The sequence below is a fragment of the Malus domestica genome, chromosome 08 (genome assembly GCF_042453785.1).
Source record: "Malus domestica chromosome 08, GDT2T_hap1".
Lineage (NCBI taxonomy): Eukaryota > Viridiplantae > Streptophyta > Magnoliopsida > Rosales > Rosaceae > Malus > Malus domestica.
In genome coordinates this window covers 8,388,788-8,460,876 of record NC_091668.1, presented here as the reverse complement: position 1 = coordinate 8,460,876, position 72,089 = coordinate 8,388,788, and the positions used below count along the sequence as shown (strand labels likewise).

At 40.1% G+C, this 72,089-nt stretch overlaps 2 protein-coding genes, 1 long non-coding RNA gene and 1 pseudogene across 3 annotated transcripts; 3 read left to right on the top strand and 1 right to left on the bottom strand.

Annotated features, from left to right (window-relative positions):
• Positions 1 to 16,271: 16,271 nt before the first annotated feature.
• On the top strand, positions 16,272 to 18,321 carry LOC108171913 (uncharacterized). Its single transcript, XR_011583903.1, has 3 exons — positions 16,272 to 16,380; positions 17,761 to 17,828; positions 18,184 to 18,321. It is a non-coding gene; the product is annotated as an uncharacterized lncRNA (long non-coding RNA).
• Positions 18,322 to 45,271: 26,950 nt separating this feature from the next.
• Positions 45,272 to 48,003, top strand: LOC114826506 (patatin-like protein 2). The gene is made up of 7 exons (XM_029106897.2): positions 45,272 to 45,692; positions 46,118 to 46,299; positions 46,407 to 46,596; positions 46,720 to 46,881; positions 46,970 to 47,272; positions 47,386 to 47,558; positions 47,671 to 48,003. Exons 1-7 carry the CDS (start codon positions 45,558 to 45,560, stop codon positions 47,750 to 47,752), a joined length of 1,227 nt encoding a protein of 408 aa, XP_028962730.2. The 5' UTR covers positions 45,272 to 45,557; the 3' UTR covers positions 47,753 to 48,003.
• Positions 48,004 to 59,395: 11,392 nt separating this feature from the next.
• Positions 59,396 to 61,930, bottom strand: LOC114826505 (patatin-like protein 2). Its single transcript, XM_029106896.2, has 7 exons — positions 61,639 to 61,930; positions 61,322 to 61,503; positions 60,950 to 61,139; positions 60,689 to 60,850; positions 60,193 to 60,498; positions 59,860 to 60,032; positions 59,396 to 59,719 (listed from the first exon to the last, which is right to left on the bottom strand). Exons 1-7 carry the CDS (start codon positions 61,789 to 61,791, stop codon positions 59,635 to 59,637), a joined length of 1,251 nt encoding a protein of 416 aa, XP_028962729.2. The 5' UTR covers positions 61,792 to 61,930; the 3' UTR covers positions 59,396 to 59,634.
• A 1,901-nt stretch (positions 61,931 to 63,831) lies between these two features.
• Positions 63,832 to 71,522, top strand: LOC108171018 (patatin-like protein 2; annotated as a pseudogene).
• The last annotated feature ends 567 nt before the right edge of the window (positions 71,523 to 72,089 follow it).

Genomic DNA, 72,089 nt, shown 5'->3' with positions numbered 1-72,089 from the left:
AAGCTGAGTGTGCATGTGACAGGTGTTGACGAGGCTGAAAAAGACTGGCGCCTCTTCGATATCTGGGATCGGCGCTTCGACAAATTGCCCGTGATTTCCGCAAAGCTGAGTTTGCGCGTGACGGGTGCTGACGAGGCTGAAAAAGACTAGCGCCTCTTCAATATCTGGGATCGGCGCTTCGACAACTTGCCCGTGATTTCCGCAAAACTGAATTTGCGCGTGACGGGTGCTGACGCGTCTGGAAAAGCAAGATGCTTCTCCGATTTCTGAGTCTTGCCTCTTCGATTTTTTAATTGGCCTCTTCGAATTCTGAGCTCGCCTCTTCGATCTCTGAAATCCCGTCGAGTGTTAATTTTTTATAGAGGCACGCAGTTCGTTTCAAAGCTCACTTGAATTTTCGCTTGTAGAAACTCCCTTTGTGCACTTCTAAGATCTTGATTTTGTCCGACTTCTTATTTCTTCAACACCTTTGAAAATGTCTGGACCCTCCGACCGTCGTTTTGATTTGAATCTTGGTGAAGAGGCAGTCCCGCCTTCTCCAGATAACATATGGCGCCCATCTTTCATATCCCCTACTGGTCCTCTTACCGTTGGGGATTCGATGATGAAGAATGATATGACCGCTGCGGTGGTGGCCAGGAACCTTGTCACTCCCAAAGATAACAGACTACTTTCTAAACGGTCTGATGAGTTGGCTGTTAAGGATTCTCTGGCTCTTAGTGTGCAATGTGCAGGCTCTGTGTCTAATATGGCCCAACGCCTATTTGCTCGAACCCGTCAAGTTGAATCATTGGCGGCTGAGGTGATTAGTCTCAAACAGGAGATTAGAGGTCTTAAGCATGAGAATAAACAGTTGCACAAGCTCGCACATAACTATGCTACAACCATGAAGAGGAAGATTAGCCAGATGCAGGAATCTGACGGTCAGATTTTACTTGATCATCAGAGGTTTGTAGGTTTGTTCCAACAGCATTTGCCTTCGTCTTCTAAGGCTGTACCGCGTAATGAAGCTCCAAATGATCAACCTTCGATGCCCTCTCCTTCTTGGGTTCCGCCGAGTGATGATGCTCTGAATAATCACCCTTTGGTGCCTCTCCGATCTGGGGCTCCGCCGAGTACTGAGGCGCCACCTAATCAATGAAGGCTTTTGTTTGTTTGCACTTTTTTTTTTTTTTTGGTATGTAAATGTTCCGTCTGTAATTTTTCCAGAGAAATCGATGAAATGGACTTTATTTCTCTCAATGCATTTGTTTTTATTTTTTATTTTTTTTTTCATGTGGTGCAATGCGCAACATCTTTATTTTATTTTTTTATTTTTATTTATATATATTTATTTATTTTTATTTATTTATTTATTTATTTTTTATTTTTTCTTTTCAGATGGTGCAATCCGCACCATCTTTTTTTATATTTTTTATTTTATTTATATATTTATTTTTATTTTTATTTATTTATTTATTATTATTTTTTTGTTTCTTTTCAGATGGTGCAATCCGCACCATCCCCTTTTTTTTATATTATTATTTTTTTTATTATTTTTTTTCTTTTCAGATGGTGCAATCCGCACCATCCCCCTTTTTTTTATATTATTATTATTTTTATTATTTTTTTTTCTTTTCAGATGGTGCAATCCGCACCATCCCCCCTTTTTTTATTATTTTTTTTTCAATGGTGCAATCCGCACCATCCCCTTTTTATTTATTTATTTTATTTTATTATATATATATATATTTTATATTATTTTATTATATTTTTTTTTCAGATGGTGCAATCTGCACCATCCCCCTTTTTAAAAAAAAAATTTATTTATATATTTATTTTTTATTTTTTATTTATATATTTATTTTTTTATTATTATTTTTTTTTCTTTTCAGATGGTGCAATCCGCACCATCCCCCTTTTTTTATATTATTTTTTTATTATTATAATTTTTTTCTTTTCAATGGTGCAATCCGCACCATCCCCTTTTTAGTTATTTATTATTTTTTTATTTTATTTTATTTTATATATATATTTTATATATTATTTTATTATATTTTTTTTCCTTTTTAGATGGTGCAATCCGCACCATCTTTTTTTTTTTTTTTTTTAATCATCACCCTCTCTTTTTTTTTGGGAACTTTAACGAAAAGCACCCGGTACTGTTCACTTTAACGAAAAACCACATTTTTACACTAAAAAGTCAATCCTGGTACTATTCACTTTACCCTTTATTTTGTCCTTATCATTAAAACTCAAAGTTTTCAAGCCCTTTTCATTAGTTTTCCTTTCTTTTTTTCCTATAAATACCCCCATAGGTTGCTTGGCAATGGGCAGAAGATTGAGCAGAGGGAGGATGCAGACGGGTGACATCGTGGTGCAGTAACAGCAAGCTTTTAGGTTTTTTTTTTTTTTTTTTTGGACCTAATATATATATATATATATATATATATAATCTGTTTATGATGCTAGAATATATATACATTCCTTCAATCGTCCCATCACCATCATTGTGTACACATTATATATATTTGTATATGGAACTTGGTTGCCGTGTCTTATATATATATATATATATGCACACACACACACCCATATATGCACAGACATATAATACCATATAATGTGTCTATTTTTATACACAGTGTGTTTGTGCCCTCACTGATGGATTTTTTTTGCTACTGTAACGTGTTTTGAAGGACCGTCTTGTAGCTGCCCACTTTTGCCGTGCCTATTCAAGCTTTGTGGCTGACTTTTCCGTTGCAGTCATGGTGTTTCTTAAGTGCTTTAAAAACAACACCATCACCATTCTTGCGAAGGAAGGCGATCCACAAGATAGTGGAACGACATTGAAGCTTTATGTGCCACTGACTGGCCCTAAGACACTTGTTCTTCCCATAAAAGACAACTCCATGCATATTAAGTCGTGGTCTTCTGAGGTATCTTGGGAGCTGGTAGACTCCGTTCGACCAACTACAAAGAGGAAGGTGTGCAGATCGAGGATTCTTATCTTGAACTCTTCGCACCATGATCGTGCCAACCCTTTGGTTAAGTCTAAGCTTCTTGGTGATCGTATCCGTAGCGGAGCTATAGCTTGGAATAGCACCCTGTCGACTACTGGAGGAGCCGCCTTCGTTGAGTTTTATTGGGAATGGCTTGAAGATGTCTTGAGCCGCTCCAAAGATGTACTTATCAACACAGGCCTTTATCATGCTGTATACGCATCTTTGTTTAGTTATGATCGCCATCATTCCGTCATTCGTGCATTCTTTGAGCATTGGTGTTCAGCGACCAACACGCTTCACACGGCTCAAGGGGAGATGTCGATTTCACTTAGGGATCTCCACAAGCTAGGGGGTCTGCCCATCCAGGGAAAATTTTATGACGAGGTTGTTCCTAGTGTGGAGGAGTTTTCTTGTCGCAACAGTCGAGGATTGCCTGCGAGCTGCCGCTATTTGTTCTGGGCGTACCATAAGCTTTTCCAAGAGGCCTCCGGTAAGTCAGGCGTGAAGATTTCTTCGTGGATCCGGTTTTGGTATTGGGATTCCGTGAAGTACAAGAGGCATTCGAAAAAAAATGGTCGTAACAAAACAACCAGGCCTAAGGGAGATTCTGATTCGTCAGGCGTCATTGGTCTAGCTAGGCGCCGTACCCTTAACGAGTTAAGGACATTTGAGGATCTCGGCGTGGCGTTTAGAGCACTTAGAAGAATCTTACTTAGCTGCATTCTTAGCTTGTTGGCTTTGTAAGTTTGTCTTCCCTAAAGACGATGTCAACTTGATTCGTCCTGGAGTCTTCAAAGTTGCTAGAAAGATGGCTGCAGGCGAATCTTTTAGCCTTGCTATACCGGTCTTAGCCAATATTTACGACGGCTTAAGAGTTGTTTCGGACTTGGCAAGCACTGAAGATCGTGATGCGGTACTTCCTTACCATTATGTATACGGTTGGTTGGGTGAGTACTTTGGTACTCATTTTTCTTCGTCAACTTTAGACAAGTCTGGGCATTCCGTAGTCAAGCTAGGACCTTTGATGACGAAGTATTCTGGCGTGTTTTCTGCGAAGAGTCTCGACGATCAGCAAGTGCAAGCATTATTTAGAAGTTGTGAAGGATTGAAGATGGATCGCCTGGCGAGGTTTGGCCCGATGCGGCGAGACATCATAGATGATTCACATATCCACTTTTCAGACTTGTCTTACCTTATAAGTCTCCGCTCAGGGTATGTTTCTTTGCGGCAAGAATACCGATGTATTATTCAGCCGTATAGTCCTCATCGCTTTAGTAGGCAATTTGGTTTTGTCCAAAATGTGCCAGGCACGTTGAGGGAGAAAGCTCGATCAGAATCCTTGCAAGCCATGTATATGCATTGGGAGTTGTGTACCCGTGCATGTACAAATGCTTCTATCACCCTGCCGACCAAGGACAAGTTCAAGAGTAATCCAGTAACCCGTGTTTACGTACGTTGGTGGTCAAAGGTATATTATGAGAATTTAGGGACGGCAAGTGGTACCAATTCTTCCCATTCACATCATGATGCGTTAAAAGAGGGTTGTTCTGTGGTTCCTACACAGTTGGTACCTTTTGATTGTGCGAGTGTCACTCATTTGCGAGATAGACCTGTAGCTTTAGCTCCTCAACGCCCATGCTTGTCTCCTCGACATTCGGATGCTTCTGAAGAGGCAGGAGATGAAGGTGACTCGCACGAAGATGGATTTATTTTGCAGCAGCGTCAACAAGTTTCAAACAAGCGACCACTTAAGGATGTTCAGGCTGACAGTGATGTCAATTTTCGTCATAAGAAGAAAGAAGTGTTTAGACCTCCTCAATTCGATGACCGTGCGCCATTTGAGAGAGATGTATGTACTTTATTTTCTCTCATGATTTCTTCTGCTTTTATGATTTTGGCTTTTGTTTCTAACATCTTTCTTTGTTGTCTTTAGGTTGGGCCTTCCCGTCATTTTGATTTGGCAACTGCAGATGTTCATTCCTATACGGAGATGCTATTTATAGGCGGCCTACCTACAGACAGAGAGATCGGGGATCCGCCTGGTGTAGAGCTTGTTCTAAATCCGCCGAACTTCCCGAGTTTGCCATGTGTAGGTGGAGGTATACAAGAACCTGTCATGCGTCCAACACCTTTGCCAGCTAGCTCTGAGATCTCTTTGAGAGGGCCGAACCTTAGCGGTACTGAGCGACTCATCCATCGCATCAGTCTTGGTGCGGCAATGGAGATCAATGGCCATATTGAAGCGAGGATTTCTAAGTGTCCACTGGAAGACCTTACGTTGCTCAATGAGGACTTGTTGAAGTTTGTTTCTGTGATTGACAACCTTAACGTTGATTCCTTATCCTTGAAGATCAAGATTGCCGAACTTATGGCTGCCTCGACTGAGTATTCTTCCTTGCGTGCTATTTCCTTGGAGAAGTTGAGTCTAGATGTTAGAGCTCATCAGCTAGCAACGATAAACTCGTCACTGGCTCGAGTCCGGTCTTTTCAGCAAGCTGTTTCAGGAAATTATCAAGTCACAGAGACTTCTTTAACTTCTGTTCAGGGGCGTCTAGATGCATTGGTGCAAGAGCGGGAGCAGTTGGTAATCGAAGCATCGCAACTTGAAAGTGTTCTTGCAGAGCAGGGAACTGCACTTTCTCAGTACCAAGAGGAGATTTCACGCCTAGAACGAGAGAAAGGCATGGCTATGGAGTTGCCCATCTTGTCTCCCATCGAGGTAGAGACTTTGAAGACTTTGGAAGGCTCGCTTGAAGAGCGCCTTCGTAGTTTTAAGGATATAGTTTTCAAGTAGTACCTTATGTTTTTTTTTTTTTTTTTTTTTTTTTTTTTTAATAATAAGGCTTTGGAGCCGACTCCTTCTTCTAGAGAAATAAAACACTTATGTTCTTGAATTTGCTCTTCAATCTTCAAAGTGTTATATATATATATATATATTTTTTTTTTAGATGGTGTGACTGTACTTGAAGTTTTGATGCTTCAAGTTGCCTACGTACCCTTTGTTGAGGAGGGATCAAGTCATAACGTAGTTCAAATGAGTGATGAATTTAACAGTGATTTTGATGATGATTTTACCGTACACAGTTTATGCTCTTGCGGGCTAGGAGCTTTGGTTCATGCAGTTTAGGCTCGTGCGAACAAAGAGCATAAGTTGTCGCCTTTCAGGGGTAGTAGCGCTTCAAGAATCTGCCATTGATAGGGCCGATCTTCAAGCCGTCTTCCGCCATGATTAAGTAGGCGCCATTGGTGTAGACTTCTTGTATTACGTATGGTCCATCCCATTTTGATGTGAACTTGCTCTTCGTCTTGTGAGTTGTGATGATAGGCCTACGCAATGAAAGGACGAGATCTCCCATTTGAAAAGAACGAGGGAAAACTCTCTTGTTGAAGGCCTTGGAGAGTCGTGCTTGATAACACTCCAAGTGTTGTTGGGCTTCGAGTCTTTTCTCATCCAGGGCTTCCAGCTCTTGAAGGCGCAACTTTGCATTCTCTTCGTTAGTCAAGCCTTCTTGTAGAGCCATCCTTAGCGATGGGATTTGACTTTCGAGCTGTAGAACAGCTTCCACGCCATATACAAGAGAATAAGGTGTAGCTTGGGTAGGCGTTCTATATGTCGTCCTGTATGCCCAAAGTGCTTCGCCTATTCTTTCATGCCAGTCTTTCTTTGTTCTGCCGATTACCTTCTTCAGGAGGTTGCACAATGTCTTGTTAAATGCTTCTGCAAGACCGTTGGCCGGAGCATGATACATGGAGGATTTGTGCTGTTTGAACTTGTATTTCTCGTAGAGCTCGTCCACGAGTCGGTTGGAGAACTGTTTTCCGTTGTCAGTGACAATGTAGCGAGGCACGCCATATTGGTGGATGATATGTTCCTTGATGAAACGGACGACAGTTTCCTTTTTGACTTCCTTCAGGGGTATGGCTTCAGGCCACTTGGAGAAGTAATCTGTTGCAGCCAGGATGTAAGCTTCTCCTGCAGATGACTTTGGCGCAATTGGTCCTACTACGTCTAATCCCCATGCATCGAATGGCCATGAAGTAGTTGTAGGGTGTAATGGTTCAGACGGTTGATGTATGAAGTTGGCGTGAAATTGGCAGGCTTGGCACCTTTTGGCGTGTTCTAGGCAGTCCTTTACCATGCTTAGCCAGTAGTAACCCATTCTTTTGAGCTGGAAATGAAGCTTCGGTCCGGACTGATGTGCTCCACATATTCCTGAATGTGCTTCTTCCATGGCTTGATTGGCTTCTTCCTCGCCTAAGCATCTCAGAAGTACTCCTTCAAAAGATCGCCGGTAGAGTGTCCATTTGTAATAGAGGAAGTGATGCGCTCGTCGACGTACTTCAGAACGGTGTTTTGGATCATCTGGGAGTATCCCATGCTCCAAGTAGTTGATCAGCGGCTGTCTTCATTCTTCAATGTTGACCGGAAGTATGGAAATAACATTTGTATCATTTAGTACCATTTCAGTGACAGGCGGGATTACCCATCTTTGGCAGACTGGCACGTTTGTGGCTTCGTCTTCTCCTAACGTTATGCTCGAGGCTAGGTTGGCGAGAGCGTTTACCATTTGATTCTCTTTTCTTGGCACGTGTTCTAGTGTTACGGCCTCAAATCTTTGTAGCAATTACGTTGCCAGCCGGAAGTATGGGACGAGATCATCTTTCCTAACCTCATATTCAGTCAAGAGTTGATTGATTATGAGCTTGGAGTCGCTATATATCTCAAGGGCTATGATTTCCATGTTGATTGCCATTTGGAGCCTGATGATCAGTGCTTGGTACTCAGCGACGTTGTTGGAGCATAATTCGCTTAGTTGGAATGAATAAGGTAGTATTTGCCCTTGTGGCGACATGAATACTACTCTTGCCCCTGCTCCGTCTGCTCGTGCAAATCCGTCGAAGAACATCGTCCATGTCGAAAATATGTCGATGTAGAACACCTCTTCGTCAGGCAAGTCGTCTGAGATTTTCTAATCGGCTGGGATTGGATGGTCAGCAAGGAAGTCTGCTAGCGCTTGTCCCTTGATGGCTTTAGCTGGGACGTAGATGATCTCGTATTGATTGAGAAGCAATGCCCATTTAGCTAGTCGTCCTGTCAAAACTGGCTTGGACATGACATATTTGATCGGGTCAGCTTTAGCAACCAAGTGGATGGTGTAAGCATGCATGTAATGTCTGAGCTTTTGGATGGCAAACATCAAGGCAAGGCACATTTTTTCTATTGGGGAGTAGTTCAACTCAGCGCCGGTGAGCGTTCGACTGAGGTAGTAGAGCGCTCATTCTTTCTGGGATTCGTTTTTCTGTGCCAATAGTGCTCCAACTGAACTTTCATGAGCAGCGATGTACAATATGAGCGGTTTCCCTGGTACAGGTGCCCCCAGGACAAGTGGACTTGATAAATACTTCTTTATGCTTTCAAAAGCATTGTTGCATGCTTTGTCCCATACGAATGGAACATCTTTCTTCATGAGTCGACTGAACGGTTGACAACGCCCTGCAAGGTTGGAGATGAAGCGTATGATGAAGGCTAGCCGTCCTTGTAGACTTTTCAACTCGTGCAGGTTTCTTGGCTCGGGCATGCTTTGAATGGCCTTGATCTTTGATTGGTCCACTTCAATGCCACGATGCTTGACAATGAAGCCGAGGAACTTTCCAGATGTGACGCCAAATGCACATTTTAATGGGTTCATCTTGAGGTTGTATTTTCGCAACCTTTCGAACACTACTCGCAAATTCTTCAAGTGATCTGGTCTTTTCTTTGTCTTGACCACCACATCGTCTACATAGCATTCTACATTCTTGTGTAGCATGTCATTGAAGATCTTCTGCATTGCGCGTTGATATGTAGCTCCAGCATTCTTCAGGCTAAAGGGCATCACCTTGTAGCAGTAGATACCTTTTGGAGTGCGGAAGGCTGTTAGTTCCTCATCTTCAAGAGCCATACGAATTTGATTGTATCCAGAAGAGCCGTCTATGAATGATAGTGCCTCATGGCCAGTGGTCGCGTCCACCATGATTTCAATGATTGGCAATGGGAAGTCATTCTTTGGGCAAGCATCATTGAGGTCTCGGAAGTCTACGCAAACACGTATTTGTCCAGATTTCTTAAGAACTATGACGATGTTAGAGATCCACTTAGGGTATTGCACCTCTCGAATGAAGCCTGCTTCGATGAACTTGTCAATCTTAGCCTCGATTTGTGGGATGAGCTCGGATCAATAGCGTCTTTGAGTTTACTTTATTGGTCGCGTTCCAGGCTTGACTGCAAGAGGATGCACAACAATGATAGGGTCGAGGCCGGGCATTTCCTTGTAGGTCCAAGCAAAGACGTCTTTGTACTCTAATAGCAGCTGGTAATACTTCTCTATCTCGTCTGCACTTAGTAATGCACTTACGAAGATAGGCTTTGGTTCCTCACTTGTGCCTAAGTTGAGTTCTTTGAGATCGTCAACTGTGGCTTGCCCCCCATCTTCGAGTTGTGACGGTGCTGCAATGACATATTCCTCGAGGATTTCATCTTCTTCACCTTCTTGGATTGTGATGTGGAAGACGTCTTGGGCCTCTTCTTCGGTGTTGACCTCTCGAGCTTGTTGGCATGAAGATTGTCCAGTGTGGATGATGGTGTGCCTTTTCACTTTCAGTGATCCAACTGTGTTAACCTCTAAAATTGCTTGGCGCTTCATTCTTGAAGGAATGGAACTTCGAACGTCATCTTTTTCTGCCAGACGATCGATCTTTTCTACTTCTGGTGTTGTCTTTCTCCTTTTGGAAGGCTCTTTGGCTTCTCCAAGTCTTTCCATAACTGACTGTCGTGGAGGAAAGCTAGTCGTATCGCTTTGCTTCTTAGGTTTCGATAACCTTTTGAAAACAGAGCTTCGAGATACTGACGTGTTAAGCCTTTTGAAGATGGAAGTTCTATTTTGACCGCCAATGAGTTTAGGTGCCGAAACTCTGGTCCTTGAACGTTTCATTCTATCGAATACTGACGTCTGAGGGGTAGTTCGAGGCTCCTCTTTATTTTGTATGATGCTCACGCTGATGTGTTGAACGCTAGCATTTTTTGCCTTAGTGGAGATCTTCACCGGTGCATTTGGTGTGAAGCCAAGTCCAGCTTTGTTGTTGTTGACCCCGTAACCATGCTCCTCCAACTTCTTCTGAGTTTTAGTAAGATCACGTTCGTTGTCTTTGATGGTGTTCAAATCCTTCTTTCCCAAATTTACAGAGGAGGTGAAGTTGTACCCAGTTTTCGACATGAGTTTGTAGGCGTTTGGATCAAAACCTTCTTCGGTCCTCTTGGTTGGGAGAAAGCTTGGTTCTACCCCCTTTGGCAGGCCTTTTATGAAGCCTTATGATGGCCTTGCAACCTTAATGTCGCTTAGCTGTGTCAGAGGTAAAACTGCATTTGTTTTGAGCAACTTTACATTATCCATGTGCCGCTGTGTATCGGCTTTGCTTGCTGCAGTTTCAAACGGGGATTGACCATTCTTTCTTCTTGACGTTGGGATGTATCGGAAAATGGGTATGTTTGGTCCATTTGAAGACGTCCTATTCCCTCTGGTTGTTGCAGGTTTAGCAAGCTCATCGTCGTTTTTGCTTGAAGATGGCATAGCTTATTCTTCTTGCTTCTTGGGCACGGCTTGCCACTCCTGTTTTTTAGGTGTTGCTTTGCCCATGGATTTGATCTCTTTTGGAAGAGTTTCGGGCACCATGTCTTCATCCATGTAGAACTTGGCGTCTGCGAAATGTGATTCGGCTTCGGTGAATGGCTTGGTGTCGCAATAGATCACCTTTACTCATTCTCGGTAAAATTTTAAGCATTGGTGAAGGGTGGACGGTACTACTCCATTCGCATGGATCCAAGGCCTTCCTAAGAGCAAACTGTAGGAAGTTCTTGCATCAATCACGTGGAATATTGTGCTTGACTTGAGTTCACCAATGGTCATCTCTACTCGGATCATGCCCATCACTCTTTGTCCTCATTGGTTAAAACCTTGGATTAGTAGACGGCTTAGGGATAGTTCATCCACCTTGATGCCGATTGTGGTCATTGTTGACTTTGGCATGATATTTATGGCTGATCCGCCATCCACAAGCATGCGGCTGACTTTGTGCTCCCTTACGTAACCAGAGATGAAGAGAGGTCGGTTGTGAGCCTTGGATCCTAGCAGCAAGTCTTCGTCGGTGAAGTGGATTGCGTCCTCGGTGGCACAGCATGTGGCACATTCATGTGGTTGAAGCTTTAAGCTTTCGTTCTTGCTTTCTTGCACTTCATGGTCGTCAGAACTTGCCAAGACCGCTGCCACTGCTTTTCGCATCTTTTTTGGCAACCGGAGCGCTCCCTCGATGCTAAAGTGTGTTGGCAGACCTTCTTCAGTTGTAGCAGTCTTTTCCCCCTCAGTGGTGACAGCTTTGCCTTTTGAGGGTTCTTCCATTTCTACTTCGACCATGTGACATGCAGTGATAGTGCACTGTTGGAAGAAGTCCTCCGGGAAGTATTCGTGCAAGGAGACAGGAATACGTGGCTCTTGCTCCATAGGTTCCCCAGCATATGTTAACTTAGTAACTCTTATACTTCTTTTAGGCTTCCTATTGTTGCGGCGACGATGCTTTCTCGCTTGCTCCCATTTTGGCTTTATAGCTTGTGGTCTTGGCTTCCTCGTCTTCTTATAGGTCACCAATGTCCACCCTTCTTCATCATCGATAGGTGCATCCTGGTTGTTTGCCCCCAATGATGGTTGTGCAGAAGGTGCCGTGTAGCTTGTGCATTGATAGGAATGGTTGGGTATTTCTTGAAGAGGCACGGGATCAAAGGACCCGAACATGATCGTAGTGGTATGCGTTGCGGCTGTGTCTTCTAGGTCAAGCTCAATCCGCCCTTGCTGTGCCAACTTCATGATGAGTTCTTTTAGGATAAAACATTTGCCCACATGATGACCCACGATACGATGATACTTGCAGTACTTGGGATCGTTGGTACGATTCATCTCTTCAGGGCGTTTGCATTCAGGCAACTCAATCACCTTCTTCTCCAGCAAGTCGTCCAGCATTGCATCCATGTCGGAGTCCGGAAAAGGGTATACCTTCTGCTCTAGTTCCCTCAAAGTGTTTTTGTACCTATCTTGGGTGTGGGAAGGCTCACTTCTTTTTATCTTCTTTGCTTTGTTATTGAAGGAGATTTTGACGGGTGCGGACGAGGTCTTGATAGGGATGATTTTGGTGGTAAAAGCTTCCTTGGCGGGCTTTTTCCCATGATTGTCTGCTCTTGAAGTAAACACCTTATCCCTTTTGAAATCGGTGATTGGCTCTTTCTTTCCATGGTGGGCGATGCTCAGTTCCATGTCGTGGGCACGGGTGGCTAATTCTTCAAAAGTCCGTGGCTTGATACCTTGAATGATGTATTGTAAACCCCATTGCATGCCCTGGATGCACATCTCGATTGAAGAAATCTCGGAGAGCCTGTCCTTACAGTCGAGGCTTAGATTACGCCATCGGTTGATGTAGTCCATGACTGGTTCTTCCTTCCATTGTTTCGTGCTCATCAGCTCCAGCATGCTCACAGTGTGGCGGGTACTGTAGAAGCGGTTGAGGAATTCCCTTTCCAACTGTTCCCAGCTGTTGATGGACTCGGGCTTCAGGTCTGTGTACCACTCAAAGGCGTTTCCTTTTAACGAGCGCACAAACTGCTTGGCGAGGTAATCTCTCTCCGTCCCTGCATTGTTGCAAGTTTCGACGAAATGTGCGACATGTTGCTTTGGGTTTCCCTTTCCGTCAAATTGCATAAACTTCGACGGTTGATAGCCCTTCGGCATCCTTAAGGCGTCGATCTTCCTGGAGTAAGGCTTCAAGTACAACGTGGAGGCATGAGAGCTTCCTTCATACTGTGCCTTAATGGTGTTGGTGATCATCTCTTGCAGCTGCTGGATAGAAAGAGATCCCATGAGTGCCGCTGCTTGGTCTGGCTCCGGCTTCACATCGATTTTCTTCACCGGGGGCTCGTTTTCTTCGTCGTCTTCCTTCTTCAGATGATCAATCTTCGGGTTGGGTTTCTCGCCATCCTGCGGCTCCAGTCGGTTGACGAGTGCTGCAATTTGTAAGTCTTTTTCTTCCACAGTTTGGGTTAAACTTGCAATTGCTTCATTCATCTGAGCCAGCTGCTCATCGATTGAAGTTGCTCTGGTAGCCATAACTTGCATGGATGTGCTGTTGCTTGAGTCAGCATCGGAAAACAAAGACTCGGAGTACTTCTTCGGGCTTTCCTCCCTTGGTGCCCTTAGCGAGGCCAGGGTGATCATAGGTTCGTACCTCGGGTACTCTTGTTCCTTTGGTAGGGTTGATGTAGGGGTGGAAGAGGAGGCAACAAGAGCTCTTGCCTTGCTTCGAGTTATGATGCCTGAAATGGCGCCGCCTGCGGCAAGGATGCTCTTGTTCTTCGTGTTGGTTGTGGGAACAGCTTGAGCCTTCCTTGATGCCATTGATTTTGGAAGTGTGCTCGAATTTCTTGAACGGAGAAAGAGATGAGAGGTAGAGATGGTCCCACCGAGCGTGCCAATTTGTGAACACGGAAAGTTCCTGAAATAAAAGAGACAAGAACAACGTGCACAAACAAATATTTGTATTTGATGATTTTGGGTTACAATCTCTCTTAAATTTGATCCTCTGATTCAATCTCCGTAAGGTGTGTATTTGTGGATGTGCGATTGATCCAAAGGGCCGTTGGGCTTGATCTAAGGATGAACGTTCTTCAAGGGCCGTGGACTTGATCTTGAAGGTGGATTTGAGCGGATCTTCAAAGGGGCTTTTGGGCTTGATCTTTGAAGAACAGTGATGAACAGATCTCCAAGGGCTTTTGGGCTTGATCTTGAAGAACGGTTGGACATGTGGATTTGTTGATGTTGTTGATCCAAGGGGCCGTCGGGGCTTGATCTTAGAAGAACGATGAACGAAGAACGAAGAACACTTTCTTCAAGGGTCGTCGGGGCTTGATCTTGAAGGTGGATGATTGTTGATCCAAGGGGCCGTCAGGGCTTGATCTTGGAAGAATGATGAACAAAGAACGAAGAACGAAGAACACTTTCTTCAAGGGCCGTCGGGGCTTGATCTTGAAGGTGGATGATTGTTGATCCAAGGGGCCGTCGGGGCTTGATCTTGGAAGAATGATGAACGAAGAACGAAGAACGAAGAACACTTTCTTCAAGGGCCGTCGGGGCTTGATCTTGAAGGAGGATTTGATGAAGAACGAAAAGGGCTTTCTTGATCCTTCGGGATTTGCTTGAGAGTTTCGGAGTTTCAGAGCTTCAGAGCTTCAAGGTGTAATATGAATTCCTCCCCTCAAATGAATGAATTAGCCTTCTATTTATAGAAATTTACAAGGCCTAATTTTGAATATAATATTCCAGATGAAATAAGTCGTTTCTGCCAGGTGTTGACACGTGTCATGTTTGATGACTTTTCCAACTTATTTTGATTTTTTGTTTAGACACACGCTACGTGTAAAATTTATGTAATACATGAGCGTTGAAACTTTGATTTATCGGTGAACATTTATTTACCGAAATTTCGATGTCTACATATACAATTACAAGAAGCAGCCATCATATTCAGGCAGCATTATGTATATATTTCGAGGATATTAAACCGAATATGCAGAGTGAAATGATGAGATTTTGGATTGATTTCTCAACTCTCACATGCAGCTATTTCTAATATCCTTAATTCGGTGAAAATCTCCTCTTATTGTGTGGCAGAACACGGACCTAAAAGATATGGATTAGCGTGAAGTGGAAAAAAAATAGCATGAATACGATGATAATTGTAGTTTATTGACATGAGAAACCAAAGCTACAATTAACTTGAACAATATATGTGTTATGTCGTCTCAAAACTGACATGAGAAATCAAAGTTACATTAACTCGAACGATATCAAAAATCAAATACCTCAATTTTCGTGATACGCAACAACAAATAACCTTTATTGAAAGTCTCTCCATTATTCTATTTTATTGAAATTATCCAATTTGTATTTACATCAAGCTACTTCTCCATATATGATGACATGTTCTTTATTTTATCATACAAACGTCATAATCGCATCCATTCTTAATTATCATTATTTAAAGATCATTTTTAGATTTATCCGACATTTATGAATGACTAAACAATTTTAAAATTGAATAATTTTTTTTAGAGATGATATTTAGATGATGGTAAAAAAAAAAAAAAACCAATCCCGATTATGAAATTTATACAATAAAATGTTGCCACATTTTCATTCGAGGAAGGATGCATGGCTCCTTTACATGTATGGAGCAAAAAATTGTCATAATATATATAGTTTGTGTGTGTTTTTAGTAGAAAATAATATTTCTAAAACTATGTAGTGTACATACACTTTTAGACTCAAATTTAAATTTCTCTTTCCTTAGGCTAGAGTAGTTTAAAACTTCTTTCTCCCTTTCACAACGTACTGGACATTAGGTTGATTTCAATTCTTGTGAATGCGAAATTAAAAAAAAAAAAAAAAAAAAGGAGATGAAAGTCCTAATTCAATCGCGAGAGGGTGATTCATTGTTTTCTTTCTTCAACACCAAATTGAATGTTGATTGTGCGATGGGGTTTGGATTTTAATGGTTGCTAATATAAAATAATACATCTGATGGGTTATTTCTTTTAATTAGATTTCAAATTGTTGCAAACTTGCAAACGAAGAGGTTTGATTCATCTCATTTTAAAAAATAAATAAAAAGTCTGTTTGGATAAAACCATCTATTACGTGTCGTCCTATCTAACACCCGCCCCTTAATTATAAAGATATATGTTTGTAATTACCCCTAAATGTTTTAAATATATCAATTTCATCCTTTTTGTCTACCAAATCAGGATCCAAAGCATTGGATCCCTTTCTTTCTAAATCTGCCACGTGGCAGCACCCTAAGCAATTTCTCCTTCTTCTCTCTCTATCCCCCCCCCGGTGAACTCTTCCTTCTTCCTTTCTTCTTTTCTGTTTTTCCTGTCTCTCCCTCTCGGCTCTCACTCATATCTCTCTTCTCTGCACCGCAACACACACACGCACAACATCACGCACGCGTACGCGAGGAAGACCCATCGCCATTCACCATCTCGTCCTGCTCTCTCTCTCTCTCTCCCTCTCGTTCCCACGACCCCAGAAACCGGAAAAGGAACTTCGGCGAGATTTTTGTACTTTCCTTGTGAGGTAAGCCTCAAATCCCTCTATTTCGTCCTTGAATCTTGTGAGTTGTGATTTAATTGAGTTTTATTTTGTAAATTTGGAGGTTTTAGGATGAAATCGAAGGCGGGTGTAGGGACACCCATTTCTGGCAAGCCGAGGGTGTTGGGGGAGTTTCAGGCTATCTCCGGCCGTTCCTCGACGAAAGGAAGGTATAAAAATACTCCCCTTGTCTTGCTCTTCATTTTGGTACCTAGATCGGAGTCTAGGATTGTGCGTGGTGGTCGGCCGGAGCTGTTGAAGCTCCGGTGTTCTCCAACGAAACCAGGCCTTTCAGGCCGTGTAGAAGCACCATGCCATTTGGGCCGTTTGTCAAACCCACGGGCCTTAAGCCCGTTTTGCTTAAGCCCTAGCCCAATCCTTTTAATTGTTGTTTTTATTTATTTGTTAGTTGTTTAGGACCAAAAGGCCTTCGGGCCATTAGGTTTAGGGCCCGTAACCCATTAGTCAAGCCCAAAAACCTTTTAAGGTTTTTATTCATTTTCCCAAATCCCTTTAGCTTTAGTTAAAACCCAAAACCCCTAAGGCCCTTTTAGCCCAACCCAATCCAAGCCCAATCTGACTTTGACCTTGACCAGTTGACTCTGACTGTTGACTTGGTCAACGGTTAGAGTTGACTTTGATTTTGACCAGTCAACGGTCAACGTTGACTTTTTAGTTAACTTTTCGGTGTTTCGTTCAGGACTTCTCCTAGGCTAATTTCGACGTCCTGGACCCGTTTTTGAAGTTCGTTTTCCCAAATTCAATCGTTTGAATATAGTTTGACTAAAGGTACTCCTTTATGTGAATAGGTGCAATTATTAACGGTGATTCCGCTATACCTTTTTGGTACAACTTTGCACCATTAGTGTACGGTGAGTGGACCCCTTTAAAAACATGTTTTAATAATAGAAATGCATACATGAAAAGCATGATTTAATACTTATGTTTTATGAAGTACTTTATGAGATAACATGCTTACTGAGGCTAGATTGAATTATTACTATTTTTCCTATAACCCATGTTCTTATAGAATATCTGATGGATGACGATATGATATTTAGAACATGTTTAGAACACCTCTTTATAGTATGGATAATGGATGACTTTATACTATGAAGTTATTTTTCAATATTGATATATTCAATGGTTTTGTACTTACCTAGTGGTCTTTTCCGCTACGGGACGTAGGGATAGATTCCGGTCCGTCCCGGGCGACGATTTGGTGTTGGCATAGGCCTGGAGGGTGTTTCCTCTGGCATTTAAGACCAGGGACAGGGAGCCGGCAAGGGGCTTGTAGTGTATTTTCCTCTGACTGTCTGCTCAGAGACGGGGAGCTGGCATGGGGCCTGGGGGTTATCGGACAATTCACTAGTGATTACTATATATACAAGTTATGATTTGAGACAGTGCACGGCATGCTAGGTTTCGGAAAACCTATGTTTATCATTATATATGTGTTTTCATAAAACCTGGGGGTTAGTACGTTGATAACTGTTTTATTATATCTATATCAAATTGGTTCACTCATGTTTGTTTTACGCCTCCTTCAGGACTTAGAATCGAGGCATACAATCCCGGCATCCAGGCACTTCTGCATTGGCATCTTCGAGTCCTCTCGGTGTGGGACCCATTCCTTGTTCATTCAATTTTTATATTATTTCTTTTAGTATTCTAGTTAGTCGTATGCTTTGAACACATTCCTTAAATGCATATGCTTTATTCTTTTATATTTATAAGTCTTATTTACTCCTTATTCTCATCATTTGCACTCAATAAATGGCTTTCGTCACCCTCGGGTGTTGGCCAGCACGTGCCTATCCTGGTATTCGGAGAATATCAGGGTCGGGGCGTGTCACTATCTATCAAGTTGATTGTTGAATTGGCTTTTGGGGCCATGTGTAAGACCAATTGAGGTACTACTACTTTGACCACTAGTGGTCATGAATATTTATAGGTCAATATTGCATGTGCAGGATATGCAGCTACCACGAAGAACTCTTCATGTTTATATCATGTACGCAAGAGCCTCAAGGATACTGATAATGTTATGGTTTGAGATCAGTTTTGATATTAAACAAATGCTGGGGTTAATAAGTTAACTTTTGGGGCAAAATTGTAATAGAACTTATAAGTTGTTAGAATGTTTTGCATTTCACCATCTGGCATTCGCAAAGCATATATGCTTTTGTAATTCAGTTGCAATGTGTGGTTGAAATCAATACAGAAATTAAGAATTGTGCTTCATCTTATCTTCTCCAATTCCCTTTTCCCCATTGTTGCTAGCTGCAAGGTTTGGTTGAGCAGGTCTGGAGGTTTGATCACTAACATTGGTATCACCCTTCGATCCTGGTCCCTCCGTGTATGCCCTGTAAACCCGCTGCTACCCGCTCTGCTACCATGGACGCTCGCCTCTCTTCTCTGGAAGCTTTTTTTGCAGATCTTCAATCTATCATCACCGATGTGGTGAATACCTCTGTGCACTCCGCTTTGGAGTCTGATCTTCCCGTTCATCTTGATCGACGCCTTTCGGTGTACTTTGAGCAATTTCGCCATGAGTTTTCTTTTTAGGGCATCGGCGACATTTCTATGCCTCAACTCATTCCACCTCCTCCACTTCCTCCTGATTTGGATCTACATCCACCTCATCAGCACCTCAATTGGCCGGGTGGGGAGCATCCTCATAGAACTCAATGGACATAGTGGGTGGATTTTCCCCGTTTTTCCGACGGTGATGACCCACTCGCCTGGATCTACAAAGCGGAGCAGTTTTTCACATTCTACAACATTCTGGAGCACCAACGTGTGCTCACTGCATCCTTTCATCTAGAAGGGGAAGCATTGCAGTGGTTTCAATGGATGGATTGTCTCACATCTACTCCGGATTGGTTGGCCTTCACTAAGGTTTTTTGTAGGGAATTTGGCCCAAATGAGTTCAAGGATAGTGCTGATGCATTATTCAAATTGAGGCAAACAGGTACCCTTCGTGATTACGTTGTGGAATTTCGTAGATTAGCCAATCGTACCACTGTAATTGGGCCTATTCTACTTAAGAGCTTTTTTTTTTTTTGGATTAAAACGTGAATTGAAGTTTGATGTTAAGATTTTGAAATTGGCAACTGTACATGAGGCTATCGCTATTGTTGGGCAATTAGACTCTAAACTTACTGAGCTCAGAGCAACTGCACCTCGAACTTCTATCCCTGTTAAACCTCAACCGCTACTTCTTCCTCCTTATGCCCATGCGGATCCTCGAGCTGGTCCTATGCCTGTTAAGAAATTAACTTCTGCCGAGATTCAATTGAAGAGAGACAAAGGAGAATGCTGGTTTTGTCCTGATAAATGGGTTCCGGGGCATAAATATGGCCTAAAACAATTACTCATGTTGGATGTTGTTGATTCTGATGCTCATTGTGAATTTACTGATGTTGATGATGCTCCTCCTGAGTTATTGGCAATGTCCTTAAGTGAGTGTGCTTTTTATGGAACCACTGCTAAACAGTCTGTTCAAACTATGAAGGTTGATGGTGTGGTTTTTGGACAATCTGTCAAGATTTTATTGGACTCAGGGAGTACTTATAATTTCATTGATTCTCGGTTGCTTAAGAAATGGGGTCACCAAGCACAAAGTACTCAAGCCTTTGAGGTTATGATCGTTGATGGAGGAACAGTCTGGAGCTCGGGTTGTTGTAGGGACATTGCCCTTTATTTAGGAGGGTACAATTGTGTAGTTGACTTATACTCTCTTCCTTTAGGTGGTTGTGACGTGGTGCTTGGGGTCCAGTGGTTGTCTTCTGTAAGTCCTGTTCTTTGGGACTTCCAACTATTGACCATGGAATTTTCTGCTAATGCTCAGCACTACAAACTGACTCACAGCCCATATACTGCCCCACTTATTCAGGAAGTTTCATTGCAACACTTGGATAAAGAGTTTTCTAACTCTCATTTGGGTCTCTTCCTCTATTCTATTGAGGGTCAGTTCTTGCACCATTCTGCATTATCTCCTCAATAATCACACGAACTAAATGAGTTACTTGGGGCCTTCGAAGCCATCTTTGTGTTACCTTCTAAGCTCTCACCTTCTCGGGGTCATGACCACCACATTCCTTTGGTTCCAGGTGCCAAACCTCTAAATTTGCAGCCATATCATTATGGTCCTATGCAGAAGACTGAAATTGAAAGAACTGTGCAAGAATTACTTGACTCGGGGTTTATTCGTCCCAGCCACAGTCCTTTTTCCTTCCCTGTCCTCTTGGTTAAGAAGAAAGATGGCACTTGGCGTATGTGTATTGATTATCGGGAGCTAAATGCACTGACTGTGAATGACAAGTATCCAATACCACTTATTGATGATTTACTTGATGAGCTCTTTAGTGCAATTTACTTCTCTAAACTTGATCTTCGATCCAGGTATCATCAAATACTAATGAGTCTTGAAGATGTTGAGAAAACTGCATTCCGTACCCATGAGGGCCACTATGAGTTTTTAGTAATGCCTTTTGGGCTTACTAATGCTCTGGCCACATTTCAAACCTCATGAATGATTTATTCAAACCTTTTCTGCGAAAATTTGTTCTCGTCTTTTTTTTATGACATTTTGGTCTACAGTAAAACATGGACAGATCATTTGCACCATTTGCAATTGGTGTTTCAGGTTTTAGAACAGAATCAATTATTTCTCAAACACTCTAAGTGTTCTTTTGGGCAGAATTGTGTGGAGTATTTAGGCCATGTAGTCTCTCAAGATGGAGTGCAAGCTGATCCATCTAAGTTACAGGCTATCCTCCTCCAAAGACAGTGAAAGGGTTAAGGGGTTTCCTTGGGCTTACTAGCTATTACAGGAAGTTCATCCCTGGCTATGGAAAAATATGTCAGTCGCTGTACAATTTAACTAAAAGGGACGGGTTTACTTGGGATGCCATTGCCCAGGATGCATTTGATCATCTTAAAACCCTTATGATGTCTCCGCAGGTATTAGCTCTTCCAGATTTTACACAGCCTTTTGAGATAGAATGTGATGCCTCAGGGAATGTCATTGGGGCAGTCCTACAACAAGGCAAACGACCCATAACTTATACAAGCAAAGCCTTAGGCCCAAGGAACCAAGCCTTCTCTGCTTATGAGTGAGAACTTATTGCCATAGTTCATGCAGTAAAGAAATCACAAAATTACTTACAAAGGCGACATTTCATCATAAGGACTGACCACAACAGTCTTAAATATTTTCTCAGTTAACGGGCCAATACTTCCTTCCAACAGAAGTGGGTTTCTAAGCTCCTTGGGTTTGATTACGAGATACATTACAAGAAGGGCAATGATAATGTGGTGGCCGATGCTCTTTTGAGAATTCCTGAAGCACTACAATTTGATAATGGTGACCCTCCAGTTTCTGCCATTGAGATGAGTTGTGCTGCCATTTCCTACCCCTACTTTGGGTGGTTAGACGACCTCCGGCGAGATATCGAGAAAGATGAATGGGTAATTGCCAAGACCAGGGAAGTGCTCCCTCCCACCCACGGTACACCAGGGGCTTCAGTTGCATCCAAATATACTTTGGACAATGGGTTTCTGTGCTACAAGCATCGAATTGTACTTAGTCCGATTTCTCCATGGAGACAGAAGATTATTGAGGAGTATCATTCTACTCCTGCAGCTGGACATCAGGGCATTTTAAAGACTTATCACCGGATAAAAAAACAGTATTATTGGCAGGGTATGAAGAAGGACATCCAAGCTTTTGTGTCTCAATGTGGTATTTGTCAACAAAACAAATTTGAAACAGTGTCTCCTCCTGAACTCTTACAACCCCTACCTATTCCGAGTAAGGTGTGGATTGCTATAAGCATGAACTTTATTGTGGGCTTGCCTCTCTGTAAAACCAAGTCTGTCATAATGGTGGTAGTCGACCGGCTGTCCAAATATAGCCATTTCATGGCTTTAGCGCACCCCTACAGTGCTGCCACAGTGGCCAAAGTCTTCATTGATAATGTGTTTAAGCTCCATGGCATGCCAAGCTCTATAGTGAGTGATCGCGATCCCATCTTTTTGAGCAATTTTTGGAAGGAATTTTTTAAATTGGAAGGATCTAAGTTGTCAATGAGTTTGGGGTACCATCCATAAAGTGATGGTCAATCAGAGGTGTTGAATAGATGTTTGGAGACTTACTTACGGTGTTTTGTTGGAGGCCAACCGAAGAAATGGGTGCAATGGTTATCTTGGGCTGAATGGTGTTTTAACACCTCTTATCACACTTCTTATGGCTTTACCCCTTTTGAAGTGGTCTATGGTTACCCTCCTCCACATATCTGTCCTTATGAAGAAGGGTCTACACGGGTGGAATCAGTGAAGCAACTCTTACAACAGAGGGATAGGATCCTGGATGTACTCAAGCATAACCTTGACTTGGCTCAAAACCGGATGAAAGTTCAAGCTGAAAAGAGAAGGAGTGAAAGGGTGTTTGAAGTTGGTAACTTGGTTTACCTGCGACTAGTACCATATCAGCTTTAGTCCTTAGCACCACACCAGTATCATAAACTTCAACCTCGCTACTTTGGACCTTATGAAGTATTAGAAAGGATTGGAGCTGTAGCCTACAAATTGAAACTCCCTGAGGGTACCAAAATACATCCAGTGTTTCATGTGAGCAATCTTAAAAAGAAATTGGATACTGATGTGGTTGTTGGTGCCACTCTTCCACAGGTTACTGATGATGGCTTGTTCCAAGCTATTCCTAAGGCTGTTCTAGCTCGCAGGATGTATAAGAAAGGCACTGTTGCATGAGTCCAATTGCTGATTCAATGGGTTAATCATGATGACAGTGAAGCCACCTGGGAGGATTATGACACCTTTACAATGAAGTTTCCAGATTTCCAAGTCTGAACCTTGTGGACAAGGTTTTGTCGAAGGGGGGAGTATTGTTATGGTTTGAGATCTGTTTTGATATTAAACAAATCTTGGGGTTAATATGTTAACTTTTGGGGAAAAATTGTAATAGAACTTATAAGTTGTTAGATTGTTTTGCATTTCGCCATCTGGCATTCGCAAAGCATATATGCTTTTGTAATTCAGTTGCAATGTGTGGTTGAAATCAATACAGAAATTGAGAATTGTGCTTCATCTTATCTTATCCAATTCCCTTTTCCCCATTGTTGCTAGCTGCAAGGTTTGGTTGAGCAGGTCTGGAAGTTTGATCACTAACAGATAACGACTCATGTGTCGATAAATTGTTGAAATTTGTACAGAAACAATTAGATGCTTTAATAAAGTAGGGCTGCAAGAAACCACGGTTACAACTAAGCTATATGTATCACTTACAATTTTCTGTATACGTTTCTATCTTTTTTTTTATAATATCTTATTAGCTATGTTCGCGTCAGGAATCTCCGGTTGAGAGCTGCTGTCGGGCATCTGCTTCGCTGTCGGGCTTTGTCGGGCAAGTCTCGTCGGGCAAGACTCTTCAGGCAAGGCTGAAAGAGAAGGACAGAGTTAACTTTGAGCGGTGCCTTTGTGGGGCCTTAAGTGTAGGCCTTGAGGCTCACAATCAAGGTTATCTTTTAGGTGCTCAGGCGTGCCACTGCCATCTTCATCATGGCAGATGTAAAATGGATGTCGAGTTTTAGTTGTATATATGTATATATCCGAGAAACCGTGTTTGTTATAACAGGTGCCTTCGTGGGGCCTTAGGTGTAGGCCTTGAGGCTTCCCATAAATAACTAAACCAGTGCTCGAACACATCATATTTGTTCTTGTGATTGCCGGAGTTTTCTAACTATTATACTTCTGATTACCCGAGTCTAAGAAGTAGAATGAACCCAAATAGGTGCCTTTGTGGGGCCTTAGGCGTAGGCCTTGAGGCTTCCCATCAGAGTTCATTCTTATACTTAGACTCTCTAGATCGCAGAACGGAATGAATCCAAATGGATGCCTTTGTGGGGCCTTAGGTGTAGGCCTTGAGGCTTTCCATCAGAATCCACTCCATGCTCAAGCGTTCTATGGTAATCATAACATAATAGAAACAAAACTAGACGGTAGGTCGATTACTTGCGCCCCAAGTAACTTCGGACTTCTCGTTTATCAAGGATTGTCGTGGATGGGTTAAGTCCACATAAGGTTCTTTTTTATGCCTTGAGGCCAAGGACTTTTAACTGATCAGATTTACATGCTCGAGGGCTTAGGACATGGATCTGGTTTGAACACTGAAGATATATTCAAATCGGATTCAAGTATTGAGAAAGCCTTTTAATAGTCATATTGCTAGAAATAACTTGCATATAATTGGAAGTATACAACATATTGTTAGGCTTAATGAATGAAAAGACAGAAACAAAGCAAAGAAGGGCGGGCAAGGTTAAATCTTATCGGGTAAGGCTACTCGTCTTGTAGGTTCCTATCTTTGTAGTTTTGTCAAGGGTCTGAAAGCTTAGAGGGATAGAGAGAGAGATTACAAAAGATGAATCGATACTACAGCAAGGTTGAACAAGGTAGCAGAGCTATTACAAAGGTTTGGAGGGAGGGTTATCCCGCGAGGGATGCAGGCTTGTCCCGAGAAGGATGAAGGCTGACTACAGCTTCGTTTTGAAGGCAAATCTGGCTTTGAGCAGAGTTTGTGCTTGCATTTGTTTGTTTGATTGAGTGTCCCTATTCCTGGTTTTTCTTTCTTCTTATATAGACAACTCGGCTTGGCCTTCTGTAACAGCAGCCTTGCCCGAATGCGGTTTGAGGGTGATGACTCATCAGCTATTTTACATGTAATGCCACCATAAAGTGCTTTATGGGCTGTGTAGCTGATCAGTCTACACCACTTGGCCTTTGGGTAGGTAAGCAAATGGTCTTCATGAGCTGCACTAAGTCAGAAAAGACCTTTTTTTGCCTTCTGGGCTTTGACTGGGTTCTGGCTATCTTTCCCTTTGGGCCTCATTTCGGGCCAGCTCCTTCCTTGAGCCCAAAGTTCAAGTTTTGATCCAAACAAGCTCCATTGCTGATACTTGATTGCATTTCATTCTCTCTTAATCTTACTGTGCACTGAGAATGAATTTCTCATTGTGATAATTCTATTAAAGATCTCTTCCATATCAGTTTGATGGACTTCGTAGGTCCTTATGTTAATTAATGTCAGTTGTTGTTAAGCAGAACAATGCAGTCTTACAATTTTGGTCATCTAGCTGTTACGTTTCTTTCATTTTCACAAATTCAACATTTTGGGAGCTTCATAGTGGAATAATGCAATAATGCAAGGCAAAACGATATTTTGATTTTGATGGTGTAAGAGTGATGAAATCAAAGGCTCATAAGATGCCACTTGTCATTAGATTAGCGAGGTTGTTAGACAAGTTGGTTGTGAGCTGTTATGAATTAGTTAAGATTAGAATCTTAAATGATCTTGTAATAAGGATCTTATCTTTTACTGTACCTTAGTGAGCAAGCTTTGTAATAACTCATATAAAACCGATTCTCTCTTATATTGTAAGTAACTTGATCAATAAGAAAAGATCTCTTTCTCTCTGCATTTTCTGAGATTCATCCTTCTCTGTGTTCTTCATTTCTTCAAAGCTTTACTGTAAAACCTTTGTGTTCTTCAATCTTTACAGAAGGTACACTCAACCACCTTTTCTGATTTCTTTGATTGCAAAATTATACAAAAGTGGATGGTCTATGAATGCAACCTGTTGACAGTCTGTTTATTGCTCTCATTGATGTTTTTTTTTATATGGTAACTTAGTTTAAGAAAGAAACCCTTGTTAGATTTTCCACAAATTTTATTAGAGATGAGGAGAAACTGGGAAAAGTAATTGAATTGAGTTGCTACTGTTCGTGGCAGGAATTTCCGTCGGGGATGTTTCCTGGCCGACGAGCACACAGCTCCCCTGGAGGTTGGCGCCGGTTGAGGGCTGCTGTCGGGCTTCTGCTTCGCTGTCGGGCGTTGTCGGGCAAGTCTCGTCGGGCAAGACTCTTCGGGCAAGGCTGAAAGAGAAGGACATCGTTAACTTTGAGAGGTGCCTTTGTGAGGCCTTAGGTGTAGGCCTTGAGGCTCACAATCAAGGTTAACATTTAGGTGCTCAGGCGTGCCACTGTCATCTTTAGCATGGCAGATGTAAAATGGTTGTCGTGCTTTAGTTGTATATATGTATGTATCCAAGAAACCGTGTTAGTTATAACAGGTGCCTTTGTGGGGCCTTAGGTGTAGGCCTTGAGGCTTCCCATAAATAACTAAACCAGTGCTTGAACGCATCATATTTGTTCTCGTGGTTGTAGGAGTTTTCTAACTACTATACTTCTGATTACCCGAATCTAGGAAGTAGAATGAACATAAATAGGTGCCTTTGTGGGGCCTTAGATGTAGGCCTTGAGGCTTCCCATCAGAGTTCATTCTTATACTTAGACTCTTTAGATCGCCGAACGGAATGAATCCAAATGGATGCCTTTGTGGGGCTTTAGGTGTAGGCCTTGAGGCTTTCCATTAGAATCCATTCCATACCCAAGCGTTCTATGGTAATCATGATATAATAGAAAGAAAACTAGAAGGTAGGTTGATTACTTGCGCCCCAAGTAACTTCGGACTTCTCGTTTATCAAGGACTGTCGTGGATGGGTTAAGTCCACATAAAGTTCTTTTTTATGCCTTGAGGCCAAGGACTTTTAACTGATCAGATTTACATGCCCCCGCTTAGGACTTGGATCTGATTTGAACACTAACAATATATTCAAATCGGATTCAAGTGCTGAGAAAGCTTTTTAATAGTCATGTTGCTAGAAATAACTTGCATATAACTGGAAGTATACAACATATTGAAAAGACAAGACTAAAGCAAAGAAGGTCGGGCAAGGTTAAACCTTATCGGGTAAGGTTGCTCGTCTTGCAGGTTCTTATCTTTGTAATTTTGTCAAAGGTCTGGAAGCTTTAGAGGGGTAGAGAGAGAGGTTACAAAAGATGAATCGATACTACAGCAAGGTTTAACAAGGTAACAGAGCTATTACAAAGGGTTGAAGAGAGGGTTATCCCGAAAAGGATGAAGGCTTGTCCCGAAAGGGATGAAGGCTGACTACAACTTTGTTTTGAAAGCAAATCTGGCTTTGAGCAGAGTTTGTGCTTGCATTTGTTTGTTTGATTGAGTGTCCTTAATCCTTGATTTTCTTTCTTTTTATATAGACAACTCGGCTCGACCTTTGGTAGCAGCAGCTTTGCCCGAATGCGGTTTGAGGGTGATGACTCATCAGCTATTTTACATGTAATGCCACCATAAAGTACTTTATTGGCTGTGTAACTGATCAGTCTACACCACTTGGCCTTTGGGTAGGTAAGCAAGTGGTCTTCATGAACTGCACCAAGTCAGAAAAGGCCTGCTCCTGCCTTCTGGGCTTTGACTGGGCTTCGGCTATCTTCCCTTTCGGGCCTCCTTTTAGGCCAACTCCTTTCTTGAGCCCAAAGTTCAAGTTTTGATCCAAACAGTGCCCCCTTCAATCAATATTTAGGTTGGAATACCAAGCGCCAACATTGATTGAATACCCGCATGCGTGTATCTCAATCTTTTGGAACTTCGTGTTCCCTCGACAGGATGAAGGCAACCCCGTGCCCCTTGAGCTTCTCACGACCTCTGAACTACCCTCTGGTTTTCTATAAATTCTGGCTCGGAAACTCTTCTATCAAGCCATCAAATCCTTTTCATTCTTTTCTTCCATCTTCCTCGAGTATTTCAAAATTTGAGAAATGGGTTCCTTAAGCTTTGAGTGGGGTTTCCTAAAACTTCCTTTCTGTGAGAAAAAAAGGTTTCATCAAAGAACTGCTATCTCCAACACCCTTGGTCGAACGCCCCGCTATCTCCAACACCCTTGGTCAGGCGGTTTCCTCTTGACGGTTTGTCTCCCTGCTCGCTGCGGTGATAAATCGGGCTTGACCATTACATATGTTGATGGTCCTGTCTGAGGATCCTCTACCAGGCCCATGTTGGCCGCACAACCCGATCATCTGATCGGGTTCCATCCATGAAGACATCAGAAAATCAGCTGAAGATACCATTGCATCCAGGAAGAGAATTAATTGTAATACGTTGGCCTTGAATCTTTTGTAAATTTCATCAATTTGTCGAAATGAAATATACATTATCTCAGCAACTCTTGTCTTTCCATCTTGAATGTTTGATAAATATGCATTGCATAATGATATCCCGAAGCTCGCCTTACTTCGCATCTTCTTCGATATAACAATCTCTGACATCCCACAACGTAGGACAATATTTCTTTAAGAATTTAACGTTAATGGGATGTTTATGTTTGTTTCCTTCAAGGGCCGTCAGGTAGTATCCCCCTCTATCTAGAACACGACTAATAATGAAAGGACCTTCCCATGTCGGGCTCCATTTTCCAAAACCCCTGAGCTGAGCTCCTAGAGGGAGGATTGTCTTCCATACTAAATCCCCTTCCTTGAAAGATTTCATCTTCACCTTCTTGTTGTAAGCTCGGGCAACGGCTCGTTTCCCTTCTTGAATTTGGTTTAAAGCTTCAATTCGGGCGACATCCAAGTCTTCAACTCCTTGACACATGGCTTCGACATACTCTTCGCTATGCAATCCAAATTGATTTTGAATTCTTAAAGAACTCACATTGATTTCCACGGGGAGCATTGCATCTTGCCCGAAAGTTAAAGCATAAGGAGTTGTCCCTGTTCCTGCTCTCTTAGAAGTTCTGTATGCCCACAAAGTGTTCCCCAGATTTTCATGCCATCTTTCTAGACTATCAATCACCATTCTCTTGATAATGTTGACCAGGATCTTGTTGCTAGCTTCTGCCTGACCATTTGATTGAGGATAGTACGAACTGGACTGGATCATCTTTATTTTGTACTTGCTTGCAAATTCCTCAACTTCTTTTGAAATAAAAGATGGCCCACGATCCGTTACTATGGTCTCGGGCACTCCATATCTGTGCAGGATCTTGGTCTCGATAAAATTCTTGACTGTGGCTGAATTTATGGATTTTACTGCTGATGCTTCCACCCACTTGGTAAAGTAATCTGTTGCCACAATTATGAAGGTATGCCCTTTGCTAGAAGCTGGATAGATTTGCCCAATGAAGTCCATTGCCCATCCTCTGAAGGGCCAAGGCTTGACCACTGGATTTAAAGGTACTGAGGGCACATGCTGGAGAGGTCCGTGCCTCTGACATTCTTCACATCCTCGGGCATAAGACTTACAATCTTTTTCCATGTCGGGCCAGAAATAACCATACCTTCTAAGCAACCATCTCATCTTCGTTCCAGCCTGATGTGCTCCACAAACTCCTTCATGTACTTCGGCCATTACCCTCATGGATTCTTTTTGGCCCAAGCATTTCAACAGTAACCCATCTGGAGTTTTCCTTAGCAAGTTCTTTGCCCATAAGACATACTTGGTTGCTTGCTGTCTATCCTTCTTGCTTATAGGCGAGGAAGGATCCTTCAAATGGTGAATAATAGGTGACCTCCAATCTTCTATCTCGGCCTCTAGCACCATTATATCTAGACTGAATCCCCTTTCTAAGATGGAAGGGATGTTTCTTCTTTGGATCTCAACATCTACCCCATATTTCCTTTCCTGTATTGGCACTCCTGAGGCTAGTTGTGCCATCTCGTTAGCCGCTAAATTGGATTCCCTGGGAACATGATTGACCGATATCTCAGAATCCCAGAAATTCAATAATTGCGTAGCTGCCAAGTAATACCCCGCCATGGTAATATGTCTGCACTTGAACTCCCCATTTAACTGGTTTATTACCAACTCTGAATCTCCAAAGACCTCTACCTCTTCTGCCCCTAGATCCATCAAGATTTCCAGACCAATAATTAAGGCCTCATACTCTGCCCGATTATTAGTATTCCCCTGGTAATCCAAGAGAAATGAATAATAATGATAAACTCCATGAGGGTTTACAATTACAATTCCTGCTCCTGAAGCCTTCTGAGTGTGGGATCCATCGAAATACAACTTCCAAGGAGTGATCCAGAGACCAGCCACTATTCTTATCTCTTGCTGGACCCAGTCTTCTTTGCCCGAAATATCTTTTCTCGGCGGGATCCAAATGCTAGTAACTTCTAGGCTTCCAGGGATATTGATCACCTCACTTGAAGATTCTTGATGCTCGGTCAGGAAGTCGGCAATTGCTTGACCTTTGACTGCCCTTTGGGGTATGTACTGAAAACTGAATTCCGATAAAGCTATAATCCATTTCCCAATCCTTCCTGTGAGCATTGGCTTTGACAACATGTACTTTATCACATCTGTCTTGGCAATGATGTGCACGTGACAAGGTAACATGTAATGCCTTAATTTACTGGCAGTGAAATATAAAGCCAAGCATAATCTCTCAACTAGGGAATACCTTGTTTCTACCTCGGTCAGAATTCTACTGAGGTAGTACACTGCCTGCTCCTTCCCGCCCTCGTTATTTTGGGCTAGCAAGCTTCCGATTGATTTTTCAGAGGCAGAGATATACAGCTTCAAGGGTTTTCCCCTTTGAGGTGGCACCAACACTGGTGGAGAAGTTAAATAGGCCTTGATGCTGTCAAAAGCCTGTTGGTGTGGTGGTTCCCATTCAAACTTCTCTTTATCTTTCAACCTTAGTAAAGGAGTCAGCGGCTGGATCTTGCCTGTTAGATTAGCAATGAATCTCCTCAAAAAGTTGATTTTGCCCAGTAACCTCTGGAGTTGCACCTTGTTGGTAGGTGAAGGTGACTCCATTATTACCCGAGATTTGTTTTTATCCACTTCTACACCTCTTTGATGCACCAGGAATCCCAAGAAGTTGTCTGCTCTTACTCCAAACGCACACTTCTTTGGATTCATCTTCAATTTGTGGATCCTCATCCTTACTAATGTCTGTCTGAGATCTTCCAGATGCTGTTCTTCTGTTTTGGACTTGACCACTATGTCATCAATGTATACCTCCATGCTCTGGCCAATTAGATCATGAAAGATGGCATTCATTGCCTTCTGGTAAGTTGCACCAGCATTCTTGAGCTCGAATGGCATGACCAGATATTCATATGCCCCCACATGACCGGGACACCTAAAAGCTGTTTTATGTATATCTTCTGGAGCCATCTTTATCTGATTGTAACCGGCATTCCCATCCATAAAAGATAGGACTTTATGTTTTGCCACTGCATCTATGGATAAGTCGGCCATGGGCATGGGATACTCATCCTTTGGTGTAGCGCCATTAATATTCCTGTAATCCACACAACATCGTACTGCTTTTGTTACAGCTTTTAAAACTGGCACGATGTTGGCCAACCACTCCACATATTTAGCTGGTCTGATAAAACCAGCTTTCACTAGCCTCTCAATCTCTTCTTTGACCTTTTCTTCTATCTCCTTTGACATCCTCCGTGGTGCTTGCTTGACAGGTTTATATCCTTCATTGATGGGCATTCTATGTTCCACCAAGGTTGGATCTAACCCTGGCATCTCGGTATAATGCCAAGCAAAGCAGTCTTTGAATTCTTGCAAAAGACAAACAATCCTTGCCCGATCATCAACCCCCAATAAACCATTGATTTGTATTGGTCTCGGGTCCTCCTCTGTTCCTAAATTAATAACTTCCAGAGGATCCTGGACTTCTGGTGGTGGCTTATCTGGTTCTGTACACAAAAATTCGACCAGTTCCGGGCTCTCAGGCAAGTCGTCTGGTCCATCTAGATCATAGATGCATTCGGCCATTTGAATGGCCCCATCCAGTTCTTTACTGCAAGATTCCTCCTTGCTTTCATGCTGGCTGGTTGAAGTTTCCTCCTGCCATTCACGCTCTTCTCTGTCCAAGAGCTCCCTTTCTTGTCTTCTTCCCTTCCCGTATACCAGCAGTCTTTTAATCAGGGATCTAACTGCTATTACCTGATCTCTCTTCTTTTGTCCACTCATTGATGGTGTAGGGGATTTGGGAGGATACAAGGTCTATCCCACTCCTTTCTAGTAATGAGCATTCCTTGTTCCAAAAGCTTCTGGGCCGTCACCTTGGTAGGGCGGCCGTTCTCGTCAGCTCCTGAACACTTCAAGATTCCTACATTGGGGTTGTAGAAACTTGCTTCTGCAACATTGGCTGTGGGGAGAAATGGTCGTGATTCGGCCTCTACCATCTCCCAAAAGCCTGGTCCTTTTACGCCCGCTTCATGATAGACAGCCACTTGTTGATGAAGAGTGGAGGGTATAGCCAAACCTTGGTGGATCCAATCTCTTCCGAGTAAGGCCCCATAAGTGGAGGTGCAGTCCACCACAAAGAATGCCAGCATTATCTTTTTAGATCCTAGATCCACCTCTAGAGGCAATATTCCATGAGTCTTAGTGATAGCGCCTGAGAAGCTAGAGACTGTGAGGTCTGTGGGAATAAGATCATCCGTACCTCTTCCCATTTTCTTCATCTGCTTGGCTGGTAACACATTAACAGCTGCTCCTCCATCAATTAGAATTCTTTTGAAGGGCACACCTTCTAAGTGGGCTGTAACGTATATAGGTTTCAGATGATTGGCCAACGAGTTGTTCGGCCGGCTAAACACCATCTCGTCCGTGTAAATCCTTAGAGGACCGCCTTTGGATGCTTCTGAGGATTCAGCCTTGTCCGAGCTTTCTTCTTCAACTACCTCTACATTGACATGTGCCATCATTGGCTCAGTTGTCAAGTAATCACCCTCCATAGTAGGGGGTTGATCAGGTCTGGCACCAAACGTGGCGGACAACACATATGTCATGTTGATATGGAAATTATTAGGCTCGGGCGGACCTTCTTTATAGTCCCCAATCTGGTCCATAAATTCATCCAACCAGGTCATCGCATCAGCTGGAAGTAATGGCTCTGGTGCCCCCTCCTGTTGCTGTTGATTCATGCCCGCATAAAGTGTTTGTTTTGGAATTTCACCAAAAGGATCCACCAATGGCAAAGAAGGTGGTCTCCTTTAAGATGAAATAGTTTCAGCATGGTTAGGACCTGGCTTCCACCCAGGAGTTGGCATCATGATTAGATCTTCTTGAGCTCTTCTCAAGATCCTGTACTTCCCGGGGTGTTGGCTCTGCGGTACGTGATTCCCCTCGCCTTCCGTCTTGCTGTCGGCTTTTTCCACCTCTTTCTTACTTCTCCAACGGAGCTGACCACTTCCTCCAGATGCTGTTTTCTCCAGCTTTTGATTTTTAGAGGCTTCAGATGTTGTGGGGGTCTTTAAGGAATTCATGTAGGCTTTATGCTGCCTTTGAACCCTCCTGACCATAGAAGCTCCCATTGGTTTAGCAGGCTGTCCGTTCTTCCCGACTACATACCATTTTCGCCCGAGGTGGGCAGGATTTCCTTTTTTACCAGGATTGGTCACGCTATCAATCTTCTTGATTTCCTTCCCCATCTGGCCACATTGAGGATGATCTGCACCCCTTCGTATTTTGGCTTCCATGTCTTCCGCTTCATCAGAAACTTCATGGTTTCGAAATACCTCTGACAAAGCTTTGGGTTGGGAATCACCTCCTAGTCGTTGAAAGACGCTTCGGGAAGTGTTTTTTTTCGTTGCCTGCTTAATCTTTTCGCGGGCTTCTCTTCTGACGTCTTCTTCCTTTCTCCTGATTAGTTCACGGTCAATGAGTACTCCAGCCGGGGGAATTTCAAGCTCACACTCACACTGGCACTTATTGCACATGACTATCCCTTTGATTATGGCTGCTTTTGGATATTCGGGTGTTTTAATCACCCCTCCTGTAGGTTTTTCAGCCAATCTCTTCTCTTCTGGTTCCTTTGTAATTCTTTCTTTTCCTTTCTCAGCCCATGTCATATTGATCATATTTACAGGGACTTCTGAAAAGGGAATTGCAGGTTTGCCTACCACCAGCCCTTCAGGCGGGCTAGTTTTAAGTCTCTTTCCCTCGGGAGGAACCAGGTTTGTTTCTTCTCTGAAGCCTGTGGAAGCTTTCTCCAACCTTTGCAACATTTGTAGTAACGTAGTTTGTAAACCTTCTGGCATCTTGACATATATCTTCTGATCAAGGGGTCCCACCGGGCATGCCAAAACTATGTTCGTGGCAGGAATTTCCGTCGGGGATGTTTCCTGGCCGACAAGCACACAGCTTCCCTGGAGGTTGGCACCGGTTAAGGGCTGCTGTCGGGCTTCTGCTTCGCTGTCGGGCGTTGTCGGGCAAGTCTCGTCGGGCAAGACTCTTCGGGCAAGACTCTTCGGGCAAGGCTGAAAGAGAAGGACAGCGTTAACTTTGAGAGGTGCCTTTGTGGGGCCTTAGGTGTAGGCCTTGAGGCTCACAATCAAGGTTAACATTTAGGTGCTCAAGCGTGCCACTGCCATCTTTAGCATGGCAGATGTAAAATGGTTGTCGTGCTTTGGTTGTATATATGTATGTATCCAAGAAACCGTGTTAGTTATAACAGGTGCCTTTGTGGGGCCTTAGGTGTAGGCCTTGAGGCTTCCCATAAATAACTAAACCAGTGCTTGAACGCATCATATTTGTTCTCATGGTTGTATGAGTTTTCTAACTACTATACTTCTGATTACCCGAATCTAGGAAGTAGAATGAACACAAATAGGTGCCTTTGTGGGGCCTTAGATGTAGGCCTTGAGGCTTCCCATCAGAGTTCATTCTTATACTTAGACTCTTTAGATCGCCGAACGGAATGAATCCAAATGGATGCCTTTGTGGGGCCTTAGGTGTAGGCCTTGAGGCTTTCCATTAGAATCCATTCCATACCCAAGCGTTCTATGGTAATCATGATATAATAGAAAGAAAACTAGAAGGTAGGTTGATTACTTGCGCCCCAAGTAACTTCGGACTTCTCGTTTATCAAGGACTGTCGTGGATGGGTTAAGTCCACATAAAGTTCTTTTTTATGCCTTGAGGACAAGGACTTTTAACTGATCAGATTTACATGCCCGAGGGCTTAGGACTTGGATCTGGTTTGAACACTGACAATATATTCAAATCGGATTCAAGTGCTGAGAAAGCTTTTTAATAGTCATGTTGCTAGAAATAACTTGCATATAACTGGAAGTATACAACATATTGAAAAGACAAGACTAAAGCAAAGAAGGTCGGGCAAGGTTAAACCTTATCGGGTAAGGTTGCTCGTCTTGCAGGTTCCTATCTTTGTAATTTTGTCAAAGGTCTGGAAGCTTTAGAGGGGTAGAGAGAGAGGTTACAAAAGATGAATCGATACTACAGCAAGGTTTAACAAGGTAGCAGAGCTATTACAAAGGGTTGAAGAGAGGGTTATCCCGAGAGGGATGAAGGCTGACTACAGCTTTGTTTTGAAAGCAAATCTGGCTTTGAGCAGAGTTTGTGCTTGCATTTGTTTATTTGATTGAGTGTCCTTAATCCTTGATTTTCTTTCTTCTTATATAGACAACTCGGCTCGACCTTTGGTAGCAGCAGCTTTGCCCGAATGCGGTTTGAGGGTGATGACTCATTAGCTATTTTACATGTAATGCCACCATAAAGTACTTTATTGGCTGTGTAACTGATTAGTCTACACCACTTGGCCTTTGGGTAGGTAAGCAAGTGGTCTTCATGAACTGCACCAAGTCAGAAAAGGCCTGCTCCTGCCTTCTGGGCTTTGACTGGGCTTCGGCTATCTTCCCTTTCGGGCCTCCTTTTGGGCCAACTCCTTTCTTGAGCCCAAAGTTTAAGTTTTGATCCAAACAGCTACAACACCAACTACAGTACATATACACCCATATTTTTATTTCTTGTTCTCTACAAACTACAGTGCTGCTCATCATCTATGGATGAGAAATTATTTAGGAGAAAAGTGATCAGTACCAGCTTTGTAAATCTCAGTTTTTGTAAAGCGTGTATTTCCTGATTACAGTACTACAACAAAACATCCTATAGGATACCCTTCTAAGAATGCTAATGAAATTCGGTGCCTTTTCGAACTTTTCATTCACCAGTGTTTGATATCAGTGGCCTTCCAATTTGGGAAATGGCTTGCAAAAATTTGATTACAAATGGGATATATGAATTGGATGAGAAGTATGCATGGTGCAAATGAAGCAGAAGCCATATATAGGGAGTCGGGCCCGCTCGGATGTTTAGCAGGCCCCCTGCAAGATTTCGGGCCTGGTCTAAAATATAACTCTGTATATAAAAGAAAATAAAATGCTATTAGTTCGGGCAATATGTCTGCTTCTTTACAACTTAATCACCGTCTATTAAATTAGAGTAATTAAGAGTAGAGTGAATTATCATTTACCCTTGAACTATAAAACCTCAGTTCGAATCGATTTCTAAACTTTTTTTTTAATAAATTAAATGCCTCAATTTTTTAAAACCAATCGATTGATCCATGCTATTAAATTCCGTCCCATTTACTGTTAACATGTCGTCATGTCAGCAACATGCACCAATTAAATACGCCATGTGGAAATTAATGAATGAAATTAAACTACATATTATTTAAAAAGAAGAAAAAAAAAATCTACCTCATTATTATCTTCTAAAAGGACCCAAAATAATTTGAACCCACACACATGCCCAGTATGACAGAAAAGACCCTTATTACCTCAAGAGGAAAACAAAAACAAAAATAACAAAGATGAAGGCGTGCAGGGATTCGAACCCTGGCCATGAGAGATGGGAGTGAAAAAACAACGATTAGCAACTTTGCTGAGCACAAGTTTATTTGAAATTTCCGCGTTTTGATAATATGTACGCTTTCACTAAAGATGATAAAAATTTGGAGTCGGAAGCCCTGTGCGGTCACACAGCTCGCACACCCTGAGGCCGGTCCTATGGGGAGTATTTGGGTAATTACATTACCGTTCTCTTTCTACTCCATTGGTAGATGTAATAACTCAAGCAAGTGCAGATATCGATCGATCTTCGTACATGTGCAGTTTTCCAAGCCCTGGCATCTGAATAAAATTACCTACCTTGGAGTTCAGGTATCGATTGCTGAATCAGTCATATGTCTGTGTGTGTGTGTGTGTGTGTGTATTCATTGTTAATATATTATTCAGCCTAGTTATTAAATGGAATGGCTGAAATAAGGATACAAAACATAATATTGGCTGAAATAAGGATACAAAACATAATATTGGTAGATACTAGGTGATGTTTCCACCAAGGAGAATTTGGAAAGTCTTGCAAAAATAAGACTAATGAACAGGTTCTTATAAGGTGTTAGGTGTGCGAAATTGTTCTATCTTGTTAATTAAACTTCTGCTTATATAATATAGCTTCTCTTACAAAAAAATCTCTTTAAACCACATGTGCAGGTCGGCATTTAATTAAGCCTTCATGATCAGGCCTCATCATCGACGATACCAGGGCGGCCGGCAAATTAAGCATGACATAAATTTTTGAGTACTTGTGTTGTATCTTGACCTAAATAAAAGTAGCCCAAATATGGGATCGTTTGTAAGTGCTTAAAATGATTGAAAACGTTTTTAGAGAAAATAATTTTGGGTTCTAAATGCACTTGAAGTGCTTTTTGCAAGAAGTACTTTTAAGTGTCTTTTCAAGATTTACTTGCATTTTTACTAAATATTGGTTCCAAAAATATTTTTACCAACAACGCTTTCAGCCATTGTAAAAGCACTTCCCAACGAGCTCGGCTTGAAAACTAATGCAATAAAATCTGCTTAATTAGAAATTAGAAAACAGTCCATATTTGTAAGTCATCAAGATTCTTTTTTTTAGTACGAGCTATATTACTACTCTAAATTACAAACTACAGGAGAGAGGGTGTTTTGGGGAAAGGGGGGGGGGGAGTATTTCAACCCGGAACATAGTAGGTGGAGAAGAAAGACATTAACCGTCAGGGCAATCCATCACTAAATATAATAATAACTATATATATGCCATAGGCCCCTTTTCTAAAGTAAGGGTTTTGGATTCTATTTGTTATAAGTACCTATGTTGGATAGTTAAAACTTTGTTTTCTTATGTTTTGGTCACAAGAAAAGTGATCAAATAAATGATGCTGGCGATGGCTTCTTTTTCTGCATGTTTAAAAATTTTCACCTTCATTACAAAATTTGTTGGAATGCTACCAACGTTTGACGACAATAACTTGCAGTTCAAGAATCGAGACTAGTCCCTTATGATTTTCTTCTACGGCTGCTATGTACGTCTGAGAAGAGAGTAACTTCAGTAAAAACTATCAGAATATATATTTTATTTCTGTCTCGAACTCTTGTTCGATAAGTTTTGAATATTAGTATCGTGCACGTACGCAATGAAATATGTCACCGACTTGCGACTAAGAACCTCAGCGCTGCCAGTTCAATTTCTTATCACTTGAACAACAACAACAACAACAAAGCCTTTTCCCACTAAGTGGGGTCGGCTATATGAATCCTAGAACGCCATTGCGCTCGGTTTTGTGTCATGTCCTCCGTTAGATCCAAGTACTCTAAGTCTTTTCTTAGAGTCTCTTCCAAAGTTTTCCTAGGTCTTCCTCTACCCCTTCGGCCCTGAACCTCTGTCCAGTAGTGACATCTTCGAACCGGAGCGTCAGTAGGCCTTCTTTGCACATGTCCAAATCACCGGAACCGATTTTCTCTCATCTTTCCTTCAATTTCGGCTACTCCTACTTTACCTCGGATATCCTCATTCCCAATCTTATCCTTTCTCGTGTGCCCACACATCCCACGAAGCATCCTCATCTCCGCCACACCCATTTTTTGTACGTGTTGATGCTTCACCGCCCAACATTCTGTGTCATACAACATCGCTGGCCTTATTGCCGTCCTATAAAATTTTCCCTTGAGCTTCAGTGACCTATGACGGTCACACAACACGCCGGATGCACTCTTACACTTCATCCATCCAGCTTGTATTCTATGGTTGAGATCTCCATCTAATTCTCCGTTCTCTTGCACGATAGATCTTAGGTAGCGAAAACGGTCGCTTTTTGTGATCTTCGCTAGATTGCTCCGGTCATTAGTATGGATAAGAATATAAATGGATAGAGATAGGAAAGCGAACACAAGATGTACGTGGTTCACCCAGATTGGCTACGTCCACGGAATAGAGGAGTTCTCATTAATTGTGAAGGGTTTACACAAGTACATAGGTTCAAGCTCTCCTTTAGTGAGTACAAGTGAATGATTTAGTACAAAAGACATTAGGAAATATTGTGGGAGAATGATCTCGTAATCACGAAACTTCTAAGTATCGGAGTGTGGTATCGTCTTGACGTGCCTTATCTGTCTCATAGGTAGATGGGGCATCTTCTCTGGAAGTACTCTTCCTCCATCCCGGGGTGGTATCTTTAACTGGTGGAGATGCACAAGGTAATGTATCAATTTCACTTGAAGCTTACTTGTAGTTTCAGGCTTGGTCAAGCACGATACAAACCATATAGTAGGAGTCCCCCAAGTCGCCGAGCTAGGGGATCTGCTGAAAGAGGTGACAGACAAGGTAAGCAATCATAGCTCCGGCTGATTGTTCACAGTCTCCCTATCTTGCAGGCAGCATGAAGGATAAAGAGAAGAAAATGAGAAGAGATGATATGGGATACTTTTGCTTTTGAAGAAGTAACTTTCCACAGGCTTATTCTTGAACTGAGCTGGAGGGTTTTCTGGTTTCCTCCAGAGTATAAGGCCGACTGAAGAATTTGAGGGTCAAAACAAGTCCATCAAATCTAGAGTACGTTCGACCCTGCTGATATGGGATACTTTTGCTTTGACAGAGTAATGGATGTATCGGCACGTGTGCTGTTACGCTTGTCTCCACATGCTTCCTTGTATCCTTCTCCCTTGCCCTATCTGTTCCTCAGGCAGATGCGGTATCTTCCCTGGAAGCATAAGATGTTGAAGATGAGTACTCGAGAGCAATGTCAGGTAAGTAATCAGGTAAGGGGTTCCAGGCAGTCAGTTCCTGGCTGGAAGCTTGATTCCAAGTACTGACTGATTGCTCTCTTTCTCCTTGTCTTGCAGGTAAGAACAAGGTCCAAGGAAAAGACAGGGAAAAAGCATGATATGGGATACTCTTGCTTTTAACCCTGATGATATGAGATATTCTTGCTCTAGTATAGCTTGTTTGCAGAGGGATTATCGGGGGGAAAGAAAGCTGAATATTTCGAAAGGCTTCGTTGGGAATGCCCTCTCAGATATGAGGAAGGGTTGAGCATTTTTGCAGGTCTGCCTGTCCGTTGGGGATGGAGGTCGACATATATAGGAGTCTCCTTAACAACAAGTAGTAATGCTATTCCTTTACCCTACTTGGTCATAGCACGGTAGTGGGAGCTGTCAGCTTCACATGTTTTAACGCTGTCAGAGCACTTTGAAAAAGTGATTTGTGGTATCTGGAAAGCTGATGTTGCGTGTGAAGATTACAGACAGCTTTATCCAAGGAGATCCGGCTCTTGAAGTTGGGAAAGTGTTGCCTCTTCGGTTTTCGAACAAGCAATCCTATCGGGGATCTGGCTCTCGAGATTCGGAGAACGATGCCTCTTCGATTTTTAAGAAAGCAATCATGTTGGGGGTCTGGCTCTCGAGATTCGGAGAGCGGTGTCTCTTCGATTTTTGAGAAAGTAATCATGTTGGGAGTCTGGCTCTCGAGATTCGGAGGGCGGTGCCTCTTCGATTTTGGAGCAAGCAATCTTGTTGGGAGTGTTTTCTCGAATGTGAGTAAAGGTTGGGCATGTTTGCTAGTCTACCTTGCCACGAAGCATAGAGGTTGACACACAGGGACTTTCCAATTATCCAGCAATGGTACTGTTCCTTTACCCTCTTCGATTTTTGAGAAAGTAGTCATGTTGGGAGTCTGGCTCTCGAGATTCGGAGGACGGTGCCTCTTCGATTTTGGAGCAAGCAATCTTGTTGGGAGTGTTTTCTCAAATGTGATTAAAGGTTGGGCATGTTTGCTAGTCTACCTTGCCATGAAGCACAGAGGTTGACACACAGGGACTTTCCAATTATCCAGCAGTGGTACTGTTCCTTTACCCTTGTGGGTAATAATATGGTAGCTAGACCTTCAAAATTTATGTGTCTAAACTTTGTTAGTGTTGTTTCTTTGCTATTCTTTTACCCTTCTTGGTCAGAGCGATGTAGTGGGAGCTGCAAGCTTCACGTGTTCAACTTTGGCAGAGAGCTTTGGCAAAGTTATATGTGGTACCCATGAGCTACTGTTGCGTGTGGGAAGTGGGTGATTGAACAGTAAAACTCATGTGCTTTCTACTTCACCAGAAGTCTTCGACCGAATGCCCATAATTTCCGCAAAGCTGAGTGTGCGTGTGACAGGTGCTGACAAGGCTGGAAAAGTAGGTGCCTCTTTGATTTCTGAGATCGGCCCTCGTGGTCTCTGCGCAGCCCAGCTTTTGAGAAAGCAAGCGCCTCTTCGATTTCTGAGATCGACCCTAGTGGTATCTGAGCAGCCTTGCTTTTGAGAAAGCAAACGCCTCTTCGATTTCTGAGCAGGCGCCTCTTCGATTTCTAAAGCTCCGTCGAGTGCAGATTTTTATAGGGGTTGGCATTAAGTTCCAAAGCACACTTGAATCTCCACCAGTAGAAGCTCCATTCTTGCACTTCTAAGATCTTGATTTGTCCGACCTCTTCTCTCTTCAACACCTTTGAAAATGTCTGGCCCCTCCAACCGTTGTTTTGACTTGAACCTTGTTGAAGAGGCAGCCCCGCCTTCTCCTGACAACATATGGCGTCCATCCTTCGTCTCCCCTACTGGTCCTCTTACCGTTGGGGATTCCGTGATGAAGAATGATATGACCGCTGCGGTGGTGGCCAGGAACCTTCTCACTCCCAAAGATAACATACTACTTTCCAAACGGTCTGATGAGTTAGTTGTTAAGGATTCTCTGGCTCTCAGTGTTCAGTGTGCAGGTTCTGTGTCTAATATGGCCCAACGCCTATTTGCTCGAACCCGCCAAGTTGAATCATTGGCGGCTGAAGTGATGAGTCTCAAACAGGAGATTAGAGGGCTCAAGCATGAGAATAAACAGTTGCACCGGCTCGCACATGACTATGCTACAAACATGAAGAGGAAGCTTGACCAGATGAAGGAATCTGATGGTCAGGTTTTACTTGATCATCAGAGATTTGTGGGTTTATTCCAAAGGCATTTATTGCCTTCGTCTTCTGGGGCTGTACCGCGTAATGAAGCTCCAAATGATCAACCTCTGATGCCTCCTCCTTCTAGGGTTCTGTCCAGTACTGAGGCTCCGAATGATCCCCCTCCGGTGCCTTCTCTTTCTGGGGCTCTACCGACTGCTGAGACTTCTCCTAAGCAACCTTTGTGAAGGCTCCCTCTTGTTTATTTATTTTGACTTATGTATATGTACATATTTGTAGCTTATCGGGGATATCAATAAATAAGCTTTCCTTCATTTCAACGTATTGTGTTAAATACATCAAAGCCTTCTTCGCTAAGTTCTTTGAATTTTCTTTTGTTGAAGCTTTGTGAGTGGAGCATGTAGGTTGAGGTAGTGTTCCCTTAATTTCATGAGTGAGGAAAACTTCTCGGTTGGAGACTTGGAAAATCCAAGTCACTGAGTGGGATCGGCTATATGGATCTTAGAACGCCATTGTGCTCGGTCCTGTGTCATGTCCTTCGTTAGATCCAAGTACTCTAAGTCTTTTCTTAGAGTCTCTTCCAAAGTTTTCCTAGGTCTTCCTCTACCCCTTCGGCCCTGAACCTCTGTCCCATAGTCGCATCTTCTAATCGGAGCGTCAGTAGGCCTTCTTTGCACATGTCCAAACCACCGTAACCGATTTTCTCTCATCTTTCCTTCAATTTCGGCTACTCCTACTTTACCTCGGATATCCTCATTCCTAATCTTATCCTTTCTCGTGTGCCCACACATCCAACGAAGCATCCTCATCTCCGCTACACCCATTTTGTGTACGTGTTGATGCTTCACCGCCTAACATTCTGTGCCATACAGCATCGCCGGCCTTATTGCCATCCTATAAAATTTTCCCTTGAGCTTCAGTGGCATACGGCGGTCACACAACACGCCGGATGCACTCTTCCACTTCATCCATCCAGCTTGTATTCTATGGTTGAGATCTCCATCTAATTCTCCGTTCTTTTGCAAGATAGATCCTAGGTAACGAAAACGGTCGCTCTTTGGTATTTCTTGATCTCCGATCCTCACCCCTAACTCGTTTTGACCTCCATTTGCACTGAACTTGCACTCCATATATTCTGTCTTTGATCGGCTTAGGCGAAGACCTTTAGATTCCAACTCTTCTCTCCAAAGGTTAAGCTTTGCATTTACCCCTTCCTGAGTTTCATCTATCAACACTATATCGTCTGCGAAAAGCATACACCAAGGAATATCATCTTGAATATGTCCTGTTAACTCATCCATTACCAACGCAAAAAGATAAGGACTTAAGGATGAGCCTTGATGTAATCCTACAGTTATGGGAAAGCTTTCAGTTTGTCCTTTATGAGTTCTTACGGCAGTCTTTGCTCCTTCATACATATCCTTTATAGCTTGGATATATGTTACTCGTACTCATTTCTTCTCTAAAATCCTCCAAAGAATGTCTCTTGGGACCCTATCATACGCTTTCTCCAAATCTATAAAGATCATGTGTAAATCCTAACAACAAAAAAAAAAAAAAAAACAAAGGTTTTTTATTCTCAGAAGAACTAATTGTCAAACATTTTCCATGGACTGTGAATTCGGAGTTTGATCATTTAGTACGGTGTGATACACATTTTTTTCCTCAGCGTGACATCCACCTGGTGGAGGAAAAACATATGTTACTGAGTCAACAGTGAACAGTATAGTTTTGCAGACTCAGTTAACCATACTTTCTTACCATATTTTTGCATCTGTGCATCCTTTTCTTTCTCGTTCGTTCATCATGGATTGTCTGAATCTTAGAAAAAAAATTTGAACACGCGTTTACTAATTTGGACTGCTTATGCATGTATATATCTTGAATTAGCATTTCAACATAGCATTCTTATGTCTTCCGGTTACCCTAGGGCACAAATAATTAAGTAGAAGCTGTTTTCATATGAGGAAAAATGATGAAAAGGCCAAAAGCCTGAATCAGACTTAACGTAGAAAAGAAATCTTTGTACGTATGCAAGAGTATCCAATACAGCTATAAGAAGCCGCCATCCTATTTACGCACCAGAACAAAGATTACAGAACTCTGTTGTATCCGGATAAGATTAGAAATGCAGTGAATTCTTAATTGATGAGGAAGTAAGCTGGAGGGATTAGCTTCAGCCAGCCTCTAACAGCTAATTACCCCCCTGATTTAGTTTCCTTGCAAACTTTGATCACTTAAAAACTTTATCTTAGGGAAGGTGCCAGGAAATGAATGACCAGTAAAAAATTCCAAATTTATAGTCAGGGGAAAAACTATACGGTATGGGACAATGAGAAATGGAGCAAAATGTTTTTCTTTACCCTGTATCCAGAATACTGTATAATTGTAGAAGATGATGCAATGATGATCCAGATCCATAATGTTAACAAGATAATACTGCAGGATAGGTTATAGGTCAATAATTTCCGTCCTAATCAAGGTACAGGAGACACATATAACCATAGAATATGACTAAATTATGGACATGTCCTTGAGATACCATACATCTCTTTTTATCATCATGCATGATTTTGACTACTCTGTTCCACTGTTGTTCATCCTAATTGACCTTGTAAACCTGCTATCGCCGCCTTTTGCGAATCAAACTAATTGTAGCGCGTTATATATGATATGATATTCTACTAAACCTTTGAATGCAGCATCAATCTTATCATGATTCCTTCATAGTGTGTTGGCCGCACAAAAGAAACTGATTTAATAATTACAAATCTAAAGCAGTACTAGTTTGCTTGATGGAGTTTACTTTAGATGTTAGGCAAATTTCATGAGCAGAGGTTTGGCCTAACAAGCTGTTTCCTTTATGTTTTCTAATCTCAGTTGTTTCACCTAATAATCACTCTTACCTACAATTCTCCTGGAGTCTCACCTACAAGTCTTGAATTCTCAAATATATATGTTTGTCCATGACCTAGCTAGGGAAGCAATGAACATTTTCTCTCTAGCACACAGGGCACAGCTGGACTAGATATGAACAATTAGTTAATTATATATCGTTTTGTTGTTTAGAAAAGATGCCGCGTTCAACTCAGACCATATCCAAGAAATATACAAACCGGGTCAAAATTTTGCATTGCATACATATTGACATTCTTGTTTATTTGATCATTTTTGGGGGTGGTATGTAATCCATTGACTTGGTTATCGCTTGGAAAATGAGTGTAGTAGGGAGTCTATAAATACCTATACTTCTCTTAAATGAAAACTCACCAAAGAACTCTAGCTAGCTATTTTTCTAAAGCATTTTCTAAGTTCAGACTCATTCTCTTCAGCTCCCTTTTATATACACAGCAGCATTTCAAAACTCTCAAGTGACATGGAAAGAACCACTAGCATTCCACTTCAGCCCCCAACTTATGGAAACCTAATCACTGTTCTAAGCATTGATGGGGGTGGAATAAGAGGACTTATCCCAGGAACCATCCTTGCTTTCCTAGAATCTGAGCTTCAGGTAGAATATGAATATCTTAGGTTAATCTCATGCGGGGAATATTTAGATATAAATGTTTTACGACTTGCATTTCACAAAAAACATTCATGTGCAAATCATGCATCTGGTATGCATTGCTAGTTTTTGAGGATATACGCATAACCTCACTGTGTGTTTTTTAAGCCTTGCATCACAAGACATAAAATTCAAGACTTCTCAATCAAACGTTACCATTCAATTTTGAGTCCGATGCTTTAACTTTAACGTGCTAGTATACATATTTGGTCATCTTCACCTTGCATGCGTAGTATGGTTATCCAGTTCACTTCTTAACTATCTGTCTTATAATGCTAGTACTCTATATTTTATTAACAACTGTTGCAAAAGGAATTAATGTCGTATATCAATTTAATTACTAATCTATATTTTTGTTGATCATGTTGCAGAAGCTGGATGGTGAGGATGCAAGACTTGCCGACTATTTTGATGTGATTTCAGGAACAAGTACAGGTGGTCTTGTGACTGCCATGCTAACAACTCCAGATGAGAATAACCGTCCTGTATTTGCTGCCAAAGATATAAAGGACTTCTACCTTACTGAGACCCCTAAAATCTTCCCCCAGAATACGTAATGTTAATTTGCATAACTTTGATATAACTAATTTGCATATTGTAACGTTTCTGGATATAAATACTTTCTTCCTGGTTTCTAATCTTAGGTTTAATAATTGACAGTTGTTGGTTGTTTCCTTATATTACGAAGATTATCAAAAGTCTAACAGGACCAAAGTACAATGGGAAGTATCTGCATAGCTTGGTTAGGCAAAAGCTTGGTGAAAAAAAGCTCCACCAGACATTGACTAATGTTGTCATTCCTACATTTGACATAAAGAATCTCCAGCCAACAATCTTTTCTAGCTTTGAGGTTCACTTTCTTCTCTTCACCTATTTGGTTTGTTCTCAAGGTTTAATTTTACCCTTACATGCCTTGCTGGACATATAACTGTCGCTGATTTATAATATCCACTTTTCTTGGGCGATCGATCAGGTGAAACATAAGCCATCTTTTGATGCCTTAGTCTCAGACATATGCATTGCAACCTCAGCAGCACCAACTTATCTTCCAGCTCATTATTTTGAAACCGAGGACCACAACGGAAATGTTAAAGAATTCAACCTAATCGATGGTGGAGTGGCTGCAAATAATCCGGTACATATTATAAATGGATCAAATAACGAATATTAGATTCTTTTAGAATGAATATTGTTCAGGAAAATAACTTCAAGACAATTTTCAGACTTTAGTTGCTATTGGTGAAGTGACAAAGCAAATAATCAGGGGGAGCCCGGACTTCTTTCCTATCAAACCTATGGATTATGGACGATATCTAGTCATATCATTAGGAACTGGCTTACCAAAAGCTGAATTGAAATATGATGCCCATGATGCAGCTAAATGGGGCTTATTGAATTGGTTAACCAGCGGAGGCTCGACACCGATCATCAATGTTTTCAGTCACGCAAGTGCTGATATGGTTGATCTGAACCTTTCTGTGGTTTTCCAAGCCCTTCACTCGGAGAAAAATTACCTTCGAATTCAGGTATACTTATATATTCGACTAATATGCATAAAATAATTATTGGAGTCAAGACTAAGGTTGAAGGTTCAGATTTACTAACAAATTACATTTGAATGAAAAAAAATAATACGCAGGATGACAAGCTGCATGGGGACGTATCTTCTATGGATATAGCAACAGAGAAGAATCTGAACAATCTTGTGAAAGTTGGTGAAGGCCTATTGAAACAACCTGTTTCTAGGGTTAATTTAGAGACAGGAAAATTCGAAGCTTGTAATCATGAGACTAATGAAGAAGCTCTTATAAGGTGTACAGATGATATATCAATTCCCAATATATATTTCCACGTTCTATAAGCTAATATCTACTCTGATTTTTAATTCATCCAAAATCTAAATATTGTAACTTATGCTTTGCAGGTTTGCAAAACTACTCTCTGAAGAGAAGTGGCTTCGTCTTGCAAAGTCGCCACAGGGTCAATGTACTGCAAAACCCAACTGATCATCAAATACACATTTTAATCTTTGTGTACACAGCTCATAATTCTTTGATTCAGTATATTGTTCAAGTAGTAAATTCAATGTCTGTAAGTTTTTAGGTATGGGAGGAGCCAATAATCCAACATACTAAATTCTTTAATATTCTTTATGTAATCGAATAAATCCCCGGTGGGGTTGCAAATGTATTCCTTAATTCTATTATTTTGTTGTGATTCACCAAAATTAAAATTAAAAGTATATTGCAAGCAAAAATTCCTTTCCGTGTCTACTTGTCTATAAATTATCACCAATATTTCTGTGTTACATTGTGCACGCACTTGTGGCGAGACCTTTGGGAGCTCTTTCGATAAAACGACCATAAATTCACCTACTCTTTTTAGTATATTCTCTAGAGAGTGATATTACAACATTCAACTTTAAGAAGTTTTCTTGTTTGGCACTTTGTTCCTTGTTGTTTAAACAAAAGGTTTGAGGGTTTTTTTTTCTCTGTAATAAAGGTATTAATGTTGCATGCAGAATTGTAGATACATCCCTGTTGGAAACGTTGTCACAAATTAACTTGACTCTTTGGTCAGTTGGAATGAGACAATATTAATATAATTTTGAATTAGTCAAGTTGGAATGTGACTGTTACCAACAAGTCCACAAGCTTAGTTTAAGTGCGCAGCTACTTTAAAATAAAGGGGTAAAGTCATATTTGGTAAAAGAAGAGGGCCAAAATTAAAGAAGAAGGCCGGCTACCATCTAACTTGGCCTCTAGGGTTTGCACTAACTAATTTAGAGCATTTTTTTATAGTAACATGAACAACCAAATGCGTGGAAGAACTGGTTTTTATTGGCATCAATATATATGAAGCAGTCAGAAAGTACAAGCTCCCCTTTTTGTTTTTAGGTTTTTCAAATGAACACCCCCCCCCCCCACCAAAAAAAAAGCACAGCATCAGACATGAACAAAAATTAATTATTTAAACATAATGATCAGTAAAACATTGAGCATGGATCACTAGCTAGGGATGGCTATCTTTTTGGTTTTTAATAGCATCTTAAGCATTACAGATGAGTAACTAGGGATGGGTTTCCTCTGGTTCTTAACAAAACCTGCATTTTCAGAGAGGTGGGTCTGCGGTACACTACTAATCAACACTGATATTGTTCCTAACTTAACTTGTACAGTCCGGCAAGTGTGAGTTTTCAGCAATAATGCGAGGCTAGTTGCAGCTTATTCTCAAGCTTAGCTTTCTAACCAATTAACTGTCGTAGATTGTTACTTCAGGAGTATCTATCTGTTTTATTCATTGAATTTGAGTTTTTCACTCATCTGTGCATAGTTGCACTTGTTTTTTATTCAATAAATGACTGGAGTGAAGAAGTAATTCCGACAAATCTGGTCAATCCCAGATTTCCAGCAAAGTGTAATTATGAAATCATATCTTTCTGATTATGTATTCCTTATATGTACTTTCTTGTAGTTTACTGTGCATAGTTGCACTCGTTTTTCCTTCAGTAAATGACTGGAGTATAGCTAACGAAACTTTATATGTTGGAGATATTGCAGACTCATTAATCTCGTGAATATACTGCAATCTTTGTTGTGGCTTAAAAACGACTTCACTACTTTGGAGATGTTTATCTCACAAAGAAGAATGTAATGCAGCGGAATTGATAGGCAAGAGAAAGAAAGAACACTCAAAGTATTACACAAAATTTTTATTCTCACACAAACTTAGTACAAGAGGAAACACTCAAACACTCTTAGAAGCTTTGTTGCTTCTTCTTACTTCTTACTTGACACTCTCACTTCTTACTACTTGCTCTCTTGGTTACTACAAATGATGTGGATGCCTTCTCCTTTTATAGGCATGAATGGAACCTTGGAGAAGCATGGGAGCATCATTCTTGAGATATCTAGATAATTCCACTACCTTCCTAAGTTAGAATTATCTACACTAATCTTGTATGTTGGTGGAATCCTCACTATTCTTCTAGACTCTTCCACCAACTTGAACTTTGCTAGAATTCTCTAGCATGTACATGGATCTTTCTTTGTGCATGGGTTGGATCCATTATCTTTTGGGCCAAGACAAGATTACAATTCAACATCCCCTCTTAATCTTGTCTTGTGATGCCGATTGTGTTCCTCAATCTGACAAAGTATTCTTGCCTGAGTGGTTTGGTGAATATGTCGGCGACTTAGTCTTGTGACTTCACGTATTCCACTTGCACATCCTTTCTTGCAATGCACTCTCTTATGTAGTGATAGCGGGTATTTATGTGCTTACTCCTGTCATGGAATACTAGATTCTTTGCAAGAGCTATTGCAGACTTGTAGTCAACATAGATCTCTGTTGGCTCTTCTTGTTGCATTCTTAATTCTTTCAGCAAGTTTCTCAGCTAAATTGCATGACAGACGCATGCGGCAACAACTACGTATTTAGCTTCACATGTAGATAGTGTGATAATCGATTGCTTCTTCGACATCCATGTGAATGTAGTGTCTCCCATGAAAAAAACAAATCCAATAGTGCTTTTTCTATCGTCGGAATCTCCTGCCCAATCACTATCGCTATATCTAACAAGTTTGTAATTACCGGAACTTGAATAGAACAAGCCAAAGTTAATGGTACCTTTAAGGTATCGAAGAATTCTTTTGGCGGTCTTCAAATGTGTAATTGTGGGATTCTCCATGTGGCGACAGACTAATCCGACGGCATAAAGAATATCTGGCTTGTGCAAGTGAAGTAGCGCAAGCTTTCAACTAGACTTTTGAAAAATGTTGAATCTACCCTTTCTCATTTGTCATGCTTGGTTAGTTGGACTCCGCACTCCACTGGCGTGCTTATGGGCTTGCAGTAGTCCATTTTGAACTTTTTCAGTATCTCCTTTGTGTAGCTTTCTTGAAAGATAAAGATGCCTTCTTCGTTTTGCTTGACTTCAATGCCTAGGTAGTATGCCATTAACCTGATGTCGATCATCTTGAATTCTTTGGTCATCACTTTCTTGAACTCTTCAAACATGCTTAGATTACTCCCGGTGAAGATTAGATCATCCACATATAAGCACACAATCAAAATATCTCCATCTTTGACTTTGATGTAGAGAGCATGTTCATGACGACACTTGGTGAAGTTGTTTTCTTGAAAGTACTTGTCAATGCGACTATTCCATACTCGTGGGGCTTGTTTTAACCCATAGAGGGCTTTCTTTAGCTTCAGAACTTTGTCTTCACACCCTTTGATTTCATAGCCTGACGGTTGCTTAATGTAGACTTCTTCTTCAAGAACTCCATTTAGGAAGGCAGACTTCACATCCATTTGTTGAATCTTCCATTTGTTTTGAGCTGCCAAAGAAATTAGTAATTGTATCGTTTCCAAATGAGCAACGGGTGCAAATACCTCATCATAGTCGATTCCGACTCTTTGACTATAGCCCTTCGTCACTAGTCTCGCCTTGTATCTTTCGACCTCTCCGGTGTCATTTTTCTTTGTCTTGTACACCCACTTGACTTCGATGGCTTTGTGTCCTTTCGAAAGAATAGCGAGTTCCCATGTATCATTCTTCTGGATTGCTTCAATTTCTTTATCCATTGCTTTCCTCCACTTAGTATCTTGCACTGCTTCTTGGAAGTCGACTAGTTCACAATCAGCAAAGAGACAGAAAAGTGTAGGATTATCAAGTCTTTCAGCTACCTCATAGAGATCTCGTATACTTTTTGTGCGTGGTATTTGTTTTTCATTTAGGCTTCCACTTGACGATGCTGATGCTGGTGAATTACCATAATTGGTTGATGTTGGTGAAGCAGGTGTAGTAGTGGATTCTTGTTGGACCTCTCTTGCTTGCTTCATCATCCCTTCTTCATTCTCTTCTTCAAACTGAGGAAAGAAGCTGAGATCACTTGCATGAGAGTCAAAATCCCAATCTCCTTCTTCATCGAACGTCACATCTTGACTGATCACCATCTTCCCATTGTTCGGATTATACAACTTATAGCCTTTTAAATTTGAATCATATCCGATGAAGATGAACTTCTCACTTTTATCGTCGAGCTTGGTTCACCTCTCGTCTGGTACATGTACATGGGCTATGCTTCCAAAAACTCTTAGATGAGAAATACTTGACTTTCTTCCACTCCATGCTTCTTGCGGGTCTTTCCCCATACACTCCTTGTTGGAGACCAATTGGATAGGTAGACAGCACATGCTACAACTTTTTCCCACAACTCCTTAGGCAATCTCTTACTTTTGAGCATGCTTCAAGCCATGTCGAGGATAGTTCGATTTTTTCTTTCTGCCACACCATTTTGTTGAGGGGATCTTGGAACTGTCAAAGGTCGACGAATTCCATTGGCTTCACATAATTCTTGAAATTCCTTCAAAGTGAATTCTCTTCCTCGATCAGATCTCATGGCTTTGATCTTACAACCACTCTCCTTTTCTACAACGGCTTTGAACTTCTTGAATTCTCCAAAGACTTATGATTTATGCTTCAGGAAATATACCCAGGTTTTCCTTGAAAAATCATCAATGAAGAGAAGGAAATAATTATTTTTACCCAAAGAGCTTGGTTTTATTGGACCACACATTTCGGTGTGAATGAGCTTGAGTGGCTTCTGGGCTCTTGTGGTCGACTCCTTTGGAAAGCTTTTCCTGAACTATTTTCCAAGTAAACATCCTTCGCAAACTGGTCAGGGTGACTAATACAAGGTAAACCTCTCACCATCTCCTTCTTAGATAATAACTCCAGTCCCCCAAAGTTAAGATGCTCAAAATGAAGATGCCAAACCTAGGATGTGTCTTTGTAACATGTTTAGAGGCACTTTGCAACAACATTTTGAATATTCATAGGAAACATCCTATTCTTTGACATTTTCACCTTGGCAATTAATCTTTCTTTGTCATCTCTAAGAAAAAGGCTATAATTTTTCATGTGAATATCATAACCTTTTATAAGAGTTGACCCAAGCTAAAAATGTTGCTTTTCATATTGGGCATGTAGTAGACATTTGAAATTAATTGGTGACCACCATTTTTCAGGGGAATAAGGATGTTACCTTCTCCTTTTACAGGTATTTTGGATTCGTCTCCAAAAGAAATGTTGCCACTCACCGATTCATTGAGCTCTACAAACATGCTTTTTCTTCCGCACATGTGGTTGCTGGTGCTGGTGTCAAGGTACCATGTATAGTCTTGGTCTCCATCATTGTTCTTGCATGCTAGTAGCACAACGTCATTCTCTTCTTTCTCTTCTTTCACATAATTGACCTTCTCATCAAGTCTGTTGTTTGGAGCTCTACATTCCCAAGTATAATGCTCGAACTTTTGAAAATTATAGCATTGAACTTGAGATTTCATACCTCAAGTTCGAGCGTCCTCTTCCACGACCTTTTGTTAATCTTCCTCCTCTTTCGTAGTTGTTATGGTTGTTGAAGTTCCAACCACGTCCATGTCCATGTCCATGTCCATGCCCACGTCCACGACCTCGGCCATGACTTTTTTCGTATTGGCTTCTCTCGTTGTCGAAGCTTTCTTCTTTCTTCTTTGGCTGAACATGCGTCTTAAGGAGCTGCTCATCATTCCCTTGCCTCTTCTTATGTTTCTCTTCATATGCTTGTAACGAACCCATTAATTGCTCTATACTAATTTCTTCCAAGTTTTTAGTTTCTTCAATCTTCATGACAATGTGCTCGAATTTGGGGTCCAACGAGCGTAGTATCTTCTCCATAATTCTAACATCTTCTAACTTTTCTCCGTTTCTTTTTAATTGATTAGAAACAGCTAAGACTCTTGAGAAATAATCGGAGATTGTTTCAGACCCTTTCATTTGTAGAGATTCGAACTCACCTCTTAATACTTGAAGACGAACCTTTTTCACCTGTTTAGCTCCTTTGTAAGAGGTTTGAAGCTTCTCCCATGCTTGCTTGGCAGAGGTTGCACTCGAGACCTTCTCAAAGCCATTGTCATCTAATGCTTGGTAGATGAGGTAGAGAGCCTTCTTGTCTCTCTTTCTTGAATCTTTCAAACTCTCCTTCTGGGGTTGGGACAAAGTAGCTTCATCTTCTGGTTCAGTGTAGCCTTTCTCCACGACTTCCCATACATCGTGTGCTCCCAAAAGGGCCTTCATTTTGATACTCCAATTATCGAAGTTGTTGTTGTTGAGCACTGGAACTTGGAAGGTTGTTGTAGCGTTGCTAGCCATAGCTCTGATACCACTTTGTTGGGGCTTAAAAAGACTTCACTACTTTAGAGATGTTTATCTCACAAAGAAGAATGTAATGCAGCGGAATTGATAGGCAAGAGAAAGAAAGAACACTCAAAGTATTACACAAAATTTTTATTCTTACTACTTGCTCTCTTGGTTACTACAAATGGTGTGGATGCCTTCTCCTTTTATAGGCATGGATGTAACCTTGGAGAAGCATGGGAGCATCATTCTTGAGATATCTAGATAATTCCACTACCTTCCTAAGCTAGAATTATCTACACTAATCTTGTATGTTGGTGGAATCCTCACCATTCTTCTAGACTCTTCCACCAACTTGAACTTTGCTAGAATTCTCTAGCATGTACATGGATCTTTCTTTATGCATTGGCTGGATCCATTATCTTTGGGTCAAGACAAGATTACAATTCAACAATCTTATTATTTATTGTTGCATCCTTCAAATCTTGTCGAACAAATCATCTAATAGAGTCGTTGTGTGATTCTTTGCTCTTCAATTTTTTTATATAAAATTCATCCAACTCAATGCGGTGTAGTGTGCTTTAAATATGTATGCACAGAATATGCTATAAAAACCACTGAAGTTTCTACCACTCACGACATGTAATTTTGAATCATCACTTCAGCAAGTTCAGACAAAGCTAACTGATAAGTTAATTTTCACTTTAGTTATATTGGAGCCAAATTTATGTATATCAGTCACGTGTTCTGCTAAAGAGAAGCATATATCTCCAAGTTACTGCAGGACACATTCAATTCAGCTGGACAATTTTGTGGAAAAATTTATTTTCTGAACTGCAGTGTGATATATACAGTGTAAAAAAAAGAACCAAACTATTTTCCTCTTCCTTGTTGACAGGAGCATTAGAATCATTCAATGATTATAGTATTGCTGAAGTATAAGGTTACTGACAGGACAACAAAATACTACATACGCCCTAAATCAAAGTATACGAAAATATCATGACAATGTAGAACTTGATTAAATTATGCAGCATTACTTTACCACCAAGTTGAAGTTATATGCAGACATAATTGAATGGTAGGCCAATTTTTTATTTCTTACAAATGCTTTGGCCAATAGATCAATCACAGTAGCAACTTTTGGCCTTCGAATTGACCTTCTTAATTTGCTGCTAATGTACATTGCCGCCTTATACGAATCGAACTATATATAACGCATACAGTTTTGACAAGGAATCTTATCATCATGTGGCTTCATTGAACGCAGCTGCACAGAAGAACTTGATAACCTTAATAATAAGCTTAAAATATTAGATGCATGCTTGATGGAGGTTTGCTTTAAGGGTAGGCAGTTCATGATCATATCACGGGGTTTGAGTTTGGCCAAGCTTAGTGCATTTCTTATTAATCCTCCAATATGGCGTCACATCATAACCAACCAGTCTTATGCTTGGAGTCTCACCTACCAGTCTATTATCTTACAGAGATTAGTAAACAATTTATGATTAGGTACAAAATGATTTTCATGTTTATAATTAACCTAGAAGTTGGATGGTGAGGATGCAAGAATCGCTGGCTATTTCGATGTGATTGCAGGAACAAGCACTGGTGGTCTAGTGACTGCTATGCTTGCAACCCCAGATGAGAACAACCGCCCGGTGTTTGCTGCCAAGGATATTACGGACTTCTACCTCACTCACTGCCCCAAAATCTTCCCCCCCCCAGAAACAGTAATGTCTACATGTTCATGTCAATTTTTGTTTTAATATTGATACAGAACATATTGTTCTTAACCGAAAATAAAAACCTTCTCTTCCGGCATATATAGTTTCTAATATGAACATTAACGTTTTAAACAACAGTTGTCCATTGTTTCCGAAAATGAATAAGATTATCAAAGCCCTGTCGGCCAAAATAGGATGGGAAGTATCTACATGACTTGGCCGGGCGGTAACTTGGTTTTAGAAAACTGCACCAGACATTGACGAATGTTGTCATTCCCACATTTGACATAAAACAGCTCCAACCAACTATATTTTCCAGCTATGAGGTAGGTTTGTTATTTTTTCCCCTGTTTATAGCAACAAAAAAAGAAGATATATAACTGAATTTAATATCTGCTTTTCTTGGGCGCTCAAGTGAAAAGTAAATCATGCTTTGATACTTTACTCTAAGACATATGCATTGCAACCTCAGCTGCACCTACTTCTCCCAGCTCACTATTTTGAAACAATTGACTCAGAAGGAAATGTAAAAGATTTTAACCTTATAGATGGAGGTGTGGCTGCGAATAATCCGGTATATGTACAAATTAATTCGAACTCAAGACCTTTTTTAACAGGTTAAACGTTATTTGGTTAATAAAATGACTTCCAACATTATTTTTTATCTTATTCCAGACTTTAGTTGCAATTGGTGAAGTGACAAAGACAATAATAAATGGGAGTGAAGATTTCTTCCCTATAAAGCCCATGGACTATGGGCGATTTGTTGAGAATAAATTTCACATTGATGGGAGGAGGAATCTTTGCATGTGCTTCTAAGTAATTGGGCTCATCATTTTGTTAATTGGTTTTATAGTAAAACCTCAACTTTTTTCATGGTATCATAGCAAGTTGTCTCACATATGAAGCTCAACGGCCACACATGTTCTACGTCACCCAATTTATGTTATCCACGTGCTAGGCTTGAAAATGCGTCATACGTGAGAAGACGTGTTGAAAATACATCTTACATTGATGAGATAAAGGATCTTCAATTTACAATTCCTTTTGTTGAAAACTTATTTTTAAATAATAGAGAAAAAAAAGAAAAATAGAGTATTAAGAGAGATTATCTCCTCCCGTAAACCCAAAGGCGAAGGGTCCTACACTTTTTGAGAGCACGCCTCTCCCCATTTTCTTATTAAAATAAATAGAGCACGCCCCTCACCAATGAACTCCGGGTGATCAACACCATGCCAAACAGTCAACAAATTCTCATAAAAATATGAGAAATATAATCCTGCACATAGAGATTACATTTACTATTTAACTACCTTGATTATAAATGAAATTGATACAAAAAACATTATGTTAAGGCTCATTTGAAATCTCTTTTGTAAGAATAGTTTTGCTCGTAAGGTTTAAAAATTCTATTAAAAATTCAAGTGTTTCTCTAAAAAACGTTTAGTCTATATATACTCCAAACATTATCATAAGCATTTTTAATTGTTAGGAGTCCAAAACAGGTTCTAAACTGAGTTAACGACTTAATACTATGCATGGAATATATATGTATATTAATTTTAATAAGACAATTGAACGGATTAAATAAAAATGCAGGATGGCACATTAACAGGACAAGTATCTTCTGTGGACAGCCGATAAGAAGAATTTTGATGATCTTCTCAAAGTGGGTGAAGGCCTTTTTAAAAAAACCAGTTAATTTGGAGACTGCAGGGTCGAGCCTTGTAAACACGAGTCCAATGAAGAGGCTCTAACTAGGTACACCATATCAATTACCAAAACCAGATATAAATTTCCATAATTTCTGAGGTAGAGTTTTAGTAGTAACAGAAAGTTGTAACTTGTGATTCTGCAGGTTTGCAAAACTATTATGGGTTGTTTAGATATAGACCCATACAACTCATATACTTCAGATAAAAACCCACCTATGAATAAACATTCAATCAAAACCCAAAATTTAAATAAATTACCACATAAGAAAATAAGTAACCTATTAATATAAGTTATTTACAATTTATGCCACAACTTTCTATAACTGTTCTCATACAACCATTATTAGCCAACCATTATGGCTAACGTTTTTAACAATTTCTTATATCAGTCTAATAATGAATTAATATAATTCATTAGCATATCTCTTAACTATATAACTTTAGATAAATTATTTTGCGAACACAGAAACATATATATGATAGTAAAATATAAAATAGAAGATACATTTTTTGAAAAGTTAAATTGTAGGTAAACTATATTCATACAAAAACAAAATTGTAGATACACTATTGTTGTGAAAAAAAAAAGAAGGTAAATATTGTATGTAAAATTGTAGATACATTACTGACACAGTAGGTAAATTAGTTTCATATAAAATTAAAAAGTAGGTAAGTTATATTCATACAAAAATAAAATTGTAGATACATTATTGTTAAATAAAAACATGTAAATTTTTATCCTAAAATTTGAACAATAGATAAATTATTTTTGTACATACATTAATTTTTAAAAAATTAAACAATATGTACATCATTAGCTTCACCAATTATACACAGTAGGTAAATTATTTTTGCTAAAACTAAACAATAAGTAAATTATTTTTTAAGATACATTAGTGTTGTAAAGATTAAATAACAGGTACATTATTATATAGGTAAATTATGGTAAAAATTTATAGTTGGCAAAAAAAAAATTATATATATATAGGTACATTATTTTATTGATAAATATTTTAAAAGATAGACTATTTCATTAAAAAATATATTTAAATTGAAAATTGTTATTAAGATTAAGAAAACTTTCCAAATTAATTCCTATATCAAATTAGAAGCAAATTTTATGAAGTGAGAGAAACATGAATCAACCAAATTCATATAACATGCAATGCATTTAGAATATTTGTGCCTTTTTTATTATTTTATTTTTGTAAAATCATTAATCCTCCTTAAAATCTGCATATGTTTAATTGTGCACATTAAACATGCAAAAAGGGGTATTTTAGGCATTCGAAAAATTTAAAATGTCATAATTAATGAATTTGCTTATGTGAAGTCTAGTCATTGGGTTTTATTCGAGTAAAAATGTTATGTCGGGTTTTATATGAAAGAAATTGAGTTTGAGGGGTTAAAGTCATATTTTCAGAACTATTATCTGAAAAGAAGTGGCTTCGCCTTGCAAGGTTACCCGTTGGACATGCTGCAAATCCTAACTGATATATGGCCCTAGCTATGAGTCTATGACCAAACTACCCATGATTCTTTTGCTTTTGTTTTTTGGATAAAAATTCATGACTCTTTTGTTTTTGTAATTAATTTTATTGATATTTAAATTATTGTAATAAAGTCAAGTTGGGGGCAAATGATCCATCTTACTGTTTAGATTATTCTTTTAATTTTTTTTTGTTTGGAATAGTTTTCTTCCGAATGTGGGAAACCCTGACCTAATGATTGACTCCATTTCGTGATTGAATTTGTTTCTCATAGACCCGTCAAAGAATTGATTTTAAAGATTGATTTTTCGTACCAGCAAGCAACCAAAGGAATGAAATAAAAACACAGAAGGCTGAAACAAAATGGAAAATTTATATATTTTTTGGTCGGAACTGCTCAAACTTTAGTCAGTTGGCAATATTGGAATAGTTAATTAATCTTTTTTTGCATAATTTGGTTATATATGAAAAAATAATCAAATAAAGAATTAAAAGATGAAAAAAATAATCAAATAAAGAATTACAAGATGAAAAATAATCAAAACCAACAAGTTGAGTGGTCTTTATTGGGAGAGAAAATAATGAATTTCAGCACTGAATTACAAGAGTTTAGCACTAATTTCACCGTATGGTTAACTATTTTTCTATATAGTGTCATTTTTTTTTAAAAACTAAAAATGTATTTATTAACTAATTTTCCAAAAAAAAAAAAAGAATTCTGTTGAAGGGAATAACAAGTGTTTGTGAGAGAGAGAGCAGGCTGAGTTGTGATCATCAGTTGGAGCTGGTTACGGCGCCCTTTCCATGTGGTGATCTCATTTCACGGACTTTCCTCTCCCTAGACAGAATTCCAGCAATCCTGCAGCACATATAGATTGATTAATAATTAAGAAAACAAATAGTAGTCAGCAATGTTTAATCAATATTATGAACATATGATCATGCTAAAATATGTATATAGTGGAGATATTTGGTGAATGATGATTAAATTATATCTACCTTACGAGAGCCTCTTCATTTGTAGATTGATGGGCTGGTTCAAATACACCGGTATCCAAATTCACCCTAGAAACAGGCTTTTTCAGCAATTTCTCTCCGACTTTTATAAGATTATTCAAGTTTTCCTCCGTAGCAATGTCCACCGAAGACACTGTCTTCTCCAATGTATCATCCTACAAACATAAATTTTCCTCACATAAATATGTTTCGACATATAATTGATGTTGCTTGAATTTATATACCATCTAGATTTATATAGCAATATAAGTATGTTATGTTGTCAAAAGTGTAAGTATATCAAACATATATATAGAAGGATCGATGTATACATACCTGAATTCGGAGATAACTTTTCTCACAGTTAAGAGCTTGGAAAACAGTGGCAATGTGAAAATCTACCATGTCACTACTGGCTTGGGTAAATACATCGACCAGTGGACAAGAACCTCCGCTGGTCAACCATGCCACAAGACCCCATTTAGCTACGTCATTGGCATGGTACTTCTCCTCACATTTTGCTGAACCAGTACCCAACGATACAACTAAGAACCGACCATAATCAGTTGGTCTCATGGAAAAGCTGAAGTCGGAATTTCCCTGGTGGACTTCCCTCGTCACTTCGCCTATAGCAACCAAAGCCTGATAAATGAACAAATATTATTAGATGAAGCCGTAGTTCTAGTTGGTAATTATATTGTCATGAATAGATATTTTTACATTAAATATAGGTGTTTTTTTTTAAAGGGAGATAACCGGTGGCAAGCCACACGGTCTTTACATTAAATTTATCCATATTCCCTAACCATGGCAACTATGTATTAATGTATACCGGGTTATTAGCAGCGACAGCACCATCAATGAGATCGAATTCTCTTGTTTCACCAGTGGAAGTTTTTGTTTCAAAATGATGTGCTGGAAGATAAGTTGGGGCTGCTGAAGTTGCAATGCATATGTCCGAGAGTAAAGCATCTATGCTACTGTTCTTCTTGGCCTAAAATCACCAACATATATACAAAATAAATATATGTAGAGATAGAGCAAACTTTTCAGAAAATTATTCCAAGCTAATAGTATAAAAAAATTAACCAACCTCATAGCTGGAGAAGATGGTTGGTTGGAGCCGCTTTATATCAAAAGTTGGGATTACAACGTTAGTCAATGTGTCGTTCAATCGTTTGTCTCCTAATTTTTCCTTCACTATCTTATGTAGATACTTCCCATCATACTTTGGTCCTGTCATAGCTTTTACCATATCCACGGCCTTACCAAATAGTGGAGCGCTGTTGTACGAGAAAAAAAATATCTGATTGTTAGCCACTATATACATGTGAAATATATGAAAGAAAAGAAGCAGAGAGAGAAGATTTCAAGACTTGTATATATGTATTCATGATAAGCTTATAAGAACATGCAAGGTCCCTTTCAAACAGATTTCAAGTTAAGTTTGTAATTAAGTAGGTACCTGTCCTGGGGGAAGATTTTCGGGCAGTGTTCGAGATAGAAAGCGTTAATATCTTTAGCAGAGAACAAGGGACGATCATGTTCATCTGGAGTAGTAAGCATGGCAGTCACCAGGCCACCTGTGCTAGTCCCTGCAATCACATCAAAGTAATCTGCTAGCCTTGCACCTTCACCATCCAGCTTCTGCATATGACCAACAAATTAAAGTAAAGATTAGTTAGAGTGTGCAAGCATATTATTCTGCATGAGATAAATTAAAGTGACGTTTAAAATTTTTTAATTTGAAGTTAAATTATGGGTTTGAATTGATATTTATACCTGAAGCTCAGACTCCAGGAAGCTGAGTATAGTTCCGGGGATAATCCCTCGGATACCACCTCCGTCAATGCTAAGAACAGTGACGAGGTTTCCATAAGTGGGAGACTGAAGAAAGGATCTTGCTCTCTCCATTTGAGAAAAAAGAGAAGACATATTATGAATGATACTCGGTCAGGGAAGGGTACGTAGGAAGGAAACGGTAAGTAGGTACTATTTATGAACTGGAAGAAAAATGCAGATAGCAAACAATTTGAACCTTAAAGAATGGGGTGATGACAAGATAATTGAGTGTAGAAAACTTGAGTACCTATCTACGCCTTATATAGAGATCTTTTCCCCTCCAACTTTGACCCAAAACTTGTATATATCCAAAACAAGTTTTAGTTCGACCTATTCCAGACTTTTCAAATTAATTACTGCATTCTTGTGGACATATTTAGTTAATCAAGGCATCAATTGAATCTTCTAGGTAATTACACTTTCAAGAATAATAGTCCACTTTAAATCTTATTTAAATTATACAAGTAAGATATTAACAATTAAATGAACAAGTCACTATGAACATGTTTTGGTGAATAAAGTTGGTGATTTCATGCACCTTAAGTACAGGCTCTGTTCTCGCATGTATGAATGGTAAAGAAAATTCAATCAAACAGATAATAGTCTTACGAGTGATACTATTTAAGCACACAAAATTGACATTATTGGTGTTTGATTCTTAATCTTCAACATGACAAACTTTCTTGATTTTATTTTCTCCTAATTGTTCTGAATTGTTTTTCGAGCAAACGCATACACATACAATCCTGAGCCGAGTCAATTACGAGAATTGGTCAGACTTCATGTGGCCTCTTAAACTGCAACAAATATTGTGGCAAAAAAGTCATCCCCAGATGACAAACTATAATTTTCAACACACATTACTCGACTTTTATGTCCGAATGATGTCCAATTCAACAGGACATAATTTCAGGGATAATATTAATTAGGGAGACTAAATTTATAAACCAATCAAGGATTAAGTAACAAACCAATCATCAACAACCACATCACTTGATTTACAAAATTGGTTTAAACATTTGGCAAAGTTAACTGATAAGTTAATTTTTCACTTAAGTTATATTGGAGCCAAATTTATGTATATCGGTCACGCGTGTTCTGCTAAAAAGAAGCATATATCTCCAAGTTACTGCAGGACGCATTCAATTAAGCTGGATAATTTTGTGGAAAATTTTATTTTCTGAACTGCAGTGTGATATATACACAGTATAAAAGAAAAGAACCAAACTATTTTCCTCTTCCTTGTTGACAGGAGCATTAGAATCATTCAATGATTATAGTATTGCTGAAGTATAAGGTTACTGACAGGACAACAAAATACTACATACGCCTTTAATCAAAGCACACGAAAAAAATCTTGACAATATAGAACTTGATTAAATTATGCAGCATTACTTTACCACCAAGTTGAAGTTATATGCAGACATAATTGAATGGTAGACCAATTTTTTATTTCTTACAAATGCTTTGGCCAATAGATCAATCACAGTAGCGACTTTTGGCCTTCGAATTGACCTTCTTAATTTGCTGTTAATGTACATTGCCGCCTTATACAAATCAAACTATATATAACGCATACAGTTTTGACAAGGAATCTTATCATCATGTGGCTTCATTGAACGCAACTGCACAGAAGAACTTGATAACCTTAATAATAAGCTTAAAATATTAGCTGCATGCTTGATGGAGGCCTGCTTTAAGGGTAGGCAGTTCATGATCATATCACGGGGTTTGAGTTTGGCCAAGCTTAGTGCATTTCTTATTAATCCTCCAAAATGGCTTCACATTATAACCAACCAGTCTTATGCTTGGAGTCTCACCTACCAGTCTGCATTATCTCACAGAGATTAGTAAACAATTTATGATTAGATACAAAATGATTTTCATGTTTATAATTAACCTGCCATGCAACTTGATGAGCTCTATCCAAGAAGCTACTCCAGAATATTTGAATCAAATGATAATCCACTGACACTGTACTTGGTTGGGTGCATGCATGCATATGAACCAGTAACTTGGTTGATATTCTTGGAAACTTAATGCAAGAAGAGTCTACAAGTACCGCTGTACTCACCAAAAAAGTCTAACTATATATTTGCTTAAAGCCTCTTCTAGAATCCATCTCTCTCTCTCTCTCTCTCTCTCTCTCTCTGAAAGTGTCATGGACAGAACCAAGAGTATACCATTACAGGCCCCAACTTACGGAAACTTGATAACGATTCTCAGCATTGATGGGGGTGGAATAAGAGGACTTATCCCAGGAACCATTCTTGGTTACCTTGAATCTGAGCTTCAGTAGCCAGAATATTCTGTTGGTATTCAAAGTTTACTAACTCAATACCAAAATATGTGGGTGATAAGTGTTGGAAAATAGTTATTTATTTTATTGTTTGAATTTGGGCTTAGCCCATTAGTATTAGGGTTTCTTTTTCTTACTTATTAGGGTTATGTTAGTTCTCTATTTATATGGTGTTTTGTAACTCGTAGAACACAAGTTATTCACAATGTAGTCTCTTAGGGTTTTGTAGCCGTTCCGGCATTCTCGGTTGTTTAATAATATTTTTATTATTTTGTTAATCTCGTTCGTTGCGCACTCTGATATTCAACTTGGTATCAGAGCGGGTTCGATCCTTAGGGTTCAAACAGTTCTCGTTGGTATCAATTTGTTTGTATCAGTTTTGTTTCCGTCATCTTCCACTGTTTGTGTTTTCGTTTTAGATTTGTTAGTTGTATTGATTGTTTGCAAGAAAAAAAAAGGAAAATAGAAAGGATCTTGTTGTTGCTGTTTGTTTGCACAGAAGAAAAAAAAACAAGGAAAACAGAAAGGTTTTGCTGTTTGTTCGCATGAAAGAAAAAAGAATGAAAAATGGGAAGGAAGGAAAGGATAGAAAAAAAAAGGCAAAAAGAGATGGAAAAAGAAAAACAATTGTTTGTTGTTAGTTTAAGTCCACGGGCAACAAGAAAAAAAATGGTTAAGTTTGTTTTTAGGTCCACATGAGTTGTTGGCCTATTTGGGATTGTTTTGTGACCGTCATTCGAGTACTTGAAATTGTGACCACTCGAGTGATAGTATTTGTGTTTGTTTGTTTGTTGCTACAATTGAGATATGAAAATCTCGTCCGTTTAGTGATGGGTTCTTTCCATACTCTCAACACTAGCCAATTTAAACCAGAACCAATTTGCCAGCCAGAATCAAGTCAAGAATCAAGAACCAGTTTGACAGTCAAGTCAAGTCAAGTTCGCCAGTCAAGTCAAGTCAAGTCCAGTCAAGTCCAATCAAGTCAAGTTTGCAAGTTCGCCAGTTTGCCAGTTCAAGTTCAGTCAAGTCCAATCAAGTCAAGTCAAGTTTGAATGTCTGCCAGTTCGCCTAATGGAGCCAGTCCTCATCTGCTTGTTTGCAAACCCATGTCGTATACCGCCATGAGTTTGACGGGGGGTGTTGGAAAATAGTTATTTATTTTATTGTTTGAATTTGGGCTAGTATTAGGGTTTCGTTTTCTTACTTATTAGGGTTATGTTAGTTCTCTATTTATATGGTGTTTTGTAGCTTGTAGAACACAAGTTATTCACAGTGTAGTCTCTTAGGGTTTTATAGCCGTTCCGGCATTCTCGGTTGTTTAATAATATTTCTGTTATTTTGTTAATCTCGTTTGTTGCGCACTCTGATATTCAACTATAAGTTTACAAACTCTATCACAACTCTCACTTTGCACTCTCAATAAAATTGGACAAAAAGAAAAAAGAAAGGAGGGAAGCAACAAGCTTCGGCAAACAATGCACTTTGATATATTTCAAAGAGTTTCCAAACTCAATTGCTGAAATGGAATGGGAATTGGAATGATATACTAAAGCCTAGCAAGAAGGCCTATTTATACAAAACAGAAATTGATTAACAATACAACAACATGCAATGAATGATGGTGTTCACCATCTTTACACCTTTTCACACATGCACCAGCTGCTAGCTAGACACTTTCACACACATGCTTTGCATCCTTCCAGCTTACAATCACCACCTTTGGCCATCAAATGGCAGCAAGCATGTTTGTAGTTGCTAGAAATGTGAATACAACCTGTAAAGCAACTAATAGCTAACAGCAACCATTTACAACCTGTTTTTATTTGAATTTCCAACACACCTCCTCAAATCAAAATGCCTTCATTCCTAGCATTTCACGTAGTAGCTGGAATGATTCAACTGGCAGGGGCTTTGTGAAGATGTCAGCCACTTGTTCCTTGGTGTGACAATAGACAAGTTCGATTGTCTTTTGCTTCACATGATCCCTCAGAAAATGGAACATGGTATCAATATGCTTGCTTCTTCCATGTTGGATTGGATTCCTAGCAAGCTTGATAGCTGAGATGTTATCCACATGATTCACAGTCGATTCCACTTGTGGATGACACATTGACTTCAACAGATTTCTTAACCAAATTGCCTTACACACATTTGAGGCTACAACAATGTATTCGGCTTCACACGATGACAAAGCAACAATTGATTGCTTCTTTGAAGTCCATGAGAAAGCTGTTGATCCTAGAAAAAACACATAGCTAGTTGTGCATTTCCTTTCATCTTGGTCACCTCCCCAATCACTATTTGAATAACCAAATAATTTTGCATCTTCACCAAAATTATAAAACAGACCATTGTTTATAGTACCTTTTATGTACCTCAAAATTCTCTTGGCGACCAACCAATGAGACTCCCTTGGTGTTTCCATGTACCGACTCACGAGTCCAACACCATAAACTATATCAGGTCTTGTGATTGTAAGGTACCTTAGGCTTCCAACCAAGCTTTTGTACACGGTTGAGTTTACAAACTCACTTTCTCCTTCCTTGGACAGCTTCAATCCAGTTACAACTGGAGTGTTGACAATATTGCACTTGTCCATATTGAATTTCTCCAATATATCTCTCATGTACTTTTGTTGAGAGATGTAGATACCGTCACTTTCTTGCTTCGCCTCTATGCCAAGAAAGTATGACATTAATCCATTGTCAGTCATCTCGAATTCACTGAACATGGATTGCTTGAACTCACAGAACATTGCTTCATTGTTTCCTGTAAATAACAAGTCATCTACATAGAGACAAATAATTAAGAACTCCCATTTTTCACCGTTCTTCATGTAAACTGAATGCTTGTATGGACATTTCAAAAATCCATTTTGGTGAAGGTAGTTATCAATCCTTGAGTTCCAAGCTCGTGGTGCTTGCTTGAGGCCATACACAACCTTCTTCAAACGATACACCTTATCTTTTTCTCCTTGTACTTGGAAGCCTTCCGGTCGTTCCACATACACTTCTTCCTCAAGAACTCCATTAAGGAAGGCTAACTTGACATCTAGTTAATAAATTTTCCATTTATGATGAGTAGCAAGAGAGATTAGCAATCTTACCTTGTCAATTTTTGCAACTGGAGCATAGACTTCATCATAGTCCACTCCATACTTTTGTTTGTAGCCCTATGCTACAAGCCTTGATTTGTACCAATCCACACTTCCATCTGCAGTGCGTTTGATCTTGTACACCCACTTGACACCAATAGCCTTTTGATTTGGTGGGAGCTTTGTCAACTCCCAAGTGTCATTCTTCTCGATGGCATGGATTTCTTCCTCTATGGCTATTCTCCAACGATCTTCTTCCACAGTTTCATTGAATGAGAGAGGCTCGTGGTCTGCATATAAGTAGAAAAGGCTGGTTTCTTCTTCTTTTTCTTGTCCATATATCTCGGTGAGACTTCTTAGCCTCACTGGAGTTGAGGAGTTGCTTTCTTCACTAGATGTAGGGCCACTCCTTGCAATTCTGTGCAATGGAGTTGTTGTGTTTATTTGAGCAGGTTGTTGCTCAACAAGTGGTACAACTTCTGGTTCTTCAAAATTAGTGGAGACGATCTTCTCTTTACTGACTTTTTTGTTGTTCCACTTCTATGCCTCTTCCTCACTGAAGATGACATCTCTACTAACCACTAGTTTGCCAGTTAGTGGGTTCTAGAGCTTGTATGCCTTGGACTCTTCACTATAGCCCACAAACACACACTTTTCACCTCTATCATCGTGTTTCCTCCTCTTGGCTTCTGGAACTTGAGCATATGCAACACACCCAAAAACTCTTAGGTGTGCAACATTCGGTTGTATCCACTCTAAGCCTCTTGTGGTGTCATCCTCTTGACACTCTTTGTTGGACATTGATTCAACAAACAAATCGAACAAGCTACAGCTTCTGCCCACAATTCTTTTGGCAAATTCTTCTCTTTAAGCATGGACCTTGTCATGTCAAGGATGGTTCGATTCTTTCTTTCGGCTATCCCATTTTGCTGTGGGGTCTAGGCAGCAGTCAGTTGATGCCTAATTCCTTGTTCCTTGCAGTATGCTTGGAAAGCATTAGAAGTGCACTCTCCACCTCTGTCTAATCTCACAGCCAGAAACTTATGGTTGCTTTCAGCCTCTGTGAGTGCCTTGAACTCCTTGAAGATTCTTAGGGTAGCCGACTTCTCTTTGAGAAAATAAACCCAAGTTTTCCTACTAAAATCATCAATGAAAGTAATAAAATACCTATTACCTCCATAAAACATAGGATCCAATGGACCACATATATCCGTATGTACCAACTGCAGTGGTGCCTTTGCTCTCCATGTATCACCAACAGGGAATGATAGCCGTGCTTGCTTGCTAAGCACACAACCTTCACATACTTGGTGTGTGGCTTCAATTTGGGGTAGACCATGAACCATTCCTCCACTTCACAGCAACTTTAGGCCATTGAAATGAAGATAGCCAAACCGAAGATGCCATTTCCATGACTCATCTTCCATTACACCGATGTTGCAACTCCCAATCTTTGTGTTCAACTTCAACAGGAACATTTAGTTTTTTGACATTTGAACACGTGCAATAAGCTTTCTCCTTGCATTCCTGAGAGTGAGAAACATATCCTCCATATGTATAACACACCCTTTTTGGAGTGGTTGACCAATGCTCAGAATGTTGGTCTTCATACCTGGTATGTAATAGGTATCAGAGATGTATTCTTCTTTACCATCCTTCTGGATGATTTTGATCTTTTCTTTGCCTTCAACTGGCAACTTTAAGGAGTCACCAAGACTCACAGATCCATAAGGCCCATCTTTGAGTTTGGCAAAAAACTCGTTCTTTCCACACATGTGGTTGCTTGCACCAGAGTCCAAATACCAAACATCTTGTTGGCTACTGATATCATGAAGTGCTAGTAAGACTGTAAATTCCTCACCGGCATTTCCACTTGATTCTGCCATGTTGACATGCTCACCATTTTTATATGAACATTCATTGGCATAATGTCCATATTGCTTGCAACTGTGACACTGGATATGCGCCTTTCCTCGAGTAGATTTCCACTCTTGAGATTGACCTCGATTTTATGCATAGCCTCAACCTCTTCCTCGGGCTCGTCCTCGGCTACGGTTGGATGAACTCCCACGACGTGTGTTCCACTGCCTACGACCAATTGTCAATATTCAACTTTGACTCCAAAGCTTGCTCTAGCATTATGGGGCTTGCATTCTTCTGAATGCATTGCTCGTGAACCAGGAAGGATCTTAGCAGTTCCTCTACGCTCATTTTCTCCAAATCCTTGGATTTCTCAATGGCAGTCACCACATGCTCAAAGTTGCATGTGAGTGATCGAACGATTTTCTCCATGACACGAACATCATCAAGCCTTTCGCCATTCCTTTTCATTTGATTCACAATTACAAGTACCTGAGAGTAGTAGTCTGAAATGTTTTCTCCTTTTTCCATATAAGCAGCTTCAAAATCTGCTCTTAATGATTGAAGTCGTACTATTTTTACTCGATCTACTCCTTGGTAAATTGTGCTCAGAGTGTCCCAAACGTGCTTGCTGGTTATTGCTTCTGCAACCTTCTCGAACGTTGAATCTTCTAATCCTTGATAAAGAAGATATAGCGTCTTCTGGTCCTTCTTACGTAAATCCTTGAGAATGTTCCTTTGATCTGCAGTATATGTGGCTTCTTGCTCGGTAATGGGTACAACATACCCACTACTGACACTTACACATAACTCATGTGATCCAAACAATGCCTTAAATTGGATGCACCATCTTTCATAATTTTATTTCTTCAATATGGGAACCTGAATCTGCACTAAGTTGGATGCCATAACTGTTGCACCTGCCAGAATGGTATTCTGGCTCTGATACCAATTGTTGGTATTCAAAGTTTACTAACTCAATACCAAAATATATGGGTGATAAGTTTACAAACTCTATCACACCTCTCACTTTGCACTCTCAATAAAATTGGACAAAAAGAAAAAGAAATGAGGGAAGCAACAAGCTTCGGCAAACAATGCACTTTGATATATTTCAAAGAGTTTCCAAACTCAATTGCTGAAATGGAATGGGAATTGGAATGATATACTAAAGCCTAGCAAGAAGGCCTATTTATACAAAATAGAAATTGATTAACAATACAACAACATGCATTGAATGATGGTGTTCATCATCTTTACACCCTTTCACACATGCACCAGCTACTAGCTAGACACTTTCACACACATGCTTTGCATCCTTCCAGCTTGCAATCACCACCTTTGGCCATCACATGGCAGCAAGCATGTTTGTAGTTGCTGGAAATGTGAATACAACCTGTAAAGCAACTAACAGCTAGCAGCAACCATTTACAACCTGTTTTTATTTGAATTTCCAACATATTCAATGTCATCTTCATATGCATCCTTATTAATTGCATGTTAGAGAACAGTTGCTAAATTATATTAATATTTCACATTACGTACTAAATCTCGAATTTCATTGATCATGTTGCAGAAGTTTGATGGTGAGGATGCAAGAATCACTGGCTATTTCGATGTGATTGCAGGAACAAGCACTCGTGGTCTAGTGACTGCTATGCTTGAAACCCTAGATGAGAACAACTGCCCGATGTTTGCTGCCAAGGATATTAAGGACTTCTACCTCACTCACTGCCCTAAAATCTTCCCCCAGAAACAGTAATGTCTACATGTTCATGTCAATTTTTGTTTTAATATTGATACATAACATATTGTTCTTAACCGAAAAAAAAAAAAACCTTATCTTTTTGCATATATAGTTTCTAATATGAACATTAACGTTTTAAACATTAGTTGTCCATTGTTTCCGAAAATGAATAAGATTATCAAAGCCCTATTAGGGCCAAAATAGGATGGATCTACATGACTTGGTCGGGCGGTAACTTGGTTCTAAAAAACTGCACCAGACATTGACTAATGTTGTCATTCCCACATTTGACATAAAACAGCTCAAACCAACTATATTTTCTAGCTATGAGGTAGGTTTGTTATTTTTTTCCCTGTTTATAGCAACAAAAAAAGAAGATATATAATTGAATTTAATATCTGGTTTTCTTGGGTGCTCAGGTGAAAAGTAAACCATGCTTTGATACTTTACTCTGAGACATATGCATTGCAACCTCAGCTGCACCTACTTCTCCCAGCTCACTATTTTGAAACAATTGACTCACAAGGGAATGCAAAAGATTTTAACCTTATAGATGGAGGTGTGGCTGCGAATAATCCGGTATATATAAAAATTAATTCGAACTTCAGACCTTTTTTAACTGGTTAAACGTTATTTGGTTAATTAAATGACTTCCAACATTATTTTTGGTCTTATTCCATAATTTAGCTGCAATTGGTGAGGTGATAAAGACAATAATAAATAGGAGTGAAGATTTCTTCCCTATAAAGCCCATGGACTATAGGCGATTTGTTGGGAATAAATTTCACATTGATGGGAAGAGGAATGTTTGCATGTGCTTCTAAGTAATTGGGCTCATCATCTTGTCAATTGGTTTTATAGTAGAACCTCAACTTTTTTCATGGTATCATAGCAAGTTGTCTCACATATGAAGCCCAATGGCCACACATGTTCTACCTCACCCAATTTATGTTATCCACGTGTTAGGCTTAAAAATGCACCACACATGAGAAGACGTGTTGAAAATACATCTTACATTGATGAGATAAAGGACCTTGATTTTACAATTCCTTTTGTTGAAAACTTATTTTTAAATAATGATAACACTGTGAATTAAGCTATACAAATCTATAAAAATCAGAAATTCCCAAAAGTAGAACCTTGAGGAAGAAGAAGGAAGAGAAAAGCTTTGTGTATTTGATAATTGTTTCCTTACAACAAAACCGACTTTCTTACCAATACAATGAGAGGGAAATATGTTTTTATACTACATCTCAATTACACCGACTTATGTCTTCAACAACTATTGCCTAGGTGGCACTGTTGACATGGCACTACTGACATGGTTAATACCCCCCCCCCCCCGGCGCCTCAATCTTAGCTAGGATAACGTAGCTTAAGATTGAAGCAAT

Excerpts from the sequence above, each read along its gene's own strand:
- LOC114826505 (XM_029106896.2), bottom strand. The coding sequence starts at position 61,791 with ATGTCTTCTCTTTTTTCTCAAATGGAGAGAGCAAGATCCTTTCTTCAG. Across the intron at positions 60,851-60,949 it reads CCATCTTCTCCAGCTATGAG|GCCAAGAAGAACAGTAGCAT; the intron begins GTTGGTTAATTT and ends TGGTGATTTTAG. Across the intron at positions 59,720-59,859 it reads AATGAAGAGGCTCTCGTAAG|GATTGCTGGAATTCTGTCTA; the intron begins GTAGATATAATT and ends TATGTGCTGCAG.
- LOC114826506 (XM_029106897.2), top strand. The coding sequence starts at position 45,558 with ATGGAAAGAACCACTAGCATTCCACTTCAGCCCCCAACTTATGGAAAC. Across the intron at positions 45,693-46,117 it reads TCCTAGAATCTGAGCTTCAG|AAGCTGGATGGTGAGGATGC; the intron begins GTAGAATATGAA and ends ATCATGTTGCAG. Across the intron at positions 46,597-46,719 it reads CAATCTTTTCTAGCTTTGAG|GTGAAACATAAGCCATCTTT; the intron begins GTTCACTTTCTT and ends GCGATCGATCAG.